The 72,089-nt window shown below is 41.2% G+C and overlaps 2 protein-coding genes across 2 annotated transcripts in view; both read right to left on the minus strand.

Moving 5' to 3' along the window:
- Positions 1-26,213: 26,213 nt before the first annotated feature.
- HSD17B3 (hydroxysteroid 17-beta dehydrogenase 3) lies at positions 26,214-55,080 on the minus strand (the record flags this gene model as incomplete). The annotated part of the gene is made up of 12 exons (XM_083351167.1): positions 26,214-26,309; positions 32,571-32,720; positions 32,958-33,023; positions 33,921-34,002; positions 34,933-34,967; positions 37,458-37,493; positions 38,468-38,535; positions 39,810-39,917; positions 41,187-41,262; positions 43,781-43,827; positions 45,434-45,663; positions 54,950-55,080. The coding sequence occupies 12 exons, from the start codon at positions 55,078-55,080 to the stop codon at positions 26,214-26,216; spliced, it is 1,125 nt and encodes a 374-aa protein (XP_083207293.1).
- Positions 55,081-59,931: 4,851 nt separating this feature from the next.
- Positions 59,932-72,089, minus strand: part of SLC35D2 (solute carrier family 35 member D2) — a gene marked incomplete at its 5' end in the record, with an annotated part of 19,542 nt that continues 7,384 nt past the window's right edge. The window contains 7 exon segments of the mRNA XM_083351999.1: positions 59,932-61,499; positions 61,584-61,666; positions 62,805-62,906; positions 63,430-63,489; positions 64,623-64,715; positions 68,861-68,963; positions 70,516-70,584. Of these exon segments, the coding sequence (XP_083208125.1) occupies positions 61,394-61,499; positions 61,584-61,666; positions 62,805-62,906; positions 63,430-63,489; positions 64,623-64,715; positions 68,861-68,963; positions 70,516-70,584 (616 nt within the window). The 3' untranslated portion in view covers positions 59,932-61,393.

Genomic DNA, 72,089 nt, shown 5'->3' on the forward strand with positions numbered 1-72,089 from the left:
TAGACCAATAAATAGCCTAACTCCAGTTCAGACAAGTTTCTGTATGCCTAACAAGAAATTACAGCAGAAAGCATCCTGTTTTTTTCTCTCTCTGCATATGCCACACTACACTTCTCTCTGTGAAAAGTTCTGCATTCCCATCCAGAAAAAGAGAGAGAGAGAGAGAGAGAGAGAGAGAGAGAGAGAGAGAGAGAGAGAGAGAGAGAGAGAGAAAGAAAGAAAGAAAGAAAGAAAGAAAGAAAGAAAGAAAGAAAGAAAGAAAGAAAGAAAGAAAGAAAGAAAGAAAGAGTTGTTTTGCATTTGATTCCCCTAGCAACATTAGGATCTTTATCAATGGACTCCAAGGACTGTCATGATATATTGATGCAGAAAAAGTATATATTAATCTCAGTGCCAGTATCTTCATAAGGTAAAGCCCCAAATGGTAGCAATGATCTCTGTGGGATATGTGAATTTTATTTTACCCTCCTTCCAAAGCACTCTTCTTTTAAAACTTTGCTATAGGAACATTTTATATAGATAGGATTTATTTGTTTGTTTGTTTGTTTATCAATTTCTATAGTCTCCCATCTTAAGCACTTCTGAGCAGCATAACAAGTTGTTGTTTTCCTCCTACAGGTTTTGAAACTTTGGCATCCAGGAGAACCAACAGCAGCGCCAAACGTCTCTCATCACATGAGCCCACCCAATAAGTTATCTTGATGCTGCACAAAATGCCTCACAAGAATATATTACTGAGAGCTAGCGTCATTTGAGAACCACAGCAAAATCTTGTCAACACACCACCCCTCCCTTTGCACCTGAAATAACTGAGCTCCTGGATAGAATTCCATGTGGGTTCTTCCTTCATTAGTCTACACTGAAACACCCGTTTGCCTGAAGCCATGTTTAAGAAGGTATTTATGAAATCGCATTGACAGGCATGCATGAAACAATCGGTACATCCAGAACTGCAACATTCCCAAGCTAAGAGTAGAGATTTTTCAAATGGCAATCCTGTCTGTCTGGGAGAGTCTTGGTTTTTGCTTGCTTTTTTTAGTTGACTGAAATAAACTGCTGAGGTGGGAGAGCTTGAGCATTTAAGACCAAGATGAGAAATGGTGAATTGGTGCCCATTTTAGTAGGTCTTGTGACATTTTAGAATGCCTGCTGTCTCATTGCATTTGGGAAGTGTCTAAACTGGGCTGTAAAGAAATGCAAAGTATTTTATTAGCATAGTGTCAAATACCATGCCCAGAGAACCTGTTTGTGCAGAATTTGGTCAGAGGGAATATGTTATAAGAACACCAAAAAAGTTAAAGGGCCACCAGATCTGGGCTACAAAAGCCTGGACAGCTACTAGATGTCAGCAAAGGGTTTTCTCTATCTATTTGATGCCCAATTCTAGCAGTCTCATTTTCCTGAGGATCTCTGAATCTAGTCCTTTGTCCTATTTTGCCTAGCCTTCCTTCAAGAAAAGGAGTTCAAGATATAAGATAGCTGAAAAAGCAACTCTATCTGTTACAGAATTTGCCACCAAGGCTGGCTTCCCAGAAAATACCTGCCAAGCCATGCATACTTCTAGCTGGACTGGTCAATGGGGAAGGGAGTTGTGAAGTTAAGAAGCCTGGTCAATTCTTTTCTCATGCAAAGGCTCATAGTTTGTTAGTAACACTCTGGAGAGCATGACTGGGCACATTTAGTTTGTCAACATTGTGGTTCCAGTTAGTGGGATTGTGTACTATCATAATCCTCTGTATAGGTAGTGGTTGACTGGATTAAACACTTGTGGGAACACACTCACCCTAAGCAAGTTTTTTGCTTTGCTTTGGCTTTACAAAAATGCAAATGACATTAGACGATGGCAAGATGATAGCAAGAAGCTAGAGTTACTATATCCTTCTGCTACGATCTAATGGTTGTCCAGAATTTTGCATCTAGGTTTAATTGTAGGTTTCATGGCTCATACTGAGGAAAGATGTTACCTTTTGGGTTTTTTTTAAATTAATTACATCTTTAATAATGAAAAAAAGGATCAAGGAAAAACTTTGAAGAAATTTCCATTAACAACAGGATACTTGATAGAAAACATATGGTCCTTAGAAAATATTTTAATTAACTTTTGTTCAACAGTTAAGCAATAAACTAATATATCTGAGTTTGGTCTAATGGGTTGTGAACTATTGGTGGAATATATAACCAATAAAACTAATTCCCAGCAAACCTGGGAAGCATAGCAAGTGACAGGTACTTCAATAGTCTACAGCAGGGTTGTCTAACCTTGGCAACTTTAAGGACTTCAACTTTCAGAATCCTCTAGTCAGCCATGCTAGTTGGGGAGAGTTGAAGTCTACAAGTCTTAAAGTTGGCCAAGTTAGATACCCCTGGTCTATAGAATTTATCCTGGCCAAGTATAATGTATAATTTTTATTTTATTTTATTTATTTTAATTCCATTTATATCCCGCCCTTCTCCAAAGACTCAGGGCGGCTTACAAGCTTAGCAGTAGCCTTCATTCTATGTATATGCCTGCTTATTAGGGCTTTCACACACACACCCCAAGCGGCATTATTACAAAGTCAGCTTATTGCCCCCAACAATCTGGGTCCTCATTTTACCTAAACCCAAAGCTGGTAATTTAACCAACAAACCATGGTGGTAAAAATGTGGTTTGGTGCAATAGGCTACCTTGTACAAGGATTTATGCTGCATGAATAAAACTACTGTTCAAAATTTCCCTTTCAGTTTGCCTGGCTGCCCTCCACAAACCTCATAATCATTGTTTTCCTAACCACATGCCTTTCCCTGAGTCTTCTGAAGTTTCTTTGCTTATTGTACTTCTTTTCTGGCTCAGCTTCATTACCAGCTGGCCTACCAGGATTAGCTACTTTTCTTAACCCTCAACTTTTCTAAATTATCACCTTTGGATTTTTGAAGAAAAAAAGAATAGTACGAATTGGTCCAGAGCTGACCAGGTGTTTGTTCAAAAGCTGCTGGGAAAATTATTCCCAAGATTTTTCTATCCTGTTTGTCTGTCCTCTTCCTCAAGATGGTACCTGTGTCTTTCATATGTGCAACACACCTATAAAAATAGGCAGAGCTTTACTGTTGCACCTGACATCCTGTCTTTTTGGGACATCCCTGAATACTAATTGTCTAAATCATGTATGGACATGGAAATAATTGCTGCTTTCCAGTTGTTGTTGATGACAGGTGATTTATTTATACCTCTGCTTCTTTAAATCTGTATTTAGGCTTCTACATCACCCCATAGTGGTATAGAAGCCTGGGTGGTTTACAATGTAATCTTTATTTGCATGTTGCCCCCAACAATCTGGGTCCTTATTTATACTGAGGACTTTTTTGTCTAGCAATTTGTTAAAGGTAAGGAAGAGAAGCTGACCCACAACCAGCAAATGATGAAATAGGCAGTGCTCACAGCTTCAGCTATCTACTCCAGACCTTTCAAAAATGAACCGAGCTGTTTAGCACATCTGCCCTTTTTATAGGCCCTCTGAAGGTGTCAGTGTGCTGAATCATAAAGAAATGCTTATGAAAAGTTCACAAATATGTAGCTCTAGAAAACTAGTGTTTTTGCACATACCAATTCTTATCTGGGAGGCATTGAAAATAATCCAGAAATCAAGTTTTTTACTGATCTCATAACAGAGTTTGGACATGAAAATAGTCACACTGGAATCCTTCAAATGACACACGTGTATTTCCCTTTTACTCTTATTTACGAAATGTATATTTTAAAAGAAATGTTCCTTGAAGAGGTTGAGCAGGCTATAGCTGTCCTGGCATGGAATAGCTGTGAATAAATCTTCTGATATTGTTGACATTCCTATGAATGCAACAGAGAAATTGTTATGTATGGGGATAATTAAATATAAGCAGCAGTTCATTGTTACCATCAGGTGGCGCTGTGCTGTAATGGGATTGGCTGGTAAGCGCTTGGCGGGAAAACCCAAATTAGGGATTGGCTGCCAGTGCACCTGGCCAGGTATATAAGGGGGTACAGGTAACCCCTTTGTTCACTTCAGTACTACCACCAATAAAGAGCTGCCATGCTGAGTCCTTTGTCTGTTGTCTGACCATGCGGCCAAGAACCCACTACACAATAGTGGTGATGAAGGTGGGATCCTGTTTCTCCTAAGGAGCTGAAGTCACTAAGGAACGGTGGAAAAAAACAATTCCCCGAACCTTCCTCGGCTGGCTAAGCAAGCGTTTGTGGTCAGCAAAGCGGAGAAACAGGATAACCATGGCGCAGTATGGGCAGGTTCTGCCATTCGATATGCAGCATCCCGAGAAATGGGCTTCACACTTGAGCCAGGTAGAAGGGTTTTTGCAGGCTAACCGGATCACTGATGATATCCAGAAAGCAGCATTCCACGACCTGGCCGTTAGCCTGTGTGCGCTGACAGCGATTGAGACCGTGTCATACAAGGACGTTGTGGAGAAGCTGAATAATCATTTCAAGCCGCGAATATCCAAACTGGCGTGGCGAGGCCAGTTCGACCAACGATGCCAGCGGCCAGGTGAGATGGCTTCCGAATATATCGCTGCTCTATGGGAAGCCACGCACCTGTGCAATTTTACCAATTTAGAAGAAAGGTTGTGGGATTGGTTAGTGTGTGGGCTCCGAGACAAGTGACTGCAGCAGCGCTTATACGCCCGGCCGATGATCACAGTACAAGATGCTCAGGATGAGATCTTGGCCAGCGAAGCTGCTGGGGGAGCAGTAAATGCGACTCATCAAACTCGACCCAGCAGCCCAGGCGGTTCCATTCATCATGGAGAGGCTGTGGACGGCAGAATCAGAGAAGAGGCAGAGGAGGCTGAGATTGATGCCGTGCATCAAAAGCAAGGAAGACAGCAACCGTGGCACGACAACAATGGAAGCCAGTGGAAGACACCAACAACTAGCAAATGCACAAGCTGCAACTGCAAAGAAACCACTCAAAAATGCACTAGCTGCGGGGGAAACCATCCGAGGGCAACCTGCAAGTTCAGATCTGTTAAGTGCCGGTCCTGCGGTAAGACAGGGCACATCGTGGCCATCTGCCGAAATCGCACGTGGGACAACTTGGACAAACTTCAATCGGTGGACGTGTGGCAAGGTACTGAGTCCCCTCATCTCAACTCTCCTCAGCTCTCTCCTACCAAATTCCACGGGAACAAGGTGACCATCTCACACACAGAACTCACCGGGTTCTCACACCAAAAATAACATTAGAGGTCCAGTTGCAAGGCGTACCTTGCAAAATGGAACTCGACTCCGGATCCACAGTCTCCATTATTTCTAGTGATACATTTATAGCAGTTTGCAGCCGGAGTAAACGGTGGGCACCTTTGAAGCCCACCAACATTCAGTTAGCTGATTTCCATCATGCACCCATTAAAGTTAAGGTGGTGGCCACCATGTTAGTGGGGTTCAAGAACTTCCAGGGTCTTTTAGACGTCCTGGTATCCGAGGGCCGGAGGACCAGTTTAGTGGGGCTTAATTGGTTTCAGGCTCTGGGAATAGGGATCTCAGGGATCCATAGCACCCAGACCAGAAACCTCGAATCCTTCTGCAAAACATTTGCCGACATATTTGATGGTAAGTTGGGTAAATACACAGGGCCCCCAATTAAGTTTAAATTGAACCCCAATATTCTCCCCATAAGAATAAAGCCCCATAAAGTCCCCTTCACTCTCAAGCACAAGATTGAGAGCGAATTGGATAAATTAGTGAGTCAAGGGGTGTTAGAACCCATGGACAGGGGAGAGTGGGAGACCCCGATAGTCACCCCACTCAAAGGCCACGGTGAATCGGGCCCTAAATCTGCATGCTTACCTGGTTCCGACGGTGAGAAACGTCCTCTCTGCACTCCAGGGTGGCGCCATCTTTGCCAAGCTCGACTTGGCGCAAACGTATCAGCAGCCCCCTGTTACCAGGGAGACAGCTGATGCTCAGACTATTGTAACTCACAGAGGAGCCTTCAGAGTCAATCGATTGCAATTCGGAGTCTCTGTGGCTCCTGGAATCTTTCAGGAGGTGATGGAGAGGACTCTGAAGGGCATATCTGGAGTATGCCCATACTTTGATGATGTCCTCATTGCTGGAGATTCTGAGGAGGTCCTGGCTGACAGGTTGCAGGCTGTGTTAAGCAGATTCCGTTCTGCAGGGCTGAAACTTAAGAAGGACAAATGCAGTATTGGAGTGGCATCAACTGAATTCCTGGGTTTCAGAATTGATGCCAAAGGAATTCACCCTACTGATTCAAAGGTAAGGGCAATTAAAATGGCTCCTACTCCAAAGAACAAAGCTGAATTGCAAGCTTCCTTGGGGTTGCTTAATTTCTATCACTCATTCTTACCCCACAAAGCAGCAATTGCTGAGCCGTTACACAGGCTCTTAGACAAGAAAACTCCTTGGAATTGGACCAAGGTCCACGAACAGAGCTTTAGGAATTTAAAAGACCTATTGTCATGCAACTCAACTGTCACACATTTTATTGAAACCAAACCCATCTGCATCGCATGCGATGTATCCCCCTATGGAGTGGGTGCTGTCCTAAGTCACATAGAGGACAATGGGGAGCAGAGACCTATCGCTTATTACTCCCGGACATTGTCAAGGGCAGAAAGCAATTACGCCCAAATAGATAAGGAGGCCCTGGCAATAGTGTCAGGGGTCAGGAAATTTCATGATTACTTATATGGCAGGGAATTCACTATTTTCACGGACCATAAGCCTCTGTTGGGGTTGTTCACGACTGACAGACAGACCCCGCAAATCCTATCCCCAAGGATGATGAGGTGGTCCATATTCTTTTCAGCATACATGTGCAAACTGGTTCATAAACCAGGAAAGGACATGGGTCATGCTGATGCATTAAGCAGATTACCAGTAGCCACTACAGAACCAGATCCAGCACCTGCTGAACAGATTATGGCAATCCAGGACCTGCCAGAATGCCCACTCCACTCTAAGGACATTGCTGCAGGTACCACAACTTAATAGAGCTTATTTCCCTGTTCGTGGATTGCCATTTGGCTTGTAGGTTGGAAGTTCAATGAAAGAGCCTCCTTTAACCATTAACTCAATGTCATTTTCACAGGCTAAATCATCTTTATAGATACAATAAGGTAGTCCTCTTTTAGCAACTGCAATTATAATGAGCAACTCAGTCACTGAGTGTTTCACTTTGTGGAAAAATCACATGACCATGCCTACATTTTTACTTCATCTTTCCTTTATTTTACAGCATCAGAAAGGTACAATTCCAAACAGTCAGGTGAGGGATGGTTTCTAGAATTTGACTCATGAGAAAACCAAGTAAAAGGGCAAATCATATTACCCCCTTTTCCCACTCCCCCCACCCCTTACCCTGGTGGAGGGATAATTAACAAGAAGGGAAATAGAGAGAAAGGGATTACAAGATTACAAGAAAGTAAGCAGGCACACAGTGGGGAATACACATGGAAAGGAATGTGCCTGCTGTTTTCCTAACAAGTTGGCGGCTGTGAGCCTGAAGTCCTTCAGGACAGAATTTCTTAACCTTGCTGCCTGGGGAATTATGGGAGTTGAAGTCCACATGTCTTAAAATTGCCAAGGTTGAGAAGCACTGCTTTAGGAAGCAAACAAAAGCCTTTAGTTTGAAACTGGTTAGTTTCTTGTCAGTTTCAGGCAGCAGCTGGCAGCTGAGAGAGTTCTAATCAACTAATTAAGTTCATAGAGTTGAGCTTACTAATTCATGGTTAGCATTTTTAGAGAGAAAAAGTGGCTCAGGAAAAGAGAGCTTATTTGGGGTGGGGGCAAGAGTCGCACAGGACAACACCTACTGATTGTGATGACAAGTACATGACTAAGAGACAGAAGCTACAAAGGTTGTAAATGCAGACATTGGGTGCAAAGGTACAATTTCATCACAGTCATAACTATGAACAGTGGCTGTCGAAGGCAGTTGCTAAATGAGGGCTACCTTTACTGATAATTGTCTTTCTTCTGTGAGTTTACTCATTTTCTCTCTTAATTCCTTTTCCAATACTTGGGAGGAAGGGAGGATGTTTCCAGGGGTTTTAAAAGATTTCCTGAATATGGACTGCAGATTGTGCTTTTTTGCATCCCTGATCTGCAAATGAGGAAGGAATGTGGCAAAAACCACATGGAAAAATTCTGTAAAGTACCACTTTCTCAATGCCACCTCTAAGGAGGTTTTCTGCATTTATAGTAAGCATCTTTGCTGTTTTCAGGCCTAATGTTTACAAATGATTAGACAATAGGAAGATCTTAAAACTGATGTAACCATCTGAGCCATAGTAAACAGCCCAACCAAAGAATCCCCAAGACCTCCCCCATCCACCCAGACAGGCAGGACAGCAGAATATAAACTGATAGCAAACAGCACTCCTTACTAGCACTGATGATGTTACCTAGTTAGGGTAACAAAACGTCTGCAAGAAAGCAAGCAACCTCAGAGAGCACCAGGGACCCCTGATATAATCATCAGATCAACCATGCCTCCTTAAGTAACACCAGCTGCCTGCAATTAGTGCAGGTTCGCATCCCACCAGGCTCAAGGTTGACTCAGCCTTCCATCCTTCCGAGGTAGGTAAAATGAGGACCCAGATTGTTGGGGGCAATTAAGCTGACTTTGTAATAATGCCGCTTGGGGGGGGTGTGTGAAAGCCCTAATAAGCAGGCATATACATATAATGAAGGCTACTGCTAAGCTTATAAGCCGCCCTGAGTCTTCAGAGAAGGGCGGGATATAAATGGAATTAAAATAAAATAAATTAAAATAAATGAAATTGGATTTCCATCTCTATATGTACCTCTTTTCAGTGATCGAAAGAAGTGTCAATCCAATCCAAAGCATCTGCATTTCCAATGTGACCCCCCCCCCCTGCCATGCTTTCAGCTGAGTTGCCTTATCGGGATGAAATTGACAAGTGTCTCACTTTTTACAGCACAGCTAATAAAAGATGTGGTGAAACAGGAACAGTTGCTGTAGGGGATGGCTTAATTTGTGCCTTTGCCCTGCCTTATTTGCGGAATTTTACCTGGAGGGGCTAAGGAAGATAACCTTACACCTTTGTTCTTGCCACAAAAAGTCTGCTAGGGAAGAAAAGTTGAAGTAGATGCACAACATGTTTTGATTGACTACACAACACGCTTTTCATTTGCAATTATTTCTGATATTTGATTTATATATCTGCATCAATGCACACACACAGCAGAGGACAAATGTGAACAACCACAAAAGCATGTATGTGTCACTCTGGCCCATCTAATGAAAGAAAGCATTACAATGTCACAAGGCAATTCCAATCAGTTTGTACATGGTTGCAAGGGCACAATGCTATTTTCATCATTGTGACCCAAGTTGCAACAGCTTGCAGGCACCCAGGGATGCCTATTTGTCGTCTCCGTGTCTGTTTCTACTTACACAGTATGTATGTTTTTGTGTGTATGTGTACATTGGGAAGTACAGAGTGAGCTATATATGGCACCCTCTTGGTCACATGATCAGGAAGCCTAATATGGAACAATTGGCAACCCATTGCCTCTTTATAAGAATATATTTGGAGATTTTATTTCTTTCTTTCATCATAATTCATGGCCAGATTCAGCCTATTTTTTTTAAACTCAGACTTTGTTTTCCTAACTTCTCCTTCCACATCAAATTTGGTCTCCTTCTGTTCCCTTTTCAGACAGTGGACAAAATTTTGAACTCATATCCATTTATTTCCACCATATCACTTCTAGTTCCAATAAATTTGTTGCACATATCTCTTCTTTTCAGTTTGCCTGGGCCCTTTACCTTTAGAGACTGTCGAAATCTGTGTGTTTTCAAGGAAGAAAACTTAGGCATTAAGTCCTAAAGGATTCAGTGGCACTTACTTCTGAGCATGTTTGCCTAAAAGTAGCTGAAATTAATGCTGGAAACTCATGCACACACTCCACTTTGGTTTTGCCAGTTTTCACAGGGATTTCTTTAAGCTGAACTTTGCGAAAGATGCCGTATGCGAGTTGTAATGTACTGGCCTTATATGCTTAAATTACTGCATTGTGTTTAAACTGTTTGTTAATGGCTGACATACTTTGCATGTGTTGTAACGGTTGCTGGGTTGAGCTAGACTTGCTGTCTCCAGCCGGTAAAGTAGGTTTTGGGCAGGAAACTGCTTCTTTAACTCTGTTGGTCGCTGCCTAGAGGCCAACCGTATAAATAGCTGCGTAGCAGCTATTCATTTGCTTCTGTTATGTTCTGACTCTCAATAAACCTTGTTGCTGTTTGAACCCTTCGTTTTGCTCAATGCCTACAAGAACCGAATACATAACACGAGTTATCTTTGAAGAAGAAGAAAAAAGGCAGGGGAAGCTCGGAGATATTGTGAAGTAAGTTAGCAGTGAAGGATTTCTCTGGGGAAAGACCTGGCCTGCCCACCTTGCGACTTCTCATATACGCATAAGAATAAGATACTCCATTCGTCTCCTGCATGGGGGTAACTAAAGTTGAGCCCTCACTGCTGTTAAACGTACCTCTTTGTGCTACTGCAGTTACTGGCCTGGTTTCATAGCTGATGATATAAGGCCCCCAACAGGTGTTAATTAACACTCTCATCTCCTATTTTCCTTTTTCTTGCACAGGAGAAGTTATTCAGACCCTGCTGATTGAAAACTTCTGAAGGCATTTCAGATGACTGGTTTCTGGGTCCCCATCCTGCTCTTTCCAAGGGGGCCAAAAGAATTCCTTAATTCCCAAGGAAGTGCCAACTACTCTGGCAAAATGAGATGTTGAATGATACACCCAAGGCAAAAGGGCAGCAGCGAAACCAAACCTTTAAGCCAGGGGTTACATTTTTCACAGCACAATTCTTAAGTGTCTTCAGATATCGGTGCATAAATGAAGGGGGCATCCATAAAGCTCCCTGCCATACCTAAAAGTTCCACTGAAAATAATACTGAATAACTGACTATCACACATGTATTATATGTGAAGCCATCTATAGAGACTCTAGAAAAAACTTTGTCTAGGACTCTAGGTTGTCTAGGGAGAGTCTCAGTCATCTAGGTCATGGTTGTCCCAACGGTGCTTTTTTTTTCTTTCAAAAGGCAGATGGACTTTCTTTTTCTTTGAAGATGTTTTGCTTTTCATCCAAGAAGTTTTTTCAGTTCCAGAAGCTTCTTGGATGAGAAGCGAAACATCTTCAAGGAAAAACAAAGCCCAGTTGCATTTTGAAAAAGCACCTTTGTCTAGACTGATGGAGCAATTCCTCTTACAGGCAGTCCTCAACTTACACCAGTTCATTTAGTGACCGCTCAAAATTACAACAGCACTGAAGAAAGTGACTTACGATCAGTTTTCACACTTACGACCGTTGTAGCATGATAAAAATTCAGACACTTAGCAAATTAATTATTTATTTATTTATTATTGGGACTTATATGCCGCCCTATCTCCCGAAGGACTCAGGGCAGCTAACAACAGTAACATACAATAAATACAGAAGTTAAGATAAAATTAAAATTAAAGGCCCCTGTACAATAAATTAAAATTAAAATAAATTAAAAATTAGAGTTAAAAATTAAAAACATAATTAAAATCCCTGTCAGTCCAGGTCAGCTAGGTGGAAAAGGAGTGTTTTGAGGCCGCGGCGAAAGGACTGGAGATCTGGGGCCATCCGAAGCTCAGGGGGGAGTTGGTTCCATAGGGCTGGCGCTCCCACAGAGAAGGCTCTCCCCCTGGGGGTCGCCAGCCGACATTGTCTAGCCGACGGTATCCTGAGGAGGCCTTCTCTGTGTGAGCGTACTGGGCAATGGGAATTCATTCCCGGCAGCAGATGATCCTGCAAGTATCCCGGGCCTAAGCCATGACTTATATTTAAGTTGGTTGCAGTGTCCCAGGGTCACGTGATCCCTTTTTGCGACCTTCTGACAAGCAAGAGTCAATGAGGAACCCAGATTCATTTAATAATAGTTTGACTAATTTAACAACTACAGTGATTCACTTACAACTGTGACAAGGCAAATCGTAAAATGGGGCAAACTTTCATTTTCCAACATAAATTTTGGGCTCAGTTATGGTCGTAGGTTGAGGACTACCTATATTTTGACTGCATCCTCTTTTTTTTACAAATAAAATGGAAGGAAGATTACTTCTTTGTACAAATATTTGGTAGGACCACATGGTCTCTCCCACCCTCCCATTTGCATACACACATACCATGCTTAGGACAATGTACTTGCAATGCAGGCAATGAGTTCTGCCATGTGCGGAAACGTCACTCGTACACAGTGAATGCCAATTTGTTTCCCATTTTGGAAAATCTCCTGCCTCATACTACCAGGGTGGGCTTGGGCTGGATGATAATCACCTTTCTTTTCAGAATTGCTCCATTTAGTAAACTGTGCCATCCACTCTGATCTGGAAATACAAACTAACTGTTTTGCGGCAACCACCGAGGAAGTCAGTTAAATGTTAAATAATATTCTTTTAATGGGGAATAATCATCCTGACCTGGCAATGCTTGCTCTGAGCCATTCAACTTCTACATATGGCTAGCACATGATCTGCATGCTGTGCCCTGCATCAGATTACTCTGTTTGCTTTGGTGGCGGGGGCGGGGGGAAGGGTTCAGCCTGGGCGGTTCGGCCACCAGCATAAGATTTGTGATACTTTCCTGGAAGGAAGAGAGATCACAGGACATTGAAATAGAGAGGCATGAACGGAAATGACAGCAGAACAATATTATACCCTGCGCAATCAGTCTACCTGGGCTGAGCACCTTAACACGATCACTGGGCAGATGCCACTGAGAAGGTTCTCCTCACCCCAAATTATGTTTTCTTGATAAGTGATGTTGCCACAGAGTTCAGTGCCTATAGAGTATTCTTGTCTGCATTCCTGGTAGAGCTTAGATAGAATGAAAATTTACATCTGTGGAGAAAGTTGCTTGAGCTGAATTGGCAAGCTTTCCCAGTAATTAAAAAGAGATGGACATGTTCAGCCTGGTGGAGAATGATAGACAGGATCTCTGAAGAACTGTCTTGTAGATGATGGAGCAGATTTGTTGCTCAGATGGGAAGAACTTGAAATAATGGCTCCGGACAACAAAGGTTTTGATTACATTTCAGGAAAAACTGCCTAGCTGGACTGGTAGGCATTTCACCAATGGAAGAGAGTCCCGACTTCTTCATTAAGAGTCTTCCTGTAGGGGTTTTAATGGCTATCTATCAGGAATTCTGGAGTTCATCAGAAAGAAGTTGAATTTATGAGCATCTGCTGAGGGAGGGCAAGAGAAAAAATGAATGTTGTACTGCAAGCTCCATTGTATGCAAGCTTCATTCCTTTTATATGAGTGTTGTGATAATACACTCAAGTTTACAAGGGGCAAAGCATGTACTGAGCGTTGCAGTTCTCATTCTGTTGTCCTGATGAAATCATCAGAATCGGGGAAGCACTGGATGGCTTTTACAAAGATGGAAATTGCATACTATATCCAATGCCAGCTTTGACTGGAATAGCCTTGTAGATAAATAGACTTGTTAGCTATTGAATGAGATACTACAAGGAAATCCTAGGGCTATAGATTAAGTTGGAAATTTATCCCAGAAGAAGGAAGGCATTAGCAAATCAGTTTTATATTCTTACAAGAAAACAAAACACCATCCATGCAGTCATGGGGAGCTGGCTTAGAAGAGATGTTACCTTTTACCAACTCTATGGCTGGGTTTAAACACTGCAAAAAGCCATAATGGGATTTGTCTCAGCATGGTGTGTAAACCTAGATAATTGTATTTGTTACAATAAGCTGATTATGCACACCATGATTTACCATAATCTGTAAGCCAGCCCAGTGACTGCAGGCTGGATAGGAATTATTCACTATGTTGAAGCCATTTCAACAGCAGCTTACTTTGATTTTGAGAATTTAAGTTCAATATTATTTTATGCCTTCTAGCGGTCATAAGAGCCATTATAGATGTTGCTTTGGATATGGGTTGCCATAATGTGTGTGTGAAAAGGAAGGAATTCTTTTCCTCTTTAAGGAAAAGGTGGAAGAGACAGGATCAGATAAAGGAAAGGAGGCAAGATTGTCGTGCAGGAATACATGCTAATTTGAGGGCTAATCCACATGGAGCTCCGTTTCCATCTGCCCTGTTTGCCATCGTTCGCTCCCTGGAGATTAAAATGGGTGATCTGAAACTTGAGCTGGCCAAGAACAAGGAGTGTATATCGGGGGTGGTGACCCTTTGAGAGCTGTATGCAACGAAATTTCATTTTGATGTATGCCGATTGGTGTACATTCAAAGTGACAATAAAGTTGTTGTTGTTGTTGTTAGATACTGTTTTGAACTGAACAAACTAACTGATGCAATCACATTCACATACTCCTTGACTTACGATTGGTTGCTTAATGACTGTTCAAAATTCTGACAGACCCCTCCCCCAAAGGTATTTATGATCTGGATTTGAAGTTCCATGGCTACTCACCCCATGGTCATGTGACTATATTTAGGGTGCTCAGCGACTGGCCTATATTTATGGCTGTTTGCAGTATCCTGCAGCCATTATAACCATGATTTATATTTTTGCTAAAAACTGGTGCTTACTTCTGATTTTTGGTAAAAATGTCCCATAGCAAACAATGGGTTCACCTAATGACCAGCATAAAAATGGTCATAAAATCAGGTCACTCACAGAAGTAACCCACTTTACGACATCACAACTTACCACCGTACGTCAAGGACTACAAGTTAGAACATTTGGACTCTTTTTCCATTGAGGTTTAGTGGAAACTTTTGGGTTGTTTTTTTTTAAAATCTAGGCTAAACAAAGAGAAAGTACTACATGTGGGAGGGAAAGAGGTTTGATTTTTGCAGCCATAGTTCTACTGCAACACTGCCGATATACAGATAGCCCTTGACTTACAACAATTTATTTAGTGACTGTTCAAAGTTACAACGGCATTGAAAAATGTGACTTACCACCATTTTTCAGTTATGATCTTTGCTCCATCCCCATGATGAGGTGATCAAAATTCAGATGATTGGCAAGTGGTTTATATTTATGACCATTGCTGTGTCTCAAGGACATGCAGTCACTTTTTGTGACCTCCTGACAAGCAAAGTCAGTGGAGAAGCCAGATTCACTTAACAGCTGGGTTGCTAACTTGCCAGCTGCAGTGATTCACTTTATAGCTGTGGCAAGAAAGGTTATAAAATGGGGCAAAACGTACTGAACAAATGCCTCACTTAACAACAGAAATTTTGGGCTCACTTGTGGTCGTAAGTCAAGGACTACCTGTACTGGAACTTCAACTTTCAGGACCTTTTGAATACAACACTGCTCACTCATAAATGTAGTTCCCATTATATGTAAAACAAGCTGCCAAATAACCTATTCTTTTCTTGGCATGCCGTTGTATTTTTTTTAAAAAAAATCTTTTTGCATAAAGAGAACATTCCATCAACTGAACCTTCACACATGGTCTTAAGTGTTCCAATCCAGACTTAAGTTCATCACCTCCTCCTCTACAGTTTACAAGAACTAGGTCATAGTAGGCAGAGAAAGGGGGTGGGTGGGCAAGGTTGCTTTGAGAAATATGGTGCCACAGTGCCCTCGTGTGGGAATTTTCAAGCAATTCTTGGCAGCCCTGTTAAAAATGTTATATAATAAATCTGGGATGGGGTGGAAGAGTTTACACAAACCACTGGGTGATCTTTTTTACTGAACCAATATCACTTTGTCATTAAGCCACATACACGCATTTCCCATTCTGGCAGAATAAAAAATAAAATTTTACTCTATCAATAAACAAATATTTCATGCTGTATTTCTAAAGACTGTCTCAGCTAAGAATTGGCAAATCTGTCTATTCTGATTTCTGTCTAGTTCTCACTGTTTTGGCTAGAAGTTGATTTTGGCCTAAATCTTTGGCCTTTCAAGGACAAAGGTTATTGCTCAATTGGTGAATGCCAAAGGCCCAAGTAAATTATTTCTCTTTTGCAGAGTAAGAGGAGAGGATCTTTTTGCTACAGCAGGGCAGTGATTTGTTTGTTATAGAAATTATAGAATATTTCTATAGAAATTATAGAAATGTTGTTCTCCACATTTTGAGATTACTGAATCTTTAAGTTGCAAGGGACAGTTTAGGCTATCATGTGTAACCTCCTGCTCAGTGTAGGTTACCCCAAATAAAAGAATTCCTACAGGCATCTTTCTAGCTCCATGTTTCTCAGCCTCAGTTTTGATCTAATGGACTGAAGGAGAACACATTAAACCCGCACACTGCATGTATCCTTCTGCTCTTCTAGACCTGTTAGGTTCAGCTGTCACAGCAAATACAGGAAATCCTCCTCCTCCTCCTCCTCTTCCTCCCTATTTTCACCTGTGAGGTGAACTGAGCTATAAGAAAATGACTGTCTATCTCAAATTTACCCCACTAGCTTTGTTAACTAAGGAAGGCGTAGAACTCCCAACTTTCCAGTTTCTACTCCAGCATCTTAACCACCACACCAGACATGTCTGTGGATATTCTCAGTCATCCAGGTCATGGCTGACCCAAAGGTGCTCTTTGAAGAGGCAACTGGACTTTCGTTCTTGTTTTTCTTTGAATACATTTTGCTTATCATCCAAGAAGCTTCTTCAGCTCTTTCGCTTCAGCCAAGAAGCTTCTTGGATGAGAATTGAAACGTCTTCAGAGAAAAAAGAAAGAAAGTCCAGTTGCTTCTTGGAAAAACACCTTTGGGACACCACACCAGAGAAGTTCTCTTTCCCTTGCTCCCTGCAATCTTTTCTTCAAAAGTCTTATTGAGTTACTTGAATGGACCTCCTTTCCCAGTTGCTTCTATCCCTCCGATCTGGTTCAGCAAGATGGGAATGCTGCAGGTGCCATCGGACGAGGAATGCTGGTTGTCTGGGCCCAGCAGCTGTGCCTTTTCTACTGCAGCACCTGCCCTATGGAACATTCTCCATGTGTATTTTGATGTTTATATTTGAGGTTGGAATTGTTTTAATACATTTTAAGATTGCTTACTGCCCAGAGTCACTTGCTGAGATAGGAAAAGTAGCCATACAAATTGAATAATTAAAAAGCAATTCTTGCAGATGTTTCATTACCAAACTAGGTAACACTATCAGATGTTGGTAAATGAAATGTTTGTGACAAAACAACCATGCTCGGAGAGCACCAAGGACAGTTCAACCCTGAGCTACTAATATTCTCTTCTACTGGTACAACGTGACTATGTCAATTAAGTCAACAAAAGTTAATTTGCGTTCACAGTTTTAAAAAAATGCTGATTCAAAGAAGTACACAAAACACATAAAAATACGGAGAATGAAACCATATTTTCAAGTAATGGCTGAATAATTGATTTGTATAATAGTTTTATTACATTTGTTTATGTAATAATGTAACTAACAGAGGTATCTTTATGTAAATGGGAAAAAGAAATCACTGAGAACTCCGGAAATTTCTCTACTATTCAAAAAGTTTGTTGAACAAAGTAGCTGAATTAGTGATAAGTTCCACCCATCCCAGGGTCAAAAACAATAGGCATAAAATTGGCTTTACATAATTTAAAAAGGAAAGGAAAGGCCTATGCCTGTTAGCCCTTCAAGTTAGATCAGATCAACAGGCAGGGATAGCACAAATTCTAGGTATGTCTGTTATAATAAGATCTTCAAAATTTTGAAAACCTGGCCATATCGAAATGGGGTAGTTTCAAGTTTTTTCGCATACTTCCTTCCCATGAATGTGCCCAGTTGCTCATTTCTTCCCTTTTATCAAAGTCAATTCTAATTCCTAAGAATGTCTCAAGGAAAAATACCCCTCCCCAATCTATTCAACCCATTGGACATACAAGAACTGGGGCTAGAGAGACCCTCTAGATCAAATCTCTATATGATTCTAAAGCTCGCATGGTGTTCTACTGATCAATATATATCTCCCAGAGTTATGTGTAGCATAAAATGAAAATAGGAGAACAAAAGGGGAGTGGGTGAGTTATGTATGACACATTAAGTTCCTCAAATTTAAGGCAAGTTAAAAATATTAAATAAAATAATTTGGGGCATATGGTTGCATTATAAAGTCAAATATATTGGCATGCTATGAAAGAGCGAGTTAGTGATCCAAATGTTGAACCAAAGCAAGGGGGGAATTTTACTTCAAATCCTTACTTGCTTAGCCATGGAAATCACTGAATAATTATCAGATAGTAACCTGGAAATGGGATGGAGTTAGGGTAGGAAAGCCAACAGTGAAATCTTTAGATGAGTCATTAACTTACTAATGGACCTGGGATATTTTCCAAAATAGAAGTGGCATCTTTTCCTGATTTAGACTGAATTTTGAGGGGCATCCCAGTAGCGGCATTGTACAAAATTAAACTGTGGAATCAGATCAGAAAGTAAGCTTGATTGAATTTACATTTAATTGGATTATACTCCAGTAATTAAAAAAAATCTCCCTCTTTCAACATTTTTAAAACATCACAATTGGGAAATTTTTGGAAATCTTGGAGATGTGCATGAAAGGTCTACAGAAATGAAGAATATATTATGATTATGGTTGTGATGATTTTGCAATAAGAGCCAGTCTTCCTATTAAATCCAGGAACAGCACATCTCTGAGAATAGAAAAATAGGCTTGCAAGACTACACTTTTCAGGCAACATGACAAAAGAGAACAAGGCTACTATTTAGTTCAACATATCTGGAGGGCAACCAGTTAAAGAAGATTAAAAATATGATGATAGTAGCAATATTTTCATATTATGATAAAACTTTCTGGTTCTACATTCCTTTTCACTAAGAAGGTCAAGTGATATGAAGATCAAACTACATTTTTTTCATTATTTCGTGACTTGTTATCGTATTTGGCAAGGAACCTGGGCCAATGTATCCAGCTGTCTCGTGAAATGGTAGACTGCCTGTTGTCCTGTTGTTACTTTTAAGAAGGACATTTCAAAAAAAAAAATACATTGTTCCATCATCAAGAACCAAACTTTTGTGACGGTTTTACAAGTAATACCATGACAGGACAATAAAGTAGCCACCAGAAACGGTGATATATACATTTGTATGTATTATATTGTGGCTAAATGTATACACAGTAAAAAGAAGAGGCCTGCCAATACTAAATGTTGTTGTTATTGTCGTCGTCATCATCATCATCATCACCCCACTGTAAATTGTTAGTATTCATGGGTTTGCAGCTATGATTGCTGTAAAAGAGCCTTGGTGGAGCAGTGGGCTAATGCCTCCTTAAGTAACACCAGCTGCCTGCAATTAGTGCAGGTTCGCATCCCACCAGGCTCAAGGTTGACTCAGCCTTCCATCCTTCCGAGGTAGGTAAAATGAGGACCCAGATTGTTGGGGGCAATAAGCTGACTTTGTAATAATGCCACTTGGGGGGGGGCGAAAGCCCTAATAAGCAGGCATATACATAGAATGAAGGCTATTGCTAAGCACATTGTGCTTTAGATTGTAAGCCACCCTGAGTCTTCGGAGAAGGGAGGGATATAAATGGGATTAAAATTAAAATTAAAAAAATTAAAAATTAAAAACTCAGGCTCATTTAGGGCAGCAATCTTCAAGCCACATTGTTCAGAAAATCCTGCCAACATGCTGAGATATGTCCCTTGCTATTGAGACCTGAGACTTTGAGTTATAAAGTAGAACTGATATAAATTGTTATATATGTCCTCGTTGGTTTGCTTAAATATTTGCTTGTCTATTAGCATATGACAGATACAGTGTAAATATTCTGAATGGACTGATGTCCCTATTAAGCCAGCCCATCCAGAAAGCTTCATAAGTGAAAAATTATTCATGTTTAGAAACTCTAAAATGTAATTCCTGGCTATATATTGAGCCCAATCAACACTTTCCTCAGACAGAGAATAAAATAGTAGCACAGGTGAGTTATAATACAAGATAAATTCCTTATGCTGTTTTTCATAAGTATACAATATGTGTAGCAAATGTCAAGAGTACTGACCAAGGTCTCTGTTTTTTTCCTATGTTCCTGCTCAGCAAATTTTCCCCATATTCCTGGCTCAGCAAATAAACTGGTAATTCACATTATCTGTGTTATATATGTAAACAATCCTTTAATAGATAGGTATAGATGTTAACAGTTCTAATAATACGGCAGCAACAAAGGGTAGAAACTAAAAGCAGCCTGACAGGAAAACACGCGGGAACTTTGACAGCTGTCAAAGTTCCTCGCACCGCGCAGGCGCCACCACTGACAGCTCGCGGCTGTCAAACGCCGGACTACGAAGAAGCCTGAGCTGTCAAGCGTCCACCGTACAGCGCAGGCGCAACCACTGACAGCTCGCGGCTGTCAAAACACCAAGACACGCGGAAGCCGGAGCTGTCAACAAAAGACGACGCGGATTGGTCCCTGCCTGACAGGGCGCCAAAATGAACACCGCTGATTGGTCCTCGCTACCAGCTGCCGGCTATAAAAGCCGGACAAGTTATTCTATGTTTGCCTTGCTCTTAAATAAACCTGTTGTTACTAGCCTGTCGTCCCGAGTGGTCCTTCGGCTACTTCATTATCCACATTACTTAAAAGTAGTGGATTGGAAGTGGGGAGACTCAGATTCAAGTTTCCAGACATGAAGGTTCAATGGGTCAGACAGGTTATTTTAATCAAAATAAACAGATATGTGAGTAGGCAGGTAGGTAGTGAATGTATCCAGATGGCCCCTCTCTCTCTGGTCACTTGCAGGCCTCTGAATGCTGGGTCATGAAAGGACAGCAAAGGAAACACCCAATGTTCTAACTCACCCAGGGACAGCTAGAGTCTTGGGGAAGCACCCAGAGCGAACAGATGGTGTTGTGGGGAAACACGCAAAAGGGACCCTGCTAGCTACTTCTGCTTTCTAGTTTCTTATCTATAATGTGCCAGCCCTAAGGGGCAAAGTCTTAATCTTCTGTGTGTCAGCTTTGCTGGGTGAATTGCTTAGATAACCAAAATAGGTATAAAAATAAGACATCTTTGCTATGTGAGGCTTTTCGCATTTGTTTTAGAGGAGCCCATCTCTATTCAGTTGAATAAACACGTACTTTTGAAGGCAAATTCTGGTTTCCTGTATTTTGTTATCAAGCAAAACCTCAGAACCTGCACATCATTTTTGGCGAGCTCAGGCACAGGAGAGGTGCTTGGTCCTAGGAGAGCTCAGGACATTGAAGGCGCCGAGCCCACTCTGGGGTTTCCTGGAGGTGCCCCCCTTATTGACTCTTCCCTGTGGTTTTTCTACAGGTACTAGTTTTTTCTCCCTTCTTTTTATTGTGGTTGTTGCCTTCACTTGGTTCCTGCATACTCAGGAGGGCTGAAGATAAGGTAAGCGTACATTACACAAGCTTGCCCAGGGGAGTGTGGGGTGTGTGCGTATAAACATGTGTCTGTTTCCTTGAATTATTTCCCACCGTTGACCAGAGCTGAGCGGAAGGGTTTGCTCCAGCCACACCTAGACCCCCCCCTCATATCTGGGGGGCATTTAGATAGCAAGGGGGGCTAGCCTTGTACTCTCATGCTCCAATGGGTTGTGAGTGGTGTGTGTGGTTTGTGGTTGTTCCTTATAAATTTCCCGCTGTTGACCAGGCCTAGGTGTGATATCACTTCCAGATGCCCGTGGGCCCCTATGAGGATAAACCGTTGACTGGGGTCTCGCATAGCAAGGGGAAGTGATTGATCTCTTGTGGCCCAACAGGCTGTGCATGTGGTGTGAGAGATTTAGACACATGGGTTCAGCCCAGGGAAAACCTATTAAAATGAATAAAACAAAGGAATGTGCCCTCAGCCCCCTTGAGTGTGTTATTAGGAACTTTGATAAGCTCAAAACCCCTCGGGATATGAAAATTGACACTCTAACTAAATACTATGCTCTTTGGTATCAAGATATGCCTACTGTTTGGCCCAAAGGGGGGTCCATAGATTTGGGAGTTTTTGAAGCTATGGGAGATTATGCTCAAAGAGGCATAGATCATGATCAACAGGCTTATTATGCACTTTTTTTGGACTTTACAAAGGAATAAGTAGATGCTTAAAAACTGTGGGTTGTGGCAATTTCCCACAGCACCACCTTTTCCTGCTTTATCCTCTGCTCCATCACCTTATAAGGAACTTTACCTCCTCACGGAGCAGGTGGCTATTGGAAGGGAGTACACTAATAAGGTCCTGGTTCATACCCCCTTCTCCACATCTGATCTTTATGCATGGAAGGACCAATTAAGTTCTTATACTACAACCCCACATAAATATTCTGAATTGGTTCTTTCTATCACACACACACATAACCCTAATTGGGCAGACCTTCAAGCCATGCTGGATGTCTTTTTAACATCAGAGGAGAGACGTCTGGTAGGAAATGCTGCAAAGAGATTAGCTGAAAAAAGGAAGGTTCTTTGGCCTGAAACTGACCCTAGATGGGTCATTGATACTTATAAAAGTAAAGACTGTGAATACTTAAAAGGCTTTTAAGACCTTCTTGTCACTGCATTGCAGACTGCTATCCCTAAACAGAAGAATTTGGGCAAAATCTATGAGGTTCATCAATTGGCATCAGAGAGCCCCAGTTACTTCCTTGAACACCTCTACCAAGCCTTCAGAAAATACAATGATTTGGATCCATAAGCTCCAGAAAATTCCTGTTTGGTGAACATGCTCTTTATTGGGCAGAGTGCTCCAGACATTAGGCGCAAATTACAGAAGTTGGAGGGAGCTTCAGCTGACACAATTGGAAAATTGTTGGAAGTAGTTTATAAAACCTATGTTTCAAGATCAGAAGTAACAGCCAAGGGGGTTAAAAAGGATGAGAAATGGAGTGTTGTTTTACTGGCTCAAACTCTACAAAGGACGCCCCTAGTGGATGGGGGAAGAAGTAGGACTTGCGGAAGAGGAGGGCGAGGAGCAGTAAGATTTCCTGGGGAGAAGAGTAGAATGATGCCACCAAGATTCCAGGCACCCCCGGAACGTCCAATGCAGTCTTTTGCCATACGACAAGACCAATGTCGTATATGTAAAAAATTTGGCCACTGGGGCAGGGAATGTCCTTTATGGTTCTCCCTCTGCACCCCTGGTAAAGTTTAACGTCAGAGGGAAAACAATACCATTTTTGATAGATATAGGGGCATCACGTTCAGTATTAAATAAACCCCTTGGAATTTCTTCTTCACAAAGCTTTCAGGTTATTGGGGCTAGTGGTCAATCTATGTCAGCAGCAATACTTGACCCATTAGAATGTTCTTTAGGTGATATTTGCTTTACTCATCAATTTCGTTACCTTCCAGATTGCCCTATGCCTCTTTTAGGGTGTGATTTGCTTGCTAAGTTACAGGCAACTATCTCTTTCAAAGGGGACCAGGTTGAATTGACAGTTCCTCCTGAGCAAGCCTGGCATCTCCTGACCCTTCAACTTTCCTCATCTGAAGATACACATGAGTGTTCTAGTTTGTTAGATTGCTTTATTGACCCTAATGTATGGTATTCAGGGTCCCTGGCCGGGCTGTTAATGCAGTTCCAGTGGAAGTAGCCTTGCACCCTGATGCACAGCCAATCTCCATTCTTCAATATCCAATTAGCTTGGAGGCTTTACAAGAATTAGAAGCCCTTATCTCTAATTTCTTGGGTTAAGGGCTTCTAAGGGAAATTGTCAGTCTTTATAATACACCAATATGGCCTGTTAAAACAGCTGGATGGTTCTATACGCTTCTGCCAAGATTCGAGAGTTATCAATAATATCACTGTGATATTGCATCAAATGGTACCTAACCCCTATACCAGCGGTGGCGAACCTATGGCACGCATGCCAGAGGCGGCACTCAGAGCCCTCTCTTTAGGCATGCACACAGCCCTGCCCAGCACAAAGGAGGTGAAGCAGCCGACTAGCAAGCTCGAGTAGAGATGGTAGAGCAGAGGTCAGCAACCATTGTCGATTGGTGGACTGGAAGAAAAGGGAGGGGGAAGCATTTTACATGCATGTGCACATGCATGAGGTCATGAGCATGCACGCACTGCAAATGGGTTGGGGCTAGTGCCTGAATGATACTCACTAGCCCTGCCCCCTTCTTGTGTGGTGCAGCGCCTTGCAGCACAGTGGCCCATTTTTGCGCCCCTGGTTTTTGCATGCCAGAGGCGACACTGCCTCCCCCGCCCAAGGGCACCATAATGCTGATGTGCCCCTGGCACTTTGCAATAAATAAGTGGGTTTTGGGTTGTGGTTTGGGCACTCGGTCTCTAAAAGGTTCACCATCACTGCCCTATACGTTGATTTCTCAACTGGGTCCACATCTTACTTGGTACTCTGTTGTTGATCTGAAATACGCTTTCTTTTGTATCCCCTTAGCTCATGTCAGCCAGCCTCTCTTTGCTTTTCAATGGCAACATAGGCAGCCTTGCTGGACTGTTTTTCCTCAGAACCTGACTTAACTCTTTTATTAAGCTGAGGAGCATTTTAGCTTAGAATATTTATCACATTTTAGAATATTATATGTGTATGTGTTTGTGTGTTTCTGTGGTTTTTTTCGCTGTGGTTGTTCTGTTCTCTAGTGTCTGTTTTTAGTGATTCTGTTTCTTGACAACACAACTTTCTTATTTTTATCTCCATTCAGATCCACACTAATCATAACAGAGAGATGTTTGATCATATTCTCCTGGTTTATGGTTTTACATTACTTCAGCTTCAAATGTATGCACAGAGCCTGACAAGAGAGAAATGGGCATTTAGCCGGCTTGCAATGGGCATCAGCAGGCTTAGAAGTGAATTGTTTTATTGATGGTCCACAATAAAGCTTTATTTGAAGACATAGTTTTGACTGCATAGGATCATCTGATTTCACAAGTGCATGTTTATCCTAGCCATTTTCATCCTCTGCACATAGAAGCATTGTAGCTGATATTCATATTTTCAAGTGAGAGAGGAGCCCATTTTTAAAATTTCAGCATGATTTTTAAAGAGAAAAAAATCTTTTTAATGGAACTATCTTTCTCTAGAGAAATGCTTCTAAAAACCTAACTCATAGAAAGATGGCAAAGTAAGGTATCATAAAAACATTCTTCAGTCAAATGAATATCTGCAAATACTTGTCAAAGAAACATATTTGTGCTGATACCACATCCCTAAATGACTTGAAAAATTCTCTTGATACGTGTAATTGTGAACATGTGAGATTAAATGTATACGATCTTGGCAAATTTAAGACCTGTGAACTTCAACTTCCAGAATTCTAAGCATTGAAGTCTATAACTCTTAAAGGTTGGACACTCCTGGTGTATACGGAAAAATTCACCACAGATTAATACAAATACCTGTATGCATGTGTGCAAATAATCTAAACAAAGTGAAAAAACCTTAACTGCTTTATAGATCAATACTTTTAGCCCAGCAGAGATGGTGACAACAACCAAATCAAATTCTGGTGTTCCCTATACAACTCCTATAAACATGTTTCTTGAGTCTCAAAGCTCCCTGTCCTTCTATCTCCGCCCACTGCTTTTCTTTTCAAGTGACTATTGTTATGGAACTGTGGCAGCCATTTCATGAATGGACAGTCCTGATTCTCTCAAGGTAGCCCTAGTAACCCATGAGATGCTTATAAAATTCCAAATGCTTCAGAAGAAAAATAAGGGAGATATAGAAGCAAAAGAAAAAAAGTGGCTTTGTAATTAATATTTATTAAGCTGCAAAAAATGCATGTAGTTCAAAAAATAGATTAGATAGATGATGATAGAAAGCTATAGAAAGATAGATAGAGAGCATTATCTTTAAAAAGGCATCTTCATTTCTTTTAAAATGATTGCCATCTATCATTTAAAAATAAAAGTATTTTCCTTTGGGATGAATTATCACTTTTAATTACAACAAGCTAAACCAGATAATTGACTAAAATTATATGATACCTTTGATTTGCAGAAGGGATACATACTAAATATTCATTGCTCCATTTGCTCATATCTGAACTTTTTCCCACTAAAGTCATTGTGAAAATCAAATCAACAATATAAATCATGGTGGAAATAACAGTGCTTAAGAATATGCATCAGCAAATAATGGAAGCAATAAAAATGGATAAACAAAGCAGAAATGAATACATGATTTTTAAAAAAAGATATGGAAGGGCTCTTTTCATGCGTGTTTCAAAATCTTGCAATTAATCAAGTTGACTGCTGCTATAATTCATACCAGGTTCTGAAGCAGGTTCACCGAGGTGGATAAGATTTTATCTTTTGGAATGCTCCATCATATAACATATCACAGTTTCTTGTACTTTGTTGCTCTGGAGCAACTGAAAAGGAATACACTGTACAAATCGTGCCTTTATCAAAAGAAAGAGAAGGAAAAAAGGGAAAAAAATTAAGATTCCAAATATGATCTTACACTTTTATGTATTAGAACAACACATTTGGTGCACCGTAACAAGATTAAGCTAAAAGCATTTTGGGGCCAGAGATAGGGCTTCAAATCTCCCATCACAGCCATTGGCATGCATGGCACCCAAACACAACCAAATTACTTTCCCTGGCAGTGAAAATGTTATGTATGGGGTGTAAGCAGCAGCTCTGTAAATACCACAAGGTGACGCTGTGCCATGGCCGGATTGGCCGAAGAGTTTTCAGCAGGAGATCCAGATGGATGGATTGGCCAGGGGTGTACCTGGCAGGGTATATAAGGGGTACAGGTAACCCCCTTTGTTCAGTACGAGCCTACCACCAATAAAGAGCTGACATGCTGTACTCATCTGCCTCTTCCTTGCCATGCGGTCCAGAACCCACTACACAATAGTGGCGACGAGGTTGGGATGCTGTTTTGCGCAGAGCTGAACTCACTAGCTGAACTCACTTGCTGAAGTCACTAGGATCAGAGGAAAAGAATTCTTTTCCTGATCTCTTTCTGAAGCAGCATCTACAGGACCAGACACAACATGGCAAAACTCAGGCAGATCTGCGAGTTCGACGTCCGATATCCCAAATGCTGGGAGTTGCATTTGGGCCAGGTTGAGGGATACCTGATGGTCAACCGGATCACAGAAGACCGATTGAAGGCGGCTGCCCTGCTGTGCATCAGTGGCCCCGCCGTTTATGATATAGCTGTTGGGTTGTGTTCACTGGCAGCTGTTGGAACCGTATCCTTCAGCGATCTAACAACCAAATTAAACAGGCATTTCATGCCTAAGAGATCCAAAATGTCCTGGCGGTTCCAATTCATCCAGCGGATCCAGTTACCAGGTGAGTCAACGACCGATTTCATTGCAGCCGTGCGACTGGCTGCCCGCCTCTGTAAGTTCCCTGACTAAGAAGATCGCTTGCATGATTGGATCATGTTTGGGCTAAGCGATAAGCGGCTGCGGCAGAAATTGCTCGCAAAGCCGACTATGAGCCTGCAAGAGGTGCTGGACGAGGTCCAGGCCTACGAGGTGGCCAGCGGCAACGGCCAGACCACGCACCAACCCAGCGACAGCTCCGGGGGATCAGTACACCAAGAGAGCGCTGCGTACGGTGGAGGGGACGACAAAGCAGCAGAGATTGATGGGGTAAACTGGAGGCCGGTACAACAACCAACGCTACTGCGGGGAGACCAGGGGGCACAGCAGAGACCGACGGCATCACAGAGAATTGCACGAGGGACCAGTGCCGAGGCTACCCCAGGGGCCGGAGCGACCGTTTCCAAGTGTGCCGGCTGCAGAGGAAACCATGCGAGGGTGACCTGTAGATTCTGCTCAGCTAAGTGCTGGATTTGCGGAAAAACAGGCCACATCGCAGTGGTCTGCCGGAGTCGTTCGTGGAATGAGGAAGCTTCGCCAAAAGGTACTGGAACACCCCAAATCACTAACTCCAACTCCGTAGTTAACCTAAGGGCCATTTCCCACTTAGGGGTCCATTGGCTACTCACCCCCAAAATTATGCTAGAGGTCCATTTGCAGGGCGTATCTTGCAAAATGGAACTTGACTCTGGATCCGCCATCTCTATAATTTCTGACGAGACTTTTAAACTAGTGTGTGGCCAGAGCAACCGGTGGGTTCAATTAAGGCCTACCAACTTAAAATTAACCGACTTCCAGCATGCTCCAGTGAAAATTAAGGGGGAGGCCACCCTGTCGGTGCGGTTCAGGGAGTTCCATGGGCACTTGGATGTGTTAGTAGTGGAAGGCCGAAGGACTAGCTTAGTGGGGCTGGACTGGTTTGAGGCCCTGGGCATAGGGATCTCAGGGATCCATAGGCTCCAGGCCAAGAGCCTCAAATCCATCTGCAAAGTGTTTGCAGACATATTTGAGGGCAAGTTAGGGAAGTACATGGGCCCCCCATTAAGTTCAAGCTAAACCCCAACATAATGCCCATTGGAATCAAACCCTGGAGGGTTCCCTTTGCTCTAAAAAACAAAATAGAGGAGGAGTTGGAGAAGCTAGTGGAGCAAGGGGTGTTAGAGCCTGTAGAGGGGGGGATGGGAAACCCCTATAGTTACTCCACTAAAGGCTAATGGGGAGGTGAGGATCTGTGCTGACTATAAGTGCACAGTGAACCAGGCCCTTAATTCGCACGCTTACCCTGTTCCAACGGTCAGCCACATCCTCGCCTCTCTCCAGGGCAGTGCCATCTTTGCAAAGCTGGATTTAGTGCAGGCGTATCAGCAGCTCCTGGTTACCAGGGAGATGGCAGATGCTCAAACCATAGTAACGCATAGAGGAGCTTTCAGAGTTAACTGTTTACAGTTTGGTATCTGTGTAGCTCCAGGAATTTTTCAAGAGGTGATGGAGAAAACCCTGAAGGGCATTCCAGCAGATTTAAGCAGATTTCGTTCTGCAGGTCTCAAATTCAAAAAAGACAACTGTAGCATTGGGGTGACATTTACTGAGTTCCTAGGGTTCAGGATTGATGCCAAGGGGGTCCACCCTGCAGAATCCAAGGTAAGAGCAATCAAAATGGCCCCTACCCCCAGAAACAAGGGGGAACTACAAGCATTCCTGGGGCTCCTGAATTTTTACCACTCATTTCTCCCACACAAAGCTGTCATAGCTGAACCTCTGCACAGGCTCCTAGACAAGCAAGCCACATAGAACTGGACTGAGGTTCACGAAAAAAGTTTTAGAAAACTAAAGGAATTGCTGTCTAGTAATTCCACTGTCACCCACTTCATAGAGTCAAAGCCCATTTGCATCGCCTGCGATGCCTCTCCCTACGGAGTGGGCGCAGTGCTGAGCCATCTTGAAGACAACGGTGACCAAGTACCCATTGCATACTACTCACGCACATTGTCAGGGGCAGAAAGGAATTACTCCCAGATTGACAAGGAAGCCCTGGCCATCGTGGCCGGGGTCAAGAAATTCTATGATTACCTTTATGGCAGGGAATTCACCATATTCACGGATCATAAGCCTCTATTGGGATTGTTCACAACAGACAGACACCTCAAATTCTATCTCCTAGAATGCTCAGGTGGTCCATATTCCTATCTGCATACAATTGCAAGCTGGTTCACAAACCTGGCAAAGAGATGGGCCATGCAGATGGATTGAGCAGGTTGCCTTTAGCAAAGGCAGAACCTGATCCAGTGCCTGCAAACCACATAATGACCATTCAGGACCTACCAGAGTGCCCCCTACAGGCAAAAGACATAGCTGCTGAAATGACAGCAGACAGAGTCCTGAGCAGAATTCAGTCTTGGGTAGTCACGGGGTGGCAAGAAAAGTGTCCAGGGACCGAATTCAAGGTTTATTCATTAGGAGGCATGAGTTGTCAGCCCACAAGGGTTGCCTCTTATGGGGAAACAGGATCTTTATACCTGAGATGCTAAGAGACACAGTCATAAAGTCACTACACGAAGGACATCCAGGAATAGTCAGGATGAAAGCGTTAGCAAGGAGTTACCTGTGGTGGCCTGGTCTCGATAAGGCCATTGAGAATCAGGTTAATAGCTGTTATGACTGCCAAACGTCCAGACCGGAGATGCCGCATGCACCAGTACACAAATGGGAGGCTACACACACTCCCTGGTACAGAATCCACATTGATTACACTGGGCCTTTCCAGAGACAGTTGTTCCTGGTGGTGGTAGACAGCCATTCCAAGTGGCTGGAGGTGGTACCAGTCACTAGCATGACCTCGGCCAAAATTATCCAAGTGCTCAGGGGGCTCTTTGCCACACATGGCCTCCCTGACGTATTGGTCTCAGACAATGGGCCTCAATTCATCTCTGCTGAATTCCAGGCATTCACCAGGGCCAACTTTATTAGGCATGTTACAACGGCACCTTTCCACCCGTCGACCAACGGATTACCTGAACGCATGGTACGTACAACCAAGGACGCATTGAGGCACATCATCAATGGTGACTGGCATCAAAGGTTGGCACAGTTCCTATTAGCACAAAACACCACACCTTGTACAGCCACAGGAAAGAGTCCAGCAGAACTTTGTTGGGGCAGGCAACTCATCACCAAATTGGACAGGCTGCACCCCGACAGAGTGGCTGCTGGGACTGAGCAACCCAGGCCCTCTCGAGAATTTCACACCAATGATCTGGTTTGGGCAAGGAACTACGGTCTGGGACATGCATGAATTCCGGGGGTGGTGGTTGACAGAACTGGGCCATTGTCCTACATTGTAGGGGTGGAGGGAGACCGTCAGTTCAGATGACATATAGATCAAATCAGGAAGCGGGTTCCTGAAGGGTCACCGAGTCATCAAAACCAACAATCAACAACAACTGGACTGGAGGAGAGCTGGTCTGAACAACAACAGGCATAGGACAACCGTGACAGCATGTGGGCTAGGGCGGACAATGGGGTGGGTCAACTAGAACCTTGGGTCTAGGACCCACCCACTTTCTCTGAAGATCTGGATGAGCAATGAGGTCTGAGACGATCTGCCAGGACTCACAGGCCACCAACATATCTTGCTGACTATGTACAATCTTGAGGGATGGGAACAAGGCCCAGAGTTAAGTCATGATGTATCATTAATCTTGTATCGTACTATGCATGCTAAATTGTATCCAATATATGTTTGTTCTTTTAAGGGGGAAGGGGTGTTATGTATGAGGTGTAAGCAGCAGCTCTGTAAATACCACAAGGTGGCACTGTGCCATGGCCGGATTGGCCGAAGAGTTTTCGGCGGGAGATCCAGATGGATGGATTGGCCAGGGGTGTACCTGGCAGGGTATATAAGGGGTACAGGTAACCCCCTTTGTTCAGTACGAGCCTACCACCAATAAAGAGCTGACATGCTGTACTCATCTGCCTCTTCCTTGCCATGCGGTCCAGAACCCACTACACAATAGAAAATACCTTTAACAATACATTGGAGTTGTTGTATTGTATTCTTGCTGCACATTCATGATTTAGCTCAGCTCTCAGCAAGCTTCTAACTGTTGTCTCACATTGCTTATTCTAAGTTACTTGAATAGACATTCAAGTAACATTAGGCCACCCAGATGTTTTGGATTCCCATTGCCAGTGCTTTTTTTGTAAAAAAAAAAAAAAAAGGTGCCGGAACTCACACGTCATACAACCCGCCTTGCCTACCCTACAAGGTTCCACCCAAAAAAGGTGCCGGAACTCCGTTCTGGGCGTTCTATGACAAAAAAAGCCCTGCCGATTGCCATAATATCCAAGCAGCATAGACAACAATTATGCTGGTTGACATTTATGGGCATTAACGTTAATCATATATGGAAGGTATCAAGAAACAGTTTTTCTTATCACTGATATTCAAGATCTTTCTTTAACCAAACATGCCAGAAATTGTCTGGTTACAAAACCCGGGGATTTTCTACATGCAAAACATGTGATGTAAGCTAGAGATCCTTCACCATTATAGTGTTATAAACATCCAGATGAAAATCCATAGTCAATGTGGATTCAGCGGAGCACCAAAAAGATCTAAAGTTTTCTTCAGTATGTCATAATCCAAAATCTATTATCTAAAGTAAGAATGTACAATCACTAGTCTCTGTATCATACATGGTTCTCAGCTTTTTTTTTAACAGCCAACTTAATTTTAAGATTAAAAAAAACAGAAATAAGAGGCAAGAGTTGATTTTAATTCTGTGATTGGATTCTTCACAAATATCAACAATTCAATGTGGTATTTGCATGATAAAAAATCATATAATATATGGGCAGGCCAGTGGTCTTCTTCCTGAGACTAGTTTTAGAGAGTGAGTTACTAAAGCTAAAACTAAGGGTAGAACGTCAGTGTCTCACATATTGCTAGCTAAATCTCAGAAGAATCTTGTGGCTTTTCAGATTAACATTTTTTTTATTAACAGGCATGAATTATAATTTGCTTCAACAGATGTGATCATCGTCATCACATTAGGCCTTTTAATAAAATGCATTAGTTGAAAAAAAAATGCTACCAGACTACTAATTTTTAGCTATAGTAGACTAACACAGTACAAACTGCTGCCAGAATAACATTTCTCAACCTTGTCAACTTAAAGAGCTGTGGACCTCAACTCCAAGAATTCCCCAACCAGTTTTGAAGTCCACATATCTTCAAGTTGGCAAGGTTGAGAAACACTGCTAGAGGAAAGCACTATTTTTTTTTTGCTATCTAATTCAAATTTGTAACTGGATTACCAAGATTTCATGGGCTAAACATCCAAATGTTTCATCGCCAAATGTAACATATCTCAGTGACTCTCGCGCAAACTCTTCTGCTGTTTTGGTGATCAAATTGGGCTGTTTATGCATGGTCATCGGAGTAGAAACAGCAAAGGGAGTCACTGCCTAAAATAAGGAAAAAAACCAGTGACAGTTTCACATTCCAGAAGATGTTGTAAAATGAAAATTGTAATGTGTTCATCCTTTATTGGAAAAAATACATATGAAGACACAAAGAAGAGAAAAGGAGGAGTTTTTAGAAGCAGGAGGAAAAAAAAACTTGATAAAAATTTCCAAAGCCCCAATCTATTCAGTTGATTTAATTCAATGCTTATTGCAAAAAGCAAAAAGAAATGTAATTACCTGTATCACGACTCCTTTTGACTTATATTCCACTTGAAGTGCTTTGGAAAATGTGCATACAAAAGCCTAGGTAGAATTACAGAGAAATAAAGGGGCAATTTTAAAGAATATTACATTGATTGTACACATTTATGAAATTATTTTGTAGATCTAAAACTTGATTTCATTCAAAGCCCTTTTTCAAAATATTTCCATTTGTTCTTCCTATCACTACCTAGTATCATTGCTGAATACTGAGAATATAGAAAGTTGCATCCAAATTTTGTTCAGTTAATTCAGATATAAAAGATCCCTTGAGACATTTGCAACATATATGTTAATTTGGACAACAGGATTATCCAGGAATCCCAATCACAAGAAGGCTGCATATATATAAAAAAATGTCATTCTCTCCCTCTAGTGAACTGGAAATTATTTTTACAACTAACATGTTCAGGTATTCCAAATGAATATTTGAAAAAAGAATATTAATTTAAGAACTGGAACAGGTAAACAGGCTTGCTATCATCATGGGGAAGAAAGATAAAATGGTTCAAAATAAAACTGACAGTTTACCCAATTCTCCCCGTCAGGTTTTGGACAAATCATATTTGTTTCCTGGTAACATTTTTAAGTAAATTGGGATTAAAATAAAAACACACTTTAGACATAGTTTCTGCCTTTTCTTATGTCTTGCTTAGTTTGTGCTAGCAGACTAGTAAATGTGCACATGGGCTGATGGGAAGTTGTCCTATGTTCCTATTTCATCATTCATGGGAGAAAAAAACTTTCTTTTTGGCCTTCCAGTTTCTTTAACATCAGGGCTCTGAATAACCTTTGCAGAGCTCATCACAGTCTTGTAATGGAAGTATATGATGTCTGATTGCAGTTTTTAGAAATGGCAATCAGATTTTAAATTTTAATATCATAAAACCAATGACCATAGATAAAAACTGAAGTACAAAAAAAAATTTAAAGTCATACCTTAGATGCAGAATAGATTGCATATAAAGGACAAGGAAAGGTGCCAATGGCTGATGAAAGATTAAGAATTAGACCTTTTTTTCTGAAATGTAAATTGAAAATAACTTTTAGGTATCTTGCATGCACTAAACTAAAATGCTTACTCAGGTTTGATAGATGCCAGTACTTATCCAAGCTTAATTTTAATTTATTTTAATTTTATATTGGATTGTTTTTAAATTTTGCCTTGTAAACCGCCCTGAGTCCTTTGGGAATAGGGCGGTATATAAACCAAATAAATAAATAAATAAATAAATAAATAAATAAATAAATAAATAAATAAATAAATAAATAAATAAATAAATAAATAAATAAATAAAAAATTTTTCTTAGAAATCTCTAAGGAGATTTATGGCATTTCATTAACAAGTATTTGCCCTTATATAAGACAAGGACTGCAAGATCCCTGTCTTTCATTTGACGTCTGGAGAAATCCACCATAAAAAAACCCTGCCATACTGTACATCAGGGGTTCCCAACTGGGGGTGCGAGACGATATTCCAAGGGGTGTGAAAACTTGGGTTCTCAAAATTATAGTGTATATGCATAATTCATTGTCGTTATTTCGAAGTTTTGTAAGGGGTGCAAGAATATATCAGAAGCATTCTAGGGGTGCGGGGTATAGAAAAGGTTAGGAGCCGCTGCTGTGTATCCTTCAAGGCCAGCCTGCAAACTGCTAGAATAACATTAACTAATGGATTCAAATGTCTGGTGAATTTATAGATCATTAGCAGGTGAAGTTGCTTAATGTATGGACAGAAGAGAATTGCCATGGAACATCCTTTCTATCCTATGGGATGGGCTGCATACATTGACCCTGTGATATGGCCTAATATCTGGTTTCTGACTATGACATTCTCTGGAAATGGTGTAATTTATGCCAACCAAAATCAGCCCAAAGTTCATTAAAATCAAAAAGCTTCCCTGAAGAAAACAATTAATAAATAAATTATAATGTGGAAAATTGCTTTACCTTGCCACCATTTGTTTCAAAATGATTCGCGTCATCTAAAAAAAAAAAGTATAATTAGAACTAGCCCTCACAACTTCCTTGAGACAATTCAAGAAACATTGGCAATTTAGCCACCACAATGCCCTAAACAGTATATACTGTACTGATGTCCCAAATTAGATATTGACTTTATTCTTTTGAAATAAAGTACTTCACCTCCTGAAAACAATCATAGAATTGTTGAGTCAAAAGGTCCCATGAAGGAGGTAAATGCCAACTGATTGTTAAATGCCCAAAATGCAATCACATGACTGGGCTGTGCACAGCAGTCATAACTTCTAGGACAGATCATAAGTAGCCTTTTTGAAATTCATTGTAACTTTGACCAGTAATTAAATAACTGGTCATAAGTTGAGGACTAGCTGTACTCTCATCATTTCAAATGTGCCCTCCATCCTAAAAAACAGGGGTCTTCAAAATTGGCAACTTTAAAACTTGTGCACTTCAACTGCCAAAATTCCTCAGCCAGCCCTGGCTGGCTGAGGAATTCTGGGAGTTGAAGTCCACAAGCCTTAAAGTTGCTAAGTTTGAAGACTCCTGCTTAAAAACATGGATTCAAGTAGCAAGAAAAACCTCTTACATCTTGTTAAAGTAAACTAATGAGAAATGATAGTTAAAGTTTTCCATGAATGTTTCCAGATAACACTTTTGTTATGCAGCTATTGTCTGCTTATAACATTCAGATTTTCTTTCATATTTTTCTTACTAGAAAGAAAAACAAATTAAGTGGGGAAAAACAAACTTGCCAATGTGGGAAGGTCCAGTTCACTATCTCTGCTGAAGCTGCACTGAATGGTATTTTTGACAATTTGTCCAATCAAGAATCAAAGGGCCTATTTAGAAATGCTTATAGGAACCACAATATTTTGCATATTTTGTTGGTTTGTTTTTGTTGGTTTGAACCAACAAAAGCGTTTGAACAAATATCAAAGCAGCAGCTGTCAGATTCTGTTTAAGAAAAAAAAACATTTGACATCCCTTAAAGATGTTTGAGATAACTTGTAAACACAAAGCTTAAGCAGCTTTTCCTGACTGCTCAGAAGGAAATGTGATAGCAAAGGCTTTACTATTATATGATCAGTTAAAGCTGCAATGAACATTACATCAGTTCAAGTTACGTTGCTGTCCCAAATTGCTAAGAAACAAGCCCTAGTTTTGCCAGGAAAAGAGTCAAGAACTAAATGCTGCATTGTAATACTTTTGAAGGAAGGAAAAACCAGCCAGTAATCTTTCTGCTGAAGTAAAACTATTGTTCCCAAAGAAAGAACTTATGACAGATACAAAAGAATAGTCTTATTAGTGCCCACTGGCTAAGAAAATTGACCCTCATGTTTATATAAAACATTGCTGATTAAAGGTATGGACAAACAATTTTTCTACTGAAGGAGACATGTTTAAAAACAATCCAGTCATTTTGTATAGAGTTTGGAGGTGAGGTACAGGTTTTATGCCTGTTGGTGTCTCAAAGCACTCATTTTGTTATAAAAATGACACAGTGAGAAATTATGCCACTGAAAGTCTACACTTTCCTACAGTGCCTACAGCTAAATGATAAGCAAGGATACTAATATATCTGCTTTCACATAAAAAGGTAAAGGTTCCCCCGCACACGCGTGCTAGTCGTTTCTGACTCTAGGGGCCGGTTTTCATCTCCGTTTCAAAGCCGAAAAGCCAGCGCTTGTCCAAGGACATCTCCGTGGTCATGTGGCCAGCATGACTAGACGCCAAAGGCACACGGAACGCTGTTACCTTCCCACCATAGTGGTCCCTATTTTTCTACTTGCATTTTTACGTGCTTTTGAACTGCTAGGTTGGCAGAAGCTGGGACGAGTAACAGGCGCTCACTCTGCTACGCAGCACTCGGGATTCGACCCTTCAAACTGCTGACCTTCGGATCGACAGGCTCAGCGTCCTAACCCACTGAGCCACCGCTTTCACATATTTACCACTAAAATTGTTTTGATTGTATGATGTGATGGGAAAGTAAAATGGTGTGCTAGCTTTAGAAATTTTGTTTTACTATCATGCAGTAGCCATGTTCAGTTTTGGTTAGCCTAGGTCAGGCATGTCAAACCGCCGTCCGACGGGCTGGATGCGTCATACTGAAACCGCACCCACCCCATTGCCGGCAATGGGGAAAACGTCGCAATATGTCATGTGATGTCACATGACGTCGCAAGTTTGACATGCCTCGCCTAGGTGGTTACCCATTCTGATATCATATGTTTCGACATCCAAAGAGGAAGGGAACCAGCATATAGGCTAAGTGGAGGAGCAGAAAATCCCTTGGATGCAAATGAAACAACAGAAGGAGAAAAATTGAGTAAGGTCCATCCTCGGTCTGTAGAATGACAAAGAGTTGCAACCCAGCAACTTGTGGAAGGCCAGACATTGTCAATGTCTATGTTTCTTTGCATTCAGTTCAAATGCCATGCCTCACTTTTTGGCAAGCAAACATAAGAGCTGGTCTGGTCTGTGATACATACCTTAGTGACAGACAAGATGTTGCAATTAATGAGGTCCTGTTGAGAATAATACATGCATTACATGGCAGTTGTGCTGATTTGAAGAAGACAAGATGCTCAGAAAATTCAGTTTGGCCTCAGTTTCTAGAATGAGATGTTTAAAAATCTGTTCCCACCAGGGCCGCATGAGCCTTCCTATTTTATGAGGATTAATTTGCTTCTACAGGATAACCCAAACATTATTTAGCAAAATGGCATGTACGTAGCACAAGTCAATTTTCCCCAGCCTGAGATTTTTCCTTTCTATGAAATTGGTATTTTGCTGCAGAAATAAACATCTTGACTGCCTACGATCCAAAACAACCCATTACACTTCCTCAAACATACAATTGTGTCCAGAAATGCATGTTTGATTCTAGTCAAAATGTCAGGCAAGAACAGGCAAATGTCATGCAGAGTTCAAGCTAACTATTATGTTTTGCCTATAATACAAGAATCTCCCCAGACTGGAAGTCTTCTCTTGGGAACAAATAGATAAGGCTCCAAAGAAATTAGTGGGAGTCAGTCCTAGCCCTTTGGCTGTTGTATACTAAATCCAGGCTTACTCTGCACTTGAACTTTCCTCCCTACCAGATCGAGCGCTTCCTGACACAAAACTTCATAAAAAATAATTCAGATGTGAATCAAGCTTCAATCAAATTTAGAAAACTTGTTTATTAGCTACATATTTACTTCAACAAAATTTAGTACTGTATTCTAGAAAAAATGGGAGATGATCATGATAGAAATATTACCTGAAACATGCTTTAAGCCCTGATAAACAAGAATTTTTTTGTGAAGAGGCTCAAAAGGCTCTATTGTAAGCCTCTTGAGCTTACAATACTCTGTGTTATACCTCATCTCAATAAAGTATAATTTTATCATCCCTGTGGAGTTAATTCTCTAGTCTGATCTACGTAGTGTGGCTGATACTACATTTTGTATGAAAACACAAATACATGATCTTATTACTATTATAGAAGAATCCTTACCTCATCTTTGTCGGGAATATTAAGAAAATGGCATGGAAAGCGATTAGGTAGCATTCCAACATTGTTAACTAATAAAAAAGAAAAAAAAGCAAATTAAAATAATGAAGTACAGTGCAGCCCAGAGTCCCACTCTTTTGATCTCCAGAGCTCCTTGGCTCCTAGATTGTATTGGTATTTTTTAAAGGCAAGGATCCATTTTTCTCGGCTGAAAAAATGAGAAAAGAGACCAAAACATTTATGCCCCTGCCTTTTTTTGATGAAATAACCAGCTCACTATAATAGGTTCTCAACCCTGACTGAAGATGCTTTTTTCTGAAGATAGAGAATACACAGAATTCATTCACAGATAAACATGATTGTTGAATGCTGTTTTCTAATAACACTAATGTCAGATCAACTGTGTCTGTCTGATGAAGACAATTTAATGCTATGTAAATTTAAAGGATAGAAGAAGAGAAACTATCACATACAATGTTTTGCTGAATAATTTATTGGGATGCTTTTCAGGCATGATTCAGCTGAGCTACCAAGCAGCACTGGTAGCATAGGTGGATAACTTTTGGAGGGCTCTGGATGAGGGTGATATGGTCCTTCTGGATCTCTCAGTAGCTTTTGATACTATTGATCTTGTTGAATTGGCTCCAGGAACTGGGGGTGGAGAACACTATTTTGCAGTAATTCTCCTCCTTTCTCCATGGTTGGTAGCATTCAGTGCTAGTGGGGGGAAGAGGGATCCAATCCTGGGCCACTATTATGAGGGGCACTTCATGACACAAGTCTCTCTCCCTCGCCTCCTTTCTAATTTCTAAGAAGCCACTGGGAGAGGTCATTCACCAACATGGCATTTGGTATCATCAGTAAGATAATGTATGGATGATACCCAATTATATATTTCTACCCCATGCTGGGCAAGTGATACTCATCAGATGCTGACTTAATGCCTGGAGGCTGTAAGGCTTTGGATGGGAAGAAGCTGGCTGTGACTCAGTCTTAGCAAAGTGCAGTGGGATTTTGGACCCTCGGGGTCAGAAGAACAGAGACTTTTAACTCTGGACAAGTAACACTCTCCTGTATAGGGAAAAGGTAAAAAGGGCAACTGACAAAAATGGTTTTTTTTAGTATCCCCAAATAGTACTCCTCCTCCTACCAAAATAGTAGTTAAAAATCAAATTATTTTCACCTGTCACTGGTTTCTTTTATTGAAGGATGACTTTAAAAAAAAACTTCCCAAAGTTCTAATGTTCAAAAATTGATCACATTTAACTAATTCATAAAAAGGAAAGTCTCCTTTGAACCAGCTTAATTTTGTGTGACTTCATTCTTCCATTCTTGGTTAACTTACCCAAAATTCCAATTTCTAATCCTTCAAGGTTTTCTTCAATGTTTTCATATATGTCATTTTTTGTGAAGTCAGCTTGTATGATTTTCACAGTTCTCTTAGTCGTTTGTTCTGCATGGAGGAGAATGAGGAGTTTTTATATTAATTTATTTTCCCCCTATAATTGTATTAAGTTTAAACAGATTAAATACATGAGCACACCAAAGCAGGGATCTTACCTGGAATATTACATCCATTTAAACATATTTGGAGCCAGTTTACTGCTTATGAGAATGGCAGAATCACTGGAAAACAGTTACTATATGACTTAGTATCAGACATTCAATTAATTCATACCCAATGCTGGAAGTCACAGCAGCTTCCAAAATTTATTGTAACTTTTACTAAAATTTATATCTATTTCAGTAAAAACTACACAAATTTTGTTTACCTTAGAGGTTAAGAGATGAATTAGCATATGAGCTTTAGTATTAAATATTGGTCACAATCCTTAGTAAGCAAGACACAAAGGGATCATAGGTTGTGCCATGAATAAATCAATTTTTGTCTGCCAGCAATTTTTCTATTAGATTCAGTAGCATTTGCTTGAGGAAGATACAGTGAATCATGGGACAATATTATCTCTACTGCTGTTGCAAAATTTCTTTAATGGATGACATGCAATAAAAATAGTTTTAGATCAAAATAATGCATTATTTTGATCTATTGATCACAATGACATTTGAAACATAATACATGTCATTCTCACTTTCTGTCCATTTGTTCAATGGCGCTGAAAAAGAAGATTTATGACCTGTTCTCAAAGTTGTGGCTGTCACAAGGTCCCTGCAGTCACTTAATCACAGTTCAGGCAACTGGCACACATTTATGATGGTCACAGCATCCCACAGTCGTGTGTGTTCACCATTTGGAGGCTTCGCAGTCTGCTTCCATCAAATAAAGTCAATAGGGAAGTTGGCAGGAAGTTGCTAGTTGTGGTCAAATGATGTTTCACTTAACCCACAGTGATTCACTTAATGAACTGTTAGTCCCACTTGCCGAGTGAATGTGAGGATTACTTGTACAGGAAGCCATGATGGGTTCATTTAAAAAATAAAATCAAATTCCACAATTGCACTTATTGGAATTTAATTGCATTAAGTCTGCCATTCCTACCCATGCATTATTTTAGAACGTAAAGCTTTCTGCCTGCAGTATTAAACCAGTGTTCTTTTTCTCTATTCCCTTCTTCCAAATTAACATTCAGTCTGATTAAACTTGAAAGCTTGCCCATTGCTTTGTATCATTTTTGTTTCATTGCAATGAAGAATTCTTCTGCTGTGAGGCTACAATGTGAACATGAGATACCTTGGGCAAAGCTCCTTCTTATTACAGGCTTACCAATTTCCAAGGCTACCTTCTCCAAGTTTCTGAGTGACCGACTTATGAGAACCACATTTAATCCATGCTTGGCAAGCTGAAAAACGAATTTTATGCTGAATTAATGAAACACCTCCTATGTGAAAAAGTGTACTTTATTTAAATGCTGTAAACCCAATCCTACCATTAAGAAGAATGAGCATGGGAGGTTGTGGGTGTGTCTTTATATATTTACTGTGTAAAATTTAATGAAGAATGGTTACAGGAACTGGGCATGGCTAGTCTAGTGAAGAGAAGGACCAGGGGAAACATGATAGCAGTGTTCCAATATTTGAGGAGCTGTCACAGAGAGGAGGGCAGGGGGGAATCAACCTATTTTCCAAAGCACCTGAAGGCCAGACAAGGAATATCGGATGGAACTGATCAAGGAGAGATTCAACCTATTATAAGGATAAACAAACAACCAGTGAGAACAATCAACCAATGGAACAGTTTGCCTCCAGATGTTGTGGGAGTTTCATCACTGGAAGCTTTCAAGAAGAGAATGGACTGCTACCTGTCAGAAATGGTGTAGGGTCCCTTGCTTGGCCGGGCTGGGAGGGTTGGACTAGATGACCTACAAGGTCCCTTCCAGCTCTATTATTCTAATTCTAATAATACATTCTTTTTATATGATTTCATGGAGAAAATCAATGTGGTTTCTAAAAGTCAAAAATATCTCTGCACATAATCAATTAATCAATCTTTGTATGATTGTGTTACAAAAATGATCTCAAAATTCTCTTCTCTGTAAACTAGAATATAATAATAATAATAATAATAATAATAATAATAATAATAATAATAATAAGAAGAAGAAGAAGAAGAAGAAGAAGAAGAAGAAGAACAAGAACAAGAACAAGAACAAGAACAACAAGAAAAAGAACAACAAGAACAAGAAGTTGGAAGGGACCTTGGAGGTCATCTAGTTCAACCCCCTGCTCAGGCAGGAAACCCTATACCATTTCAGACAAATAGCTCTCCAGTCTCTTCTTAAAAACTTCCAGTGTTGGAGCATTCACAGCTTCTGGAGGTAGGTTGTTCCACTGATTAATTGTTCTGTCAGGAAATTTCTCCTTAGTTCTAGGTTGCTTCTCTCTATGGCTAGTTTCCATCTGTTGCTTCTTGTCCTGCCTTCAGGTGCTTTGTAGAATAGCTTGACTCCTTCTTTGTGACAACCCCTGAGATATTGGAACACTGTTATCATGTCACCCCCTCATCCTTCTCTTCATTAAACTAGACATTCCCAATTCCAGCAACCATTCCTTATATGGCAACCATTCCTTATATCCAAGACTATACATATTATTGGGTGACTACCCAAAATAATTTGCTTTTTAACCTTTGAAATTTTGAAAAGCTATTTTCTTTCCTGGTTTAAAAATATGGTGTCATAAAACCTAGTGTTAGTTCTACACAAGAAGCATATTGAGTTTTCATATTGAGAAGCATATTGGTTTGTTGTTTGGCATGCTTCATCATACATAGATCCCAGCTTCCTTCAGCTGGAATGGCAAAATTCTGTGCAAACAGGTGGCTTTCATCTTACTTCCTGGAATCTGATGGCATGGAAAGTATCCAATGATACTATCAACTTACTGGCAGAGAGCTCAATTCACTTCCTGGATAGTCAGATTTGAAGGCATGCTTAGTAATGTCCATAGAAAACTTTATAATGCAGAACATGGTCTGCTTGTATCAAGTTATTCTAAAGCTGGATAATTATTGTAGGCAATGATTGCCCCTTTATTGAAGTAAAGATAAATACCGTATGTATTTTGTATTCGTGTTCCTATACAACAGGGGACACGCTAGCTCGGAGGTTCAAGACACGAGCGCTGCACAACAGGGTGAGCTCCCATTCCCACCCCAGCTCCTGTCCACCTCGTAGTTCGAAAGCATGCAAATGCGAGTAGATTAATAGGTACCACTTTGATGGGAAGGTAACAGTATTCCATGAGATTTTGGCATGTAGCCATGCTGGCAACATGACCACAAAAAATGTCTTCAGACAATGTTGGCTCCCTCGGCCAAGAGGGAGTCAGACAAAATTGGGCAGGGAAACCTTTACCTTTTACCTCTTATGCACCTTGATGGAAAAGAAATTAGCCGTTAAAAAGAATCCAATGCAAGTGGAAATTTAGATGAATTCTCATAGATAGGGGCAGGGTTAGTTTATTTTGTCCTTCAGCAGTGTGGGTGAATGCCAAATCTTTCACTCTGCCACCATCCTGCCAATCATCTGTAGCCTCTCTGGTTCTCAGATGTCAATTAAATATGAAGAAAAAGGGGATTTGTTTTTTTTCTACCCCTCAGGTGCATGCACGGGCATGTACCAGAGTGCTAGACAGATTGGTGGAATGATATACAACCCAAAATACCATTACTGTAGCAGCAGCTACAGCAGCTAAAACAAAAACAAAAACCTGACGCCTCTTCAAGAAAGGGAAAAAATATTTCAAGAAGTTGGAAGAAGAATTTTGGCACAGTATTAATGATAAACTATTTACACAGCACATTAGAATGTATTCTAAACTATCCAAGCCCAATGTACACATGAAATAGATGTTTACCACCTCCAATGAGTAGGCTCTTCCAATTCCATCTCCTGCTCCAGTGACCACTAAAAAAAAGAATATAATGTTTAATTATCTTATTCCTATTATACATCTTAATATGTATATATTTTCCTTTCACTTTCATCTTTAGAGATAAAACATGTAGGGGCCTAGCAAACGCATTTGACCTAATTTATATTAGAACAAAGTTTTTTACTACATTAGTTTTGAAATAGCAGCAACTGGGGAATTTGGTGATTTGGTTTTGTAATATGCATCAATCAAATTGCTTGTCTGAAATCTCTTTAAATTGTAGTCCAGGGCTATACTTGCTGGAAAGTGGAAAGACCAAGTGAGATTACTCAAAAGGCTGCACTTTAAGAGAGTTTGGAAGACAGACATTGTCCTAAAAATAGTAACAGTTTGGATATCAAAAATCAGAAGGAAGTAAATTACTACTTAATTTCTTGGACTCTGCTTTAGGAAGATATGGACTCAGTAAAATTCACTGAAAATTCTTCACCTGGACATAATAACAGATCTAAACTAGAAGCTGTACAGTAGTATAGAAATTCCGTGCATAATTAAATTCATGCAGAGAAACTATTATTTATAAAAAATATGGGAATAAGATATCCAATCATGATATATCTAAAAGTAAAAATCTGTCCCTTTTCACTGAAAAATAAATATTGGTGAATTCAATGGGATTTTATATAGACATAGGAAATAATATCTGTATAAATGCCCTAATGTTTCTTAATTACCGAACATCAGAATATGACGCTTTCAATAAGACTTGTTCCTAGGGCAGGGCACTTAGGACTACAAATTAATTTCACAATGCTTACATTGCTTATATTTGTTTCCTTCCAAGAGTAGCAAAGTTTCATACAATGTAGAAAATTGTAAGAGATTAGGAAAAAGAAAACCTGAGGCAGTTCAGTAATCATAAGCCTGGTATAGTTGTGATACAATCCTACCAACGTCTAGTAAGATAAGCTGTTTGTTTGTTTTTTCTGAGGATACTTGCAGGTTCAAATGAGAAATTTAAAAAAACCCAGTGGTTCTCAATGTTTTATGTCTTCTCCATCCAATACCTCTAACAAAGAATCTAAGTCCCACTATTATAATAAAAATGGTCATCTCTTCCCAAGAATGGCAGTTATATGTTTACAGATGATCTAAGATACTTATTATTCATGGTTAAAATTCCAGTCTTATTCTGTTATGCATCCCACCATTAAAGAACTACAGCCTAGACAAGAGAAAATTTATCTGCATGGAGAAAATGAGGACAGCTACAGAATCGTGCTGGAACAAAAATATACACACGTATACACACAAAATAGCAATTGCATTCTTGAAAAGCAGAACATTTAGTATTAAAAATATTATGAAATTGCATAACACAAGCAAATACCCCTTTTGTAGCTCTCCATGCTATTACTTGCCCATTTTAAACATTTTCCAAATAAAGGAAAATAGTGTTCTATGCTGTGCAGTAAAAAAAGAAAATGAAAAGAATATTGTAGCAATGTCTCAGAACAATGAAATAAGTTCCTATCTCTCAAATTCTCCAGACTTTTAGAGAGAAATGATATTTTCCAGCACTAAGCTAATATCTTTTCCCTCCACACTGGCATATAAGAATAGCAAAGGTGCCTTTACCTGCCCATTCTCCCATTGAACAAAAATAAGATGAAGGCAAAATATTCCATATGTAAGGAAGAAAATACTTCAAAAACCAAATGCACTTTAGCAGGAAAATGGAACAACAGATGCCTCCAAGGAGAGCAAGCAGCAGCTGTAATTCATCCATGAGAAATTGATAAATGGAGAGCTTGGACAAGTGTTGAAACTGTCCTCTCTTCCAACCAACAACTGCTTTGAAAGCTGAACTGGCAGAAGAGAAATAAATATGCCCAATCATAACTTCTCAAGTCATTTGAATCTTGTTCCATGGAATACACTCAGAATAATAACAAAATGATGTCTTTGTCCTGATATGCAAGAGTATAGAAGACAAACAAACCAAAACATGAGTTTCCAGAGCCAACTTGATAATTTTCTTCTTTTACAAAAATAACATCTTGGGATGAGCTCACTCCTAACACATGGAAGCTGTCATGATGTCATCATCATCTGGTGATGATCATCTGGTTTATCAATTTGTTACTGAGGGTCACTGTTATCTCCTTGTTTATAAATGCATTAACCCTATTTAAGATTTTTATATATCATCATTGAATTTGCAGTTGTTTCTGGCAGCATCCTTTAGTGGAGTCACAGAGCAATCTTCTGCTCAAGAATAAATCTCATTAAATACGTTAGGTAACTAATATAGGATTGCAATCCATATGACACCTTTCTTCCAAATGGAATGATAAGTAGCATTACTGTTACTACTAATATTACTAGAACTAGCACTGTGGATGAGCAGCCAAACGGGCAGGATTCAGCAGGAGCACAGTAGAGAATATGAGCTTGTTTATTATGATGTATGAATGTGTACAGAGATGTGCATGGGTGTTTGAGCATTCAATAAATTAGCTCAGCTCTCAAACAGCATGGATAGTATGGAACCCAGAAATCCAAAGTTGTTTTCTTACCAGCATGGACTTATTATGAGGAGGGCCCAGGGTGGAAAATGGGCATCAATTTTGATAAGAAAAATACTATTCTATTGCCTTGTCAGAGCTTCACTTACTGATAACCTGTTTTCAATTTATTAAAAGCCACAGCCCCATACACAATGTGGCAAATCTGATCATGGATTTTCCCCCCAAATAATGCTTATCAGGCTCTTTTCCCAAAACTGGACAAGTTCTAAATACATGGATTTCATTTCCAACATTTCTCAGCAATGGCCAGGCTGTCTGGAATGGAAGACCACACATCTGGAAGTGGCCAAGATCAGGGAACATTGTGCTAGGCTAGTGTTCCTTACACTTTTCTCTCTCTCAGGACCCCTTCCCACTTTTAAAAAATAATGGAGGTTAGTTTTTGTTTGTACGAGTTATGTTTATCTATATTTATCAGTATTAAAAATTAAAATGGATGCATTTGCTGCCACTACTGCTACTCACAATTATTTGATGGGATTTTAATATTGTATAATTTTTCAACATAGGCTGGCAAATAATTTTGGATCCCTGAGAGTATCTTGGGGAACCTCCAGAAGTCATAAGACCACTTCCAGATGATGGAATTTAGCAAGAAAAGGTGAGTAGGCAAAATTTTTGACCTGCTGGATGCTTGGAAATACATCCCCCCCTCCCACAAAAGGCATCCTCCCAACAAAAATCCCACTAGGCCAGGGGTAGGCAACCTCGGCTCTTTTATGACTCATGGACTTCAACTTCCAGAATTCCTGAGCCAGCTTAGATGCCATATTGTCTTGCTTCCTTCATGGACTATACAATAGATATGTATTTCCTGCATATAATTGCAGATGAATTTAAGATATAAAGCAAAATCTAAACAGACCTTCAATAAACGTTTATAGAAGAATATTTCTCAGGAGCTTATTCTAGCAAATAGAGTCTTGTATAAAATTAAGCTAGCATATTCTTCTGAAGGATGACCTTCCTACATAGAAAATAGATTACATTGCAATAAAGCATCTAAAACAGGATTAACAAAGGCTGGCATTCATAAATTCACTGCCTTGCCTATTTAAACAATGTAAACCTCCAAGCTATTGGTTCAGTGAGCATTTGTTATATTTGCAAATTTTCCCACTGTTAAATCGTGGAGGAATGAGATGAGTAGGCGATGGCTGCAAACAGAATCTTTATTGGATGGCAGGTTGTAGTAACAAAGACTGGGGAACTGGGGTTACCTGGGTCCTCTTATACCTGTCCAGGTGGGCACTGACCAATAGGTTCAAACCTTGGTTTCCTGCCTGGCGGTCAGCCAATAGTCTTTCGTGGTTTTCCCTCCAGTGCTGCTCCTTACCGGAGCTGTCCAGCAACAGCGCCTCCTGTAGTTCTTGTACTGTAACTAGACCCATACATTACACCGCTTCCCCCATAAGAACAGACAATGCCAATCCACTTTATCTTTATCTTTATCTTTATTAGACTTATATACCACCCTTCTCCCATAGGAATCAGGGCGGTTCATATAGATGTTGAACAGGAGGGGAGAGAGAACCGACCCCTGAGGAACTCCACAAACGAGAGGCCTCGGGGCGAACCTCTGCCCTCCCGTCAACACCGACTGTGAGCTTACCCCCCCCCAACATAACTAATTACACTTGTAACTATTTACACTTGTTTGTTGACCCCCTGCTTCCTTCACGACTGCACATAGTCTGTGAGGTAGGCCGGGGGCCTGTGCTCCCGGCCTGACCGCCTTAGTGTTCCCCCTGAGTCCTGTGTGGTATTATCTGCATTGCTGGTTTGCCTCAGAGTGTGGGGAAACCCCAGAACAATGGTTGTTTCTGGTGCCCGGTCCCCCTGGCCCTGTTGATGCCATGACTGTGTTGGTCTTATTGTCCACAGATCAGCATCCCCGCTGGACTCTTCTGTGTGTGGTTGGTCAGGGTGGCTGGAGTGCGCCGCTGGGCCCGCCCGATGTGTGCTTCCTGGTATGTTCTCAGGAGCTCTCCTCCTGACCTGGTCTATATGTCTTTTCCACTGACGGCCCCCCTCCACCCTTACAATGAACGACAGTGGCCCCGTCTTTTCAACCACCTCCCCTGGCACCCATGCATGCCCAGAGCCGTAGTTCCTTGCCCAGACCAATTCTCCAATGTCTAGGTGTCTGGGGGGGTTGGGTTTGGGTTGGTCTGTGTCAGCAGCCACTCTGTCAGGGTGGAGTCTGTCTAGTTATGAGTCTTGTTTTGTTATGAGTCTTCTGCCCCAATGTAGTTCCGCTGGGCTCTTTCCTGTTGATGTGCAGGGTGTGGTATGTTGGTGTAGTAAGAATTGTGCTAACCTTTGCTTCCAGTCCCCTTGGATGATGTGTTTCAGAGCGTCTTTGGTTGTGCGCACCATGCACTCTTCCATTCCATTAGACAATGGGTGGAACGGGGTGGTCATGACGTGTCTAATCCCGTTGGTCTTCGTAAACACCTGGAATTCCGTGGAAGTACATTGTGGACCGTTATCCGAGACTAACATGTCAGGGAGGCCATGTGTGGCAAAGAGTTCCCTGAGCACTTGGATCGTCCTCCCTGTGGTCATGCTACTTACTGGTACCACCTCCAACCATTTCGAGTGGCTGTCCACTACCACTAAGAATGTTTGTTGCTGAAATGGTCCCACATAGTCAATATGGCCTCGGGACCAGGGAGTGTGTGTGTCCTCCCACTTGTGGACTGGTGCATGGGGCTGTTCCGGCCGGGACCCCTGGCAGATATAACAGCCAGCTACCTGTTCCTCTATTGCCTTATCTAACCCTAGCCACCACAGGTAGCTCCTGGCTAAAGCCTTCATTCTCACAACCCTGGGGTGCCCTTCGTGGAGAGATTGTATGACTCTGTCCCTCATCTTCTCCGGGATGATTACACGGCACCCCCATAACAAACAACCCTTGTGTGTAGACAATTCGTGCCGCCTGATGAAGTATGCCTGGAACTCCGGGCCTGGGGACTTGTCCTACCACCCTTTGCTCACCCACGTCTGTACCCTACTCAGTGTTTTCTCGGCAGGCATTGGTGCTGCAATGTCCTTTGCACTGAGAGGGCACTCAGGGAGATCCTGCAATGCTAATATTTGAGATGCGGGAGCTGGATCGGGTTCAGTGCTGGCTAAGGGCAACCTGCTTAACCCATCAGTGTGGCCCATTTCCTTGCCTGGTTTATGGACCAGCTTGCAAGAGTATGCTGACAGTAAAATGGACCACCTGAGCATTCTGGGGGGTCTGTTTATCTGTGGTAAAAAGACCTAGTAGAGCAGGGGTGTCAAACTCAATTTCATGGAGGGCCGCATCAGTATTGTGGTTGCCCTCAGGGGACCAGGTGGGTATGGCCAGGGTGGGCGTGGCCTACTGGGTGGGCATGGCTAGAGTGCATATGGCCTACTGGGTGGGCATGGCCAGCTCTACATCGTTCGCATCAAGGGTGCCTATGGGGGCCTGGGCAGGAGTGGGACAGATCTGGGGGTCTCTGGCAGAAGGAGGGTCTCTGGGCCAGGGCCAAGGCAGTGGGGGCCGTTCCCTCACTGTTTCCAGGATGGCTTCACGGGCCACATGAAACCACTTCGCGGGCCGCATCCGGCCCCCGGGCCTTGTGTTTGACATGTCTGTAGTAGAGGCTTATGGTCAGTGAATACGGTGAATTCTCTGCCATACAAGTAATCATGGAACTTCTTCACTCCAGCAACTATCGCCAGGGCTTCTTTGTCTATTTGGGCATAATTCCGCTTTGCCGCTGACAATGTTCTGTAGTAGTAGGCAATGGGAACTTGTTTCCCATTGTCTTCTAAATGGCTTAGGACAGCGCCCACTCCATAATGGGATGCATCACAAGCGATGCAGATGGGCTTAGATTCTATGAAATGAGTGATTGTGGCATCACCCGCTAAGAGGTCCTCTAAAGCCTGGAAACTTTTGGCATGAGTGCTTGTCCAGTGCTTGTGCAGTGTTCTTATCCAGGAGTCTCTGTAAGGGTTCTGCTATGGATGCCTTATGGGGTAAGAATGCATGGTAGAAATTGAGTAGACCTAAGAAAGCTTGTAGCTCTGCCTTGTTTTGGGGGATGGGGGGTCCTTTAATTGCCTCCACCTTCGATGCTGCAGGATGGATGCCCTGAGCACCTATCCTGAATACCAGGAACTCAGTTTCTGTCACCCCAATGCTGCATTTGTCTCTTTTAAGTTTGAGGCCTGCAGCCCTGAATCTTTACAACACAGCCTGTAAATGCTCAGTCAATGCCTCCTCATTGTTCCCTGCAATAAGGATGTCATCGAAGTAAGGGCATACTCCTGGGATGCCCTTGAGCGTTTGCTCCATGATCTCCTAAAAGATGCCTGGAGCTACACTAACTCCGAACTGCAACCGGTCTACCCGGAATGCCCCCTTGTTGGTGACTATGGTCTGTGCATTGGCTGTTTCCCTGTCAACTGATAGCTGCTGATACGCTTGTGCAAGATCGAGTTTGACAAAGATGGCACCGCCCTGCAAAGACGCGAGGAGGCTGCTGACCGTTAGGACTGGGTAAGCATGCTGATTTAATGCTCTATTTCACGGGTCAGCAACCCGCGGCTCCGGGTTGGAAGGTAAAATTAGATAACAAAATAATCTATTTCCTATGTTAACATCTTTGCAATGAAATCAATAAAGGTAGGAAAGAAATGAGAAACATTTTTCTCAATGTAATATGTCTAATTTAGCTGATGCTAGAAAAAAAATAGTATCTTTTGTACATACTCTTGAAAACTATTTTGAATCTATAACCATCTATTACAACTAAACCACTTTAAACAATTCTTAAGAATGAAATATTCTTAATTTGGACTTTACTTTTACTGTTTGGACTGCTGTGTGTTTTGAAAAATAGATTATTTAGAATCTAGTTATGTTGCACTTCAGTCTTTAAATAATTAACCTAGTACCGTATATACTTGAGTATAAGCCGAATTTTTCAGCCCACTTTTTGGGCTGAAAAACTCCACTTCGGCTTATACTCCAGTCAACAAAAAAAATTTACCGAGGACTTGCGCGCGGCCGAGGCTTCGGTGCTTCCCTCCAGAGGAAGAAGGCGCTGGATGCGGCCGGCTCTGCGGGGAAGGGGGAGCGGTGGCGGGGGCGACGGAAAAGCCGCAAAAACGGTAGGAGAGATGCTGACTGGCGGCGGCCTCGGAGGAGGCGGAGGGGGAGGAGGGAGGGAAGGGTGACCGGGTGGGGGAGGGGGGGTGAGCCAGAAGGAAAAGGGAAAGTCATCCCGCAGAGCGGTTGCGAAAAGAGGGAGGAGATAAGCCAGCCCGGTACCTGGATCCGCTTCCTGTGTCTCCTCCGCTCTGCCATGATGTCCCCATTTTGGTCTCCTGGTGACGTGGGGCTGAGCCGGAAAAGGGGGAGGGGGAGGCCGAGGGAGGGAAGAAAGAAGAGAGAGAGAGAGACGAGCCAGCGTCAGCCAGCGGGCTCACGCGGGGCAGCAAGCCATTAGGAGCCCTTGGAGAGGCAGCGCAGTCTGGCCGCTGGGCTTCCTTTCCCTCTTGTCCGCATCGCTGCAAGGAATTGCATTGTTTGGGGACGGCGACGCTCGCCCATTCACACGCTGTCCAAACGCTGGTCATTTGCTGCGGGGCTCCCGCTTGGAAGGGAAGGGAAGGGAAGATTTGTGAGGGGAAGATGCCCTATTGGGGTGGACATAAGGATCCTCCTCCTGAAAAATGTTACCCCAAGTATTCAAGCCAGTCTGTCCCAATAACCTGGGAAGCCTTTCCAAATCCCAGGCTGGTTGTAGTCAGGGTGACCTTCGCACATCTGGAAGGCACCGAGAGAGCGTTTTTTGTTGAATTGGAGCCATGGGCTAGTCGTGGTTAAGGCACTTGTAGGCGAAGCAAATCACAAAAGCCCCCAAATCCTTCTAAATGCAGCCCACGGGCGAGCTTCCCAAGTTGTTTTAATTTAGTTTGCACGTGGCAATAGAAATAAGCTTTTTTCCTCCTCAGCAGATCGGTGCGGTGAAGAGGCTGGGCTTCCTTCGGGGGGCCTTTCATTCCTGTACAAGGGGGAAGGGGAACTCTCTGCTTTTGTGTGTGCGTGTGTGTGTGTGTGTGTGGCCCATCTGCAAAGCTGCCGAGGAAGGAGAAGCGGGATACTGGTTGGGTGGGGGAGCAGCAAAAGCGGGGGGGAGAGAAACGGCTCTGCCTTTGGTTCCCCCTCCTAAAGCACAGGGGCGCTAGAGAAAGTTTGGAGTTGGGTAAGGAAGCGCAAAAGCGGGGCGGTGGGCAAACGGGAGACCTGTACAAGGGGGAAGGGGAACTCTCTGCTTTGTGTGTGTGTGTGTGTGTGTGTGTGTGTGTGTGTGTGTGTGGCCCATCTGCAAAGCTGCCGAGGAAGGAGAAGCGGGATACTGGTTGGGTGGAGGAGGCAGTGGCGGCGGCGGAGGCGGCTGCAGCACCGGCAGCCTTCCGCTTTTGCCGCTTTTGTGTGTGTGTGTGTGTGTGTGTGTGTGTGTGGCCCATCTGCAAAGCTGCCGAGGAAGGAGAAGTGGAGGAGGCAGTGGCGGCGGCGGAGGCGGCCGCAGCACCGGCAGCCTTCCGCTTTTGCCGCTTTTGTGTGTGTGCGTGTGTGTGTGTGTGTGTGTGTGTCCCATCTGCAAAGCTGCCGAGGAAGGAGACACACAAAGACACACAAAAGCAGCAAAAGCGGAAGGCTGCCGGTGCTGCGGCCGCCTCCGCCGCCGCCACTGCCTCCTCCACTTCTCCTTCCTCGGCAGCTTTGCAGATGGGCCACACACACACACGCACACACAAAAGCGGCAAAAGCGGAAGGCTGCCGGTGCTGCGGCCACCTCCGCCGCCGCCACTGCCTCCTCCACCCAACCAGTATCCCGCTTCTCCTTCCTCGGCAGCTTTGCAGATGGGACACACACACACACACACGCACGCACGCACGCACAAAAGCAGAGAGTTCCCCTTCCCCCTTGTACAGGTCTCCCGTTCGCCCGCCGCCCCACTTTTCTTCCTGAATTTTGCCCTTCCTTACCCAACTCCAAACTTTCTCTAGCGCCCCTGTGCTTTAGGAGGGGGAACCAAAGGCGGAGCCGTTTCTCTCTCCCCCCCCGCTTTTGCCGCTCCCCCCTCAACCAGTATCCTGCTTCTTCTTCCTCGGCAGCTTTGCAGATGGGCCACACACACACACACACACACGCACACACAAAAGCGGCAAAAGCGGGGGGGGAGAAAGAAACGCCTTGTTCTCTCGTCTCAGCGGAGACTTGTTTCGGGGGATCCAGCCTCTGTCACCCCCTTCTCTCAGCTGGGCAGCTGACAGAAAGGGGCGGCAGAAGCTGCATCCCCCGAAAGAAGTCTCCGCCGAGAAAATGGGCGCTGAGACGCCTCATTCTCTCGCTCAGCGGAGACTTCTTTCGCGAGATCCAGCCTCTGCCGTGCTGCACCGAGAGAACAGCAAGCCGCCCCATTCTCTCGGCAGAGCACTCCACCGCCCCATTCTCTCGGCGGCTTGCCACCCCGTTCTCTCATCTCAGCAGAGACGTCTTTCTGGGGATCCAGCCTCCAGCTGCTGCATTTCCCAGCCTCGGCTTATACTCGAGTCAATAACTTTTACCAGTTTTTGGGGGTAAAATTGGGGGGTCTCGGCTTATACTCGAGTCGGCTTATACTCAAGTATATATGGTATATACATAACAATATATGATGTTTTCCATGGTGAGCTTAACATCAATAACATTTATTAAAAAGACTAAAATAATTTCTGGTGGTATTATCTGTACATTAAAATTTTGTTTAGTCACAATCTTTCGCTTTTCACATTCTGGACAAGCAGTGGTCATCTATCCTAGCAAAAGATGTTACATATGTGCATAAGTGTAGTCAGTAGCATATGTCTTTTTAAAAATATCAAACATGGAAAGAAACAAAAATAAGTCCAAAATATCTGTATTACATCCAGAAAAGCCAACTTTGCAACCAATATTTCTCATCCATAACTATGGCACCCTAAGGATACCTGCATACATGCAAATGCTTTTCTGGGATCAGTAACACAGCACGGATTGCTTTTTCCTTCCAATAACAGATTGCTGGGAAATACCAAACATGGCCTTGAGAATTCCAATGTTTGTTACAAATTTTTCTGGATGTGGTTGGAAAGAGGCTATTTGGCACAGGAGACCACTGCCACGAGGAACACAGCTCTGGGTCGGGGTTCAGAGCAGCTCTGTGTGGGGGCTCAGCACGGGCCATGGCATGGCAACTGCAGGGAGGGGAATCCCCATGGCAGCTGTGGGAAGTGGAATCCCCGCAGCATGTGGCTCCAAGCCGCAGGGGCGGGAGTGCAAAGGATGTGTGGTGACGCCGTATCATGATACCGGCATCGCTCCCAGTGACAGCACCTCTGAGTTCCGGCACCTTTTTTTTTTAGAAAAAAAGCACTGATTGCAACAATGTGATTCCAGTTCTGCCAATTTTGTACTTGTGTTGTGACTATCTTGTTTCATCCTTTTCTGAATAAATGAGATGGTGAATAAAGGATGCCTATCAAACTCACCATGCACCATCACTGTATGGTTCTTCACAAGAAGGTATCAGCCAATGGAAGAGGCTGAGATTTTCTCCCAAAGCTTGTTTCTGGGTATTGAGCTGAATACTGCCGCCACGTCTATGAAGGCAATGTGCCATTTTCCTCATGGGACATCCTGGGTGTATGTATGAGTCAATGTTAAAAGGGAGATTCCAGTGGGGAAAATGTCAGACTGAATGTCTCTGAAAATGCTACTGATGAATAGATTTGGTACACTATTTTGTCTTCTCTTTCAATTACAGTTTAAATATATAATAAGTTTGACTCAGTCTGGTATGTGGTGGATGCAGTCAATATATGTAAATAATCTAGTCAGTATTACATACTCCCAATTGCTTTACTTTTTCTTTTCTTAAGCAGAGAGATAACTTTAGTGGTTTCCAAAAGACAAAAGGCTCAAGACAAATATCTAACATTTGCATACAGCTGGCATTGTCACTGGCTATACCTGGGAAAAGTGACATCTGATATCCCATTTGGATCTTTTGGAACCGACAAGCAAAGCAAAATACTACAGATTTTTTCCCCTTTCACTATCTTACTTTTTGAGCAGGTTTTCCCATTTTCTTTCTTAGCTTCCATAATTTTCCATTTTAAGAGAGCTAATTTTTCATCTCAAGAACAATGCCTGGAGATTTACAAAAGCTGGGAACTATACCCTGTAACTTTTATTCTTCTGTTATTATTTTCCTATTCCTATTCTCCTCCCCTCAGGATGCCTTTATAGGGCATTGCAGGCCAAAACAACTAGCCACAAAGACAGTTTTTCCCTCCATGCCATCACTCTGCTAAACACCTAATTCCCACAGCACTGCCTTATGCCAAAAGATATTTACTCATGTAGTTGAGCTGTATTGCTATTATCCTTCTCATCTTTCCTATCACCTTCTTCCATTGGTATCTTATGATTTATCACTTTGTTGTTTGCATCTTATGATTTATGATTGTATCTTATTTATGATTTTTCAGTTTGTTGTTTGTATGTATACTGTATGTATCAGAGACAAATTCCTTGTGTGTCCAATCACACTTGGCCAATAAAAAATATTCTAAATTTTATTAACCGCACACTCTTGGTTAAAGCAAGTGTTAGAGCTATACTTTAGACAAGAGTTCTTATGAGTAGTTTAATTTATGCCCAACATAGTATTAGCAGGCAGTCCTTTGCACATGGGATTATCTGATCCTAGCCATGTTAAAAAAAGGAGTTGGGATTACATTTGTCCCCTTTGCTTTTCCAGATGAAGTTTAGACTAGTCCTGAAGCTTCTGATTATGGACAGAAACCCATATTGCTAATCTCTGATTAACGATAGTCAGTATTTGAGCTTTTACTAACTAAAAGGAGACTACACTGGAAGTCAGGTAGACGAAACCATAAAATCTCAACAGTGCTCAAACCAGGCAAGTAATAATATCAATCTTAGTAAGCCAAACTTCCCTTGTATTTTTGTGTTCCAACATGTTATCACACCATTATCAGCTTGGCAATGCAATTTAGATGACATGATTATTGGCTTCAGACCAATTAAATGTTTGAAGATTCCCACTGTTGCACAACACATGCTATATAGAGTGGACATTTTTCCTGGCAAATGGAAAAAATCTATACAAAGAAGGCATACTGACAATGGATGCAGCCAGACACATCCACACTTATTCATATTTATTCCCTTCCCTCTACAGGTAGTCCTTGACTTATAACAGTTCATTTAGTGACTGTTCAAAGTTACAATAGCAGTGAAAAAAGTGACTTCTGACTGCTTTTCACACTTACCACCATCCCCATGGTCACGTGATCAGAGTTCAGCTCCTTGGCAATTGACTCATATTTATGACATTTGCAGGGTCCCAGGTCATGTGATGACCTTTCACAACCTCCTGACAAGCAAAGTCAATGGGGAAGCCAGATTCACTTAACAACTGGATTACTAACTTATCAACTGCAGTGATTCACTTAACAGCTGCGGCAAGAAAGGTCATAGAGTGGGGCAAAACTCACTTAACAAATGTCTTACTTAACAACAGAAATTTTGGACTCAATTGTGGTCGTAAGTCAAGGACTACCTGTATTCACCCTTTACAGTATATAGCTTATTCACAGTACATATTACATATTGTTTCTATAAAAAACATTTCCCTCTACTTTTTTGGTTTACACTCCTTTTCAGTCTAGTTATCCATTAGCACTCACCATCTTGCTCTTTCCCACTTCTGTGCAACTCAGCACATAAACAATTTATCCGCTTATCTTTTATTGAAAGGGATAATACAGCTTCTTCCTCGTTTTCTTACTTTCATTTTTTTGTAGCTGGGGATTAACCCTTTCTATTGAGAGTACATTCTTTGTATTCAGCTTCTGCCTAAAAGGTGCATGTGATTATGCGTGCACACACACACACAGAAAGACACACACACACACAATACCCAGTTTATTTCGTTTATCATTTTGGTCATTATAAATATTTAAAAGCCATAAACAAATATTTCTTCCATGAGTTAACCAAGTCACATCACTCTTCTATTTGAAATAAATAGCAATGCTTTCATATTCAATTATGTTTCTTTTCTCTGGTTCATGTGTGCTAAATTTATGTATTTATTAAGTACAAAGTGATTTACTTGATTGCCTTAGGTCACTAATGAAAACATTTCAATACGTTTAAGTTGTTTAGACTGCAATGTATCTACTGCCTGTAATTCTGAAGCTTAGAATAAGAGTAACGAAATTAAGTATTAGAAGAAATATTTTCCAAAATTTCCCCAGAAGAAACTCTCATGCAACCTCACTATGTCTGAATACTTTGCAATGCAGATAAGATGTAGAGCCATAAAGCTATTAAAATGAATTGTTCTTCTTCCATAAGAAATGATGAGAATGTAATAACTAACTCCAGCTTAGAAAAAAATACTTTTCAGAGATTCACTTCACTATTTGGGTGAAGTGCAATTTTTGGTATCTGTAGAAATGGATATTAAAAGAAGTATAATGCCAAATAGTCCATAAAGAAATAAAAATAGAAACCAAATATGAAACTAGAGAGAGTTGTGAATCATTGCAGCTGTTGGTTGCAATCCCAAGTTAAGTGTTTGTCTATAGCAGGGGTCGGCAACCTTGGCTCTTTTATGACTCGCGGACTTCAACTCCCAGAATTCCCGAGCCAGCTATGCTGGCTCAGGAATTCTGGGAGTTGAAGTCCATGAGTCATAAAAGAGCCGAGGTTGCCTACCCCTGGTCTATAGTATTAAAATGTAGCTATTCCAACTTTTTGTCCTTCTGTTTCAAATTAGAATGTAGCTAAATGTCCACTAAAGGGAAAATCCAAGTTGTTTTTTTTTTTCTTGGAGTTAGTTACAAGCTGCAGATTCCCAAGAAACACGCAATGACATTTATACCTGAGGAAAATACAGTTACCCTGACAGCCATCAATTGGACACAAGGCAAGGAAATCTGAAAGGTGCTATCACTGCTATTCCATCCTAGGTCAAACATAGCTATGTAAGTGTAAGTGTATTAAATATGTCAGACCGAGGTATTCAGAACAGAGCCAATAGGTAGGAGAATGATCAAAATCTGGTTCATAATTCAGCGATCACACTGCATCATTCTTGCTTAAGGCAGCCACTTAGGCAAACAGAGAAGACCGCCATATATAACTTGTCCTCAATTTATGACCACAATTGAGCCCTAAATTTCTGTTACTAAGCAAAGCAACTGAGCTTTATCCCATTTTACAACCTTTTTTGCCACAGTTGTTCAGCAAATAACTGCGGTTGTTAAGTGAACCATGCAGCCATTAAGTGAATCTGGTTTGACTTTGCTTGTCAGAAGCTTGCTGGAAAGGTGAACATGCGACTCTGGGACAATGCAACAGTCATAGATACATGCCAAATTTTGATCATGAGGATACTGTAACATCCATAAGTGTGAAAATGGATCATAATAAGCCACTTTTTTCAGTGCCACTGTTAACTTCAAACAGTCACTAAACGAATAGTTGTAAGTCAAGAACATCCTGTAGTGCAAACCTCTCTCTCTCTCTCTCTCTCTCTCTCTCTCTCTCTCTGTGTGTGTGTGTGTGTGTGTGTGTCTGTGTGTAGCACACATTTACATATACACATAGAGGGTGTTCCAAAAGTCAACCCCGCAAATAATTTATTATATAAATTATATTAAATGTTCAACTTGGTTTTTCTTCTAAACACCTCTTACTCATTTGACACATGGCCTTCAAACATTCCTAACAATGGTAACATTTTCTCTGAAAAAAATGAAATAAACTTGATAAACCATATTGTGGTCAGCCTATGGAGCTGACTTTTAATACACCCTGTATGTGTACAAATCTTTATGCCAGATCAAAAATATGTGTGATAGCACTTTACCTTAACAAGGCCTAAAGATGCCGAAGAAGATTGGTGCTCAAGCTGGCTTTTTCCAAAATCAACAGCTAATACTCTATATTTTAATATTTTACATACACGATAACTTCTATCCTGCTCTTAGCCAGTCTTCACTGGAAATTTCTTGTTTTGTTTCCTTGCCTAGAACAAAGGTGGCCATGAATATCTGCATCCTTATAGTTACACATATAGTATAAGTACTATAAAGGGGGAAAAAAACACATACTTAAGTCAGTTTATGCTTTCCCAAAATAGTTCTTTTAAGTAGTTCTATTACAAAAATAGGGACTCATTTAAAACAATGGTTGAATTAAAGCCATTTATTTCGTGAGTGGCCATAGATCGAAACAATAAAAAACATACCAATAGGCCAGTGAGCATAATTCATTACAAAATATGTCAACTTGGTATCAATTCTTCATATTAAGTAGCTCTATAACCGTAAGATCCCTTCTCAAAGTTAGACAGGCAAAGACAGAAAGAGCAAACATCATACACGGAAGGTTTTTCGAACAGCCTGCTTTGTAGTTCCTTCATAAATCCTTTGAGCAGTAGTTTTGTGCATGGAAAAATATCCTCTAGAGTACAGGGATGGGGAACTCTGGCCCTTTTATATGACCTGTGCACTTCAACTCCCAGAATTTCTGAGCCAGCATAGCTAGCTCAGGAATTCTGCGAGTTGACGTCAAGTCATAAAGGGGTCATAGCTCCCCACCTCTGGTCTAGTATAAAAAACATCTGTTTCATGATACATTAGGGGTTTTTTCCTTTCTTGCTCCCATGTGAAAGTTGCCAAGGTTGAGAAACATTGTTATAGAGGGAAGAGAATCCAGAAGCTGCTAAAAAGAATTTTCACCATCTCTAACTGTAGTTTAAGTACTTCTAGACTAGAGGATTGAAAGTGACTTCTCTCTGTTCTGTTGGTCATTCATGGCCTTTTGTATTTAATTCAACAGCTGAAATTTGGAAGATCCATCCATGATTATAAAACAAAATACAAAGAAGCAACTTTTGATTTCACAATGATATTCATGGAAGTCAAGAACCAGACACTAAGTGGTAGGTACAGATTATGTACATTCAATGTGTAGATTACCGAATGGGCAATGCATTAGAGGTCTCCAGATGCCACAAGAGGTCCAGACACTGACAAACTGTTGTGAATGTTTATGAAGTCATAGTTGACTTTTAAACAGAATGGATAGTTTTCTGGCAATTCTCACTTGACTCAGGAAGACTATTCCTGCCTCTCCAAATGATGATTGGTTATATTTCTTGTAGATTATCAAGCCTGGTGGAACTTTGAAAGATAGACAAGCCTCATAATCCAGACTGGCCATGAAGAGTACAGATCTTTTTAAGAATCGGAGGGGTATTCAAAAGACTGGCGAGTCACCAATATTTTGCAGTATACAATCTAGAGTTAGTCAAAATAAAGAGAATGGCTGGGATCCATAAATACAGGCAAGGCAGGCAGTGTTATATTTATATCAACATCTAGCGTATCAATAAGATGGCTGGATTATTCAAGGTTCATTTAATTTAACCAATCCCATTGATTCTCAGTGAAGATTCATTGACCTCTGCCATCTATTACAAAACTTGCTACAGTTAGTTTAAATTACCAAATACATCAGCAATCTACTGGTTTCTATTTTGCATTTTAGACTTTATTTTGTTACAGGCTAATGCTACTTTTGTACCAGAAAGAATGCTTTTGAATGTCTGCAATTTTTCCCCCCACACACCATCTGAAGCCTGGTGCAGACATAGCCTAGACAAAAGTTGCATTTTATATACCCTGAATATTCTTTTTTGGAATTTTAATCATGAACAATTCTTGGAAACTCAAAAATTTGCAAACTATTTTCTGTACGTTGAAGATTGCTTTAATATGGCAAGTGAATTTTCAGGTGCATTTTTATGTTTTTCGGTTATCATCTTATATCGAAGGAAATATTTTTTGCCTACTTGGCATCCTTAGAGTTTTTCATGTTGTTTGCTTCAGTTAGCTCTTGGAATCTGGAGTTGTTTTTTCTTCATCTATGGGGGGACAATTAGGATTGTCCTGTGCCCGTATTGCCAAGAATGAATATCCCAGGCCTCCTGCCATGCTAGAGGAGGAAAGAAAAAAATAGACACAATAATAAAACCATGAACTTCCTTGAGACTATGACATGCTTTCAAAACTCGCTTACCTAATATTGAGTCCAATGAAGTTCAACATATTAAACATGTAATCTCCACCAAACAGCATCCCAATATAAGCAAGAGACACATTCTATAAAGAAAAAGCAGTGTGTGTAAATACTACAAATGCCCACTATGATAAGCTATAAAGCATGGTTAGCATGAATGCACCCACAGACTCCTTTCTCTTAAAGAGCTTGACTACTTAATAACAAGTTTTTTTAGTGTTCACGTCTGAACCTAGAATGTTTGCTATTGCCATCTACATTTAAACACAAAACATAGCTATGGCTTGTTTATACCATTTTATATAAAATATAAGGTAAGAACTATGAAGAAAGAGTCCTGATCTTACATGACTTCATGGGGAGTAGAAGATGAAAAATATACCATGCTGTTCTGTCCTGAGCCCTCTTCAGTCATTTATCTGAACATCGGAGAACTTGAAAGTAAGTAAGAAAGTAGGTGGAGAACAGGACCATGCTGGCAACCTAACCCCTGGGTATTGAGCCAAGAGGCTCATATTTCTTTGAATGCAAATATATCTCACTGTTTACTCTGCTACTTGGATCCATACTGTCCTCTATCTATTTTCAAACCCTTATGTCTTGAAGTGGGACCCGACCTCTGTTTGATACATCACTTGGTAAAAATGACTCTACAAATAACATTGGGCTGAATATAATTGGATAAATTATTCCTGGCCTTTTTAGAAACCCAAGGATTGTCACATTTTTATATGTTCCCACTACTCGTGTAAGAAAATGTTTTACAAAAACTGCCACCAAGATATTCATATACATAGTCATAGGTCAAAACTGTACTCAAGACACAGGACTGTCTTTTGCAGCTAGTTTTAATGGTGCTGGGTTCACACATTACATGTGTACTTCTTAACTATGGATTATAGGTTAAAATTATTAGTAATCTAGTTCAGACCTAGTGCCAAATTATAAACCACACTATGCAACTTATAATAACTGGATTCATATATTATGCTAAAGTCAAAACAAACAATCCATATTGACAGTGTAGTGCATGTGTCAAACTCTCCACATCATGGGACATGTCGTGACGTATCACGACTTTTTCACATTGCCGAAGCTGGGGTGGGCATGGTCTCCGTATGATGCAACCGACCTGCGGGCTGGCAGTTTAACACCCCTGGTGTAGTGTAATGTGTGTATTCAGCTACAGTAACCTAATATCAACTGCTTTTGGTTACTTACTTTTATAGCACCAACTACTGCAGTTGTTAGAGCAGAATTATAATGGCTGCAGAGAACTGTAGAATACATCAGAAGAAACCTAGCATTAAAAACAAAAAAGGACTGTGTAACTTGGTTTCCTTTTTGTCAAATAAACAACTGATATATGCCATAATTCTATATAGACACTCATTACCCTATTTTATGTTGAGTTTCAGTATTTAAAATAGCCTAAGCATAATCTAAAACCTGCTGCATTTGAAGATCTGATATAAAATTAGGCAAACTAAAACTGAGCTTCTACCTACTCCATCATTTTTAAACAGCGCCAAGTGTCCTCTGGAAACTATCACCTGATTTGCAAGATTTAAAATGTGCTATACACTATCAAGGGATTCCTGTTCTAATTTCATTGATGTGGCCAATGAAAATGTCCCAAAGCAAGCTATACTGAAAAAGAATCAGAGAGCATGTGGAAATTATTTTTGCTCTTTAATAAAAAGAGATAGTTCTTAAAAAGTTGTGCATAGGATACAAAAGCTTTACTATGAGAACAAAGCATGAATCTTTGGGATCTTTCTCATTTTAGCTTATCTTATGCCAGTCATTACTTGATAATTTGCCCAAGATCCTCTTAACCCAACACACAAGAAAGAAGAAACTGAAAGATAAATAAAACGTTTGTCCACTGCTGGAAATCTGTGGCCTGTACAAATAAAAAAGATAAGATTTTTGATATATTTAGAGAGGGAAAAATTACCAATTATTTATTAAAAAATCCAATTCACAAAAATAATTGAATTTGAGGGGAAAAAATTGCTTGATCTTTAGAAACCACACCAAGTGTTGTTCTGCTGGCTTCTAACAGGAGAGCACATCTTGATATCACAGATTTCCTTTTACTTGTAAATCACTAATTACTGATTTTGGGGGGCTTTTTATGTGTGTCTCTCTCTCTGAATTGCCAAGATGCATGCTTGCAGATTCCCACAGACTTCACAAGTAGCCATTAAGAGCACACAGGATTGGAGGGTTTAGGTCAGGAGTCTTCAAACGTGGCCCTTTTATGACTTGTGGATGTCAACTCCCAGAATTCCTCAGCCAGGCATGCTGGGTGAGGAATTCTGGGAGTTGAAGTCCGCAAGTCATAAAAGGGCCAAGTTTGAAGACCCCTGGTTTAGGTAATATCCAAAGATATTAGTTTAGCTAAGAAAAAGAATCTTCCCTCCAAGAGCTCTCCTGCAGTTCCTTCCTCCCACTCCCAAACAGTTGGTAGCCATTTAATAGTAGCCATGTAATCGCTGAATGAGCCAGTTGGCTGTAGTGTTAAGGTATCAAGCTAGAAACCAGGAGATTGTGAGTTCTAGTTCCACCTTGCACCAGTCACTTTCTATCAGCCTCAGGGAGGAGCAATGGCATACCACTTTGGAAAAATCTTACCAACAACACTGCAGGGATATGTGTCCAGGCAATCACTGACTATCAGACACAAATGAACAGAAGAAAAAAAATGTTTGAATGAAGGTTCCGAGAGAAAGATAGTTCTTCTCAGTCAACACCAAATATCAGCCAAGATAACTTGAAAGGATGGATGGATAAAGTTTATGGAAGACTAATATTTCCCCTTAATCTCCTGTTCTATTCCTAACTCACCAAAATGAGGCTTCATATCTTATACTAAACCACTACTTATAGTATTATAAAATCAATCACCTCTGACAAAATCCTACATTTTTACTTCAAAAGGATCCCAAACACCTATCATTCCAGAAATATAAATTTAGGACCCAAGCCAATTAAATCCTTATTGTACTTGATTGGTTCCTAAGCTCTATTTACCTGCTGGAAATCTCCAGTGAAAAAACTGATGAGAACCGTAGGAATTATCATAAAACAGGCATTATAAAAAATTACTCCATATCTTCCCAGCTCCTGTATAAATAAATACATATGTTAAAAAAAATCTGATAGATGATTACTTAAGAGTTCCTGAAGGATTCAGCACTGAGATATCTACAGTAAGATATATAGAACCCAGTAAATTAAATGAATCCTGAAGATTCTGTTTGAAAGGCATGTAAGCCTGGATAATATAAACTGTTTATCAAATCAGATTCTATGTGGAAAAATGTTAGGGGGAATAATAAGATGTTAATGACTGAACTAATTATTCTTAACTAAAACAGAACAAAGAGCCAATAGCATGAATCTTCCCATACAAAGGTCTAGTCAGGTGGAAGCAATATGTATGGCTAGAAGTATGAAGTACAACTATCAGAGTCTAGAATAGAAATTGGCTTAAACCAGGTTTAAAAACCTTTTCCAAACCAATGATGACACTTGAATCCTTGATTGGCATTCACATTCTGGAAGTTGGCTCAGGCAGGACAAAACTTAACTTTAATTTGCATTCAAATTCAGTTCAAATTACATTAATTAAATATAATTTCAAGAATCAAATACTTGATATTTACTGATTTTCCCTTTAAAATGTCGATTTGTCAACTTTTTAAAGCCCTGAGATCATATCTTACATATTCCTTGCTTACATGAATCAGCCACAGCAATCAGCTACAGAATGATTGTTTAAGTTGACAGAAAGCAGTATTTAAGATATAAAAGTGGATGAAACTTTCACAAAGATATTACAATAAAGTATTTATGATCTTGTGAAAAGACAGTTATAAAAAGTGGTCTTCTTGTTGTTGTTAGTTGCGAAGTCGTGTCCGACCCATCGCGACCCTATGGACAATGTTCCTCCAGGCCTTCCTGTCCTCTACCATCTTCTGAAGTCCATTTAAGCTCACACCTACTGCTTCAGTGACTCCATCCAGCCACCTCATTCTCTGTCGTCCCCTTCTTCTATTGCCCTCAATCTTTCCCAGCATTAGGCTCTTCTCCAGTGAGTCCTTCCTTCTCATCAGGTGGCCAAAGTATTTGAGTTTTAGCTTCAGGATCTGGCCTTCTAAAGAGCAGTCAGGGTTGATCTCCTCTAGGGCTGACTGGTTTGATCGCCTTGCAGTCCAAGGAACTCGCAGGAGTCTTCTCCAGCACCATAGTTCAAAGGCTTCAATTCTTTGGCGCTCAGCCTTTCTTATGGTCCAGCTTTCACTGCCATACATTGCAACTGGGAAGACCATAGCCTTGACTATACGCACTTTTGTTGACAGGGTGATGTCTCTGCTTTTTAGTGTGCTGTCTAGATTTGCCATAGCTTTCCTCCGGAGGAGCAAGCGTCTTTTAATTTCTTGACTACAGTCCCCATCTGCAGTGATCTTGGAGCCCAAGAAAATAAAATCTGTCACTACCTCCATTTCTTCCCCATTTATTTGCCAGGAATTGAGAGGGCCGGATGCCATGATCTTGGTTTTCTTAATGTTTAGTTTCAACCCAAGTTTTGCACTCTCCTTCTTCACTCGCAACAAGAGGCTCTTTAGTTCCTCTTCACTTTCTGCCATTAGAGTGGTATCATCTGCACATCTTAGGTTGTTGATGTTTCTTCCGGCAATCTTAATTCCAACTTTTGATTCATCTAGCCCTGCCTTTCTCATGATGTGCTCTGCATATAAGTTAAATAGGCAGGGCGACAGTATACAGCCTTGCTGGACTCCTTTCCCAATTTTGAACCAATCAGTGGTTCTGTGTCCAGTTCTCACTGTTGCTTCTTGGCCCGCATATAGGTTTCTCAAGAGACAAATAAGATGGTCTGGTATGCCCATCTCTTTAAGGACTTGCCACAGTTTGTTATGATCCACACAATCAAAGGCTTTAGCATAGTCAATGAAGCAGAAGTAGATGTTTTTCTGGAACTCTCTAGCTTTCTCCATGATCCAGCGTATGTTAGCAATTTGATCTCTAGTTCCTCTGCCTCTTCGAAATCCTGCCTGTACTTCTGGTAGTTCTCAATCCACATACTGCTGGAGTCTAGCTTGTAGGATTTTAAGCATAACTTTACTAGCATGAGAAATGAGTGCAATGGTGCGATAGTTTGAACATTCTTTGGCACTGCCTTTCTTTGGAATTGGAATGTAAACTGATCTTTTCCAATCCTGTGGCCACTGTTGAGTTTTCCAAATTTGCTGGCAAATTGAGTGTAGCACTTTTACTGCATCGTCTTTTAAAATTTTGAATAGCTTAGCTGGAATACTGTCACCTCCACTAGCTTTGTTGTTGCTCAGCTTTTCTAAGGCCCACTTCACTTCACATTCTAGGATGTCTGGCTCGAGGTCAGTGACCACCTCATTGTGGTTATCAGGGACGTTAAGCTCATTCTTGTATAGTTCTTCTGTGTAATTTTGCCACCTCTTCTTAATCTCTTCTGCCTCTGTTAGGTCCCTGCCATTTTGGTCCATTTTTGCATGAAACGTTCCTTTCATCTCTCCAATTTTCTTGAAAAGATCTCTGGTCCTCCCTATTCTATTGTTTTCTTCTATTTCTTTGCATTGTTCATTTAAGAAGGCATTCTTATCTCTTCTAGCTATTCTCTGGAATTCTGCATTTAATTGGGCATATCTTTCTTTTTCTCCCTTGCCTTTCGCTTTCCTCCTTTCCTCAGCTATTTGCAAAGCTTCCTCAGACAGCCATTTTGCTTTCTTGCATTTCTTTTTCTTTGGGATGGTTTTGGTTGCTACCTGTTGTACAATGTTGCGAACCTCCGACCATAGTTCTTCAGGCACTCTATCAGATCTAATTCCTTAAATCTATTTGTCACCTCTACTGTATATTGAACAGGGGTATGATTTCATTCATACCTGACTGGCCTAGCACTTTTCCCTACTTTCTTTAATTTAAGCCTAAACTTTGCAACAAGAAGCTCATGGTCTGAGCCACAGTCAGCTCCTGGTCTTGTTTTTACTGACTGTATAGAGCTTCTCCATCTTTGGTTGCAGAGCATATAGTCAATCTGATTTCTGTGTTGACCGTCTGGTAATGTCCATGTGTAAACCCGTCTCTTGGGTTGTTGGAAAAGAGTGTTTGCTATGACCATCGTATTCTCTTGACAAAATTCTATCAGCCTTTGCCCTGCTTCATTTTGTACTCCAAGGCCAAACTTGCCTGTTATTCCGGTTATCTTTTGGCTTCCTACTTTAGCATTCCAATCCCCCATGATGATAAGGACATCATTTTTGGGTGTTAGTTTTATAAGGTGCTGTAGAGCTTCATAGAACCGGTCAATTTCATCCTCTTCAGCACCGGTGGTTGGGGCATAGACTTGGACTACTTTGATATTGAATGGTTCGCCTTGGATTCGAACTGAGATCATTCTGTCATTTTGAGGATTGTATCCCAGTATTGCTTTTCCTACTTTTTTATTGACTATGAAGGCTACTCCATTTCTTCTGAGGGATTCTTGCCCGCAGTAGTATACCTGATGGTCATCTGAATTAAATTCACTCATTGCTGTCCATTTTAGTTCGCTGATACCTAAGATGTCGATGTTTAGTCTTGTCATCTCTTGTTTGACCACGTCCAGCTTTCCTTGATTCATGGATCTTACATTCCAGGTTCCTATGGAGAAAAAATCTTTACAGCATCGGACTTTCCTTTCACCACCAGACATATCCACAGCTGAGCTTCCTTTCGGCTTTGGCCCAGTCGCTTCATTCTTTCTGGCGCTACTAGTACTAGCCCTCTGCTCTTCCCCAGTAGCATATTGGACGCCTTCCGACCTGAGGGGCTCATCTTCCAGCGTCATATTGTTTTACCTTTTGGTACTGTCCATAGGGTTTTCATGGCAAAGATACTGGAGTGGTTTGCCATTTCCTTCTCCAGTGGATCACGTTTTGTCAGAACTCTCTGCTATGACCTTTCCGTCTTGGGTGGCCCTGCACGGCATAGCTCATAGCTTCATTGAATTACGCAAGCCCCTTCCCCAGTAATCCATGAAGGGGAAAAAGTGGTCTACAAATACTTTTTTTAAAAAAAGAGATATTCTACTAGATCAGGCTTTTTATGAGTATTAAGAAAACTATACAACATATAAACTTTAAGGTGACTTTCAAATCTATTTTTTCACATGTTAAACCCATATGTTTAAAAAATGCAAAGAACAACACATAAAATCTCTGCATAATTACCTGAGGGTCAATTTTTTGTTTGGTATAAACACCATTTGCTGCCGTGAAGATATCATTGAGCAAAACAGAAACATAGCCTTCCAAGCTGAAAGCTAAATCTGATCTGGAAAATAAAATATGGAAAGAGAGACTAATTTAAATAGCATAAATTTAAACAATAGCTTTCTTTGCAGTGGACATATTCTGTCTGCTCTCCAAGTTGTATCCATATTACAAACGAGAGATAAATTTGTAAGAAGTCTGGGGTAAAAAAAATCTAGTCTTGTTTAATAAAGTAAACATATTGAGAAAATTCAAAACTTACATAAAGTCATGGTCATTTTACAGAATATATTATGTATAAGTCGGTTTGCCATTTAAAGCATATTTAGTGTGTGAGAGTTTAATCAGACAACAATTACACCAACAGTAAAATATTTGATGGAAATGTTAAAATTACAGTGGGATAAGACATAGGACAACCTAATAGAGAAGGAATTTCTATAGAATCTTACTATATGATCACAAACATACACATGAACATCAAAAAATAAAAATATAGCCTTTGTAATATATAACAATAGCAATAGCATTTAGGCCTATATACTGTCCCATAGTGCTTTATACCATTCTCTGGATGGTTTACAATGTAAGCATTATTTCCATATTGACCCTAAAAATCTGGGTCCTCATTTTACCAATCTTAAAGGATGGAAGGCTGAATCAACCTTGAGCCCCATTGAACTCCAGGCTGTGAACAGTTTGCCTGCAATACAGCATTTAACCACTGTGCCACCAGGGCTATGTTTCATATTCAATTGCTTTGAAAATACACTTTTTCTGTTTGGCAAGAAATTACTAGAAGCTGCAGTTCTCCCAGGCCTCTGCTATTAGTACTCCCCAATCTACCAGGACATTTTTATCATGCAATATAAAGCATGATTTATTGTGAGACCTTCAGTATAATTAACTGTGGACTCAGGCCATTGTGATTACAATTAGTGACTCCATCCTCCTCCTTCTGTGATGCATTAGAATAATTTCCCCAGCTGACTTCCAAAATTTGAACTTCTGTGCACAATTCACATCCATTTATTTTGGATCATCTTTGTTTAAGAAATGTCAATGGCATGTTAATTCTTATGTTCTGCAGCACAGTCAAGATCATCTGCAGATGATTTCCAGACCATTGTCATTGCTAATCTAGACCAGGGATCCCCAACCCCCGTTCCGTGGACTGGCACCAGTCTGCAGCATGCCAGAAACTGGTCCACACAAACAAGCAAAGCCCCATCCAAAGGATACAGGCAATCCATGAAACCACACCCCTCTGGTCCATGGAAAATCTCTCTTCACGGAACTGGTCCCTGGTGCCCGAAACGTTGGGGACCTCTGATATAGACCACCTTTATCCATTTCATAGTTCTCTGAAAGTGCTATTATTACATCTCCCAGAACTTCCAGCTAATTGACCAAGCTAGCTGGGAACCCTGGGAGTTGAAACACCACCTATTTTTAGGGCACTAGGTAGGGGAAGGCTGCTACAGAAAACTGCAGTGTACAAATATTTTATAGTATCTACTTATTCACCCAAACACTGACCTACAAAGGAATATTATTTTTCACTGATGTTAAGAAACAAATATGGAGTTCTGAAGGAAACTTTAAAATCTTACCCTGTTGCTATTAAAGCCCCAAAAATGATTGCAAACACACTGATTATAATGCTCAAGGGAAAGCGTTTCCTGTGAAAAATAAATGATATCTCTCTAAATGCATATTCAAGAATTAAGACATTGAGATTCTAGAATTTTATTTATTTATTTATTTTAATTCCATTTATATCCCGCCCTTCTCTGAAGACTCAGGGCGGCTTACAAGCTTAGCAGTGAGAATGAGTGAGCCTTCTTTGTTTCACTTGATCCATAGGAGAATAAAATCACCTGTTTATCCCAAAGGATTTGAAAGAGCCTCTACATGTAGAAGGGCCAAATACAATTCTTGGTATATATACAGAAAGAGTTGGAAAAATTCTTTGTTCCAAAAAAAAAGAAAAGAAAAAAGAATTCTCAATAAAGGACTAGACCAGGCATGTCAAACTGCAGGCCTGTGGGCCAGATGCATCATGCTGAAACTGCGCCCACCCCATTGCCAGCAATGGGGAAAAAGTTGTGATATGTCGCGCAACGTCACGGGTTTGACATGCCTGGACCAGACAGTACAGAACTAGAGGGCCCAATCTGATATACAATAGCTTCCTATAAATCCAACAGCTGCCTATAAATCCAGCCTCATTCACTAACTAATTGGTCAGTCAAAACCAGTGTTCACTTTTATAAGGTAAAGGTAAAGGTTCCCCCGCACATGCATGCAAGTCGTTTCCAACTCTAGGGGCTGGTGCTCATCTCCGTTTCAAAGCCGAAGAGACAGCGTTTGTCCGAGGACGTCTCTGTGGTCATGTGGCCGGCATGACTAGACGCCAAAGGCACACGGAACGCTGTTACCTTCCCACAGTAGTGGTCCCTATTTTTCTACTTGCATTTTTACATGCTTTCGAACTGCTAGGTTGGCAGAAGCTGGGACGAGTAACAGGCGCTCACTCTGTTACGCAGCACTCGGGATTCGACCCGCCAAACTGCCGACCATCTGATCGACAAGGAACAACTTACTCCACAAATGCTATCAAATTCTAAGAAGGGAAAGACATTGAGTTCAATAGAACTGATTCCCAGGGATTGAATCAAAAACTCAGTTACCCAGAGGCAGCAAGCAATAAATAAATAATACAGCGTAGTAATCTCTGTACATTCTTGGGAGGATAAACTCTTTTTAATATTTTTGAGAATAGAATATCTACATAGTTACAGGGAAAGTAGTGGAGTCGCTAAAATGCAGCACAAAGAAAAAGACAGAAGAAGAAGACAATGAAGACCTTGTATTCAGAAGAAGGAAGAGGAGCAGGGGCAGGATTACTAGATATTCCCTTCAGAAATATAAACAAGCACTGGGGTAGATGGTAGCAAAGACATAACAACAGAAAGCTCTTTGCTGCCCTCTAGGGGTCATCTAAATTTTGGCAAGCCAGAACTGGTAGGGTGAGGATAGGAAAGAGACAAAGTAGCTAAAGAGAAGGAAACAACTAAGGTAGCCAAACAGAAATCAGGAAAAGCGTGACTTAGATGAAAAGCCAAAAGGAAGAGCCAAGAGAAAGATTGGGCTTGATCAGACTATCACACTACAGGGAGTTAGG

This window comes from Vipera ursinii, assembly GCF_947247035.1.
Source record: "Vipera ursinii genome assembly, chromosome: 2".
In the NCBI taxonomy this organism is placed as follows: Eukaryota; Metazoa; Chordata; class Lepidosauria; order Squamata; family Viperidae; genus Vipera; species Vipera ursinii.